Below are 72,089 nucleotides of genomic sequence, written 5' to 3'. Positions count from 1 at the left end.
ACTTTTAAACAAAGCATACATAATATTACCAAATATCAGAAAACTGAGTCAACGTCTGAGCAATTCTTATTTTGGGATGTAAATCGTGCATCGTATTTTGGGATGTAAATCGTAAATTCAAGAAAAGGGAACCCTCAAGTTTTGATGGGAAATGTAGGCATCCTGGTCTTGCAGCTTGGCTCTCCATTTAATTGAAATTTACAGAGCGGCAGTCTATGGGAGGGAGAACATGTGGTCGGGAGGGAGTGCAGACGTCGGGCTCTCACCGGGCGCCCCCCTTCCCCTCTGCTGGGTGTGTGTGTGGGGGGTTTCTGTAAACTTCAATTAAATGGAGAACCAAGCTGCAAGACCAAGGGCCAAGCTACACATGACGAATGACACTTGAACGGCAAGTAGATTGAGTGGAGGGCAAGTGAACAGAGAGAAATACACTTGCTGTTCAAGTGTTATTCGTCATGTGTAGCTTGGCCCTATGACGCCTACATTTCCCATCAAAACTTGAGGGAAGCTGACAAGTGTCCAACCTGTGTCAGGCGTCACTTGTAGCTTGGCTCTGAGTTAGATAAAACAAGAGCCTTGGAAATAAAGATGTTTTCCAGTCAAATTGTTTAGTGGGTCAGCAGCAAACCGCATTTGTCGCTGTCCAAGAGAGCCCAGCGGCACTAGGGCTTGGATCAAATGCTGCACCAACAAAGGGTGTTGATAGGAGCAGAACAAGCTTCTGAACTGCGCTGCTGTTTGCATTGGAGGCAGAACTCGGAGGCCGACGCCTGCCTTCCCTTCAACATGACGCAAAATAATCTGCCCACTGCCACAATTTAGCTTAAGGCAGGGGTGAGATTGCATGCCTGGTGTATTTTCTGTGGTCATTCCAAACGCATGTCCAGGCGGCCTTAACATTTAAAAACTATTGAGATGCTGTATCAACCCAGAGAGTGGAAAACAGGGTCATGTTGTCGGAACAGAGGCAACTTAGCATGCCTGGACACTGGGCAGGGATGTCTTATCTTGTCTAAAGTCAGAATGTGAGCCTCCTCCTCCGCCTGCATCCATTGTTCTCTCTCCTTCTCTTGGAGATAGTTTCAGGTATTGGTCTGCATTGCGAAAGCAAGATTCAGGCATCATAGCACCTTAAAGATCAACTAGATTTCTAGGGTATGAGCTTTGACTCTCGAAAGCTCAGACCCTGGAAATCTAGTTGGTCTTTAAGGTGCTACTGGACCCAGATCTTGCGCTTCTCTTCCTCTTGTGGCTTTTCCAGGAAAAGGACGCAATTCCATAGTTCTCCCTCCAAGAAGCCATGATCACATGGACAAGCATGACACTCAACAAGCTGGCCGTGTGCTAGGGAAACTACCCCTTTAGACTAGGTTTCTCTCTCTCCTTTCTTCTACAAGAATCATGTAAAACTACGTCAACGAATGTAAGTTGTATCTTTTTTACAATTTACTTATCTGAAGAGTAGTAACTGCACATGGTCCCACATTTTCCTAGATGGAGAAATAGTAAACTAATTCATATTCCCGTTGTTCATTCGTTTGTTCGTTCATTTGTTTGTTCATTAATTCGTTCATTCATTCATCCATTCATTCATAGTCCTCCTGTCTCACGTTTCGTACTGGGATCTAAAGCAGATTACATGGTGCAAGTGAAATACAATGTTATCCCCAGCTAGGACGTTCACTGAGCAAAGTACAATAATGAACAATAGTTAACATTAGGTGTAGGTTTTCTATGTTAGGTAGTCATGTGACTGGACTCATGCTTCATACAAAGTGTCCAAACGATCTTTCCAAGAATCCCAGCAACCAGAAGACACAAGATGGTCTACCAGTAACTGACCTACCAATACATTTCAGTTTACCCTCTTTCTACCCTCTTTCTACCAAGCACTAAAGTAAGTAGTACTAAGGGACTTTGGAGGTGGCAGTTATAAGGAAGGCTTGGTTGTGTCTGGCTGAGCTGCTCTGATGTCACAGGCTGATTCCGCACACGTTGGATAATGCACTTCCAATCCTCTTTATAGATCATTTGGAACGGATTTTTTTGTGTGCGGAACAAAAAATCCACCTCAAACGATTGATAAAGTGCATTGAAAGTGCATTATCCAACGTGTGCGGAATCAGCACAGAAGGGCAAAAAATCAGAAGGGTTTTTCTCACTGGCTTAAGGCTAGCTGGTCAGACTACAGAAAGGACGGAAGAGACAAAAGAGGCAAGGCAAAGCTGAAGGGAGGAGCAGGCAATTGCCTAAAATTCTATATATATGCTAATTTTGATTGCCTCCATCATTTTTGACCTCCCTGTGATGATCAGGAGAAAGATAATAAATTAAGGAAATTAAACACGTGCACATTCAGTTTATTTGAATTAATTATACAGATCTGTACCACTCAGCTTTTCTTGATTTTTTTTTAAACAGAAGCCAAAAGATCTTACCGTTATAGAGGTGGTGTTTTTTTTTTCTTTCCTCAAAGTAACTTTGGAAGAAAAGCTCTTCTCAATTAAATTAAGTTTACATGGGAGAAGTGGATTGTACTTCTTTAGTCTTGAGAAACTAGTACTCTTAAGAGAGCCAGTTTGGTGTAGTAGTTAAGAGTGGCAGCACTCTAATCTAGGGAGCCAGGTTTGATTCCCCACTCCTCTGCTTGAAGTCAGCTGGGGGACCTTGGGTCCATCACAGCTCTCTTAGAGCTCTCTCAGCCCCACCCACCTCACAGGGTGATTGTCATGAGGATAATAATAACACACTTTGTAAACCTCTCTGAGTGGGCATTAAGTTGTCCTGAATGGTAGTATATGTTATTGTTGTTGCTGTTGTTGTTAGAACAGCCTGATGGTTCTAGGGTTGCCAATCTCCAGGTGGGGGCTGGAGAACTCCTGGAATTACAACTGCTCTCCAGGCTACAGAGATCAGTTCCTGTGGAGAAAATGGGTGCCTTGGAAGGTGGACTCTATGGCATTATACCCTGCTGAGATTCCTTCCCTCCCCAAATCCTCTCATCTCCAGGCTCCACCCTCAAAATCTCCAAGAATTTCCCACCCTGGAGCTGGCAACTCTAGCTGGTTCACACCAACTGTCCATCCAGTCCACCATACTATTTCACACAGCCACCAACCAGGTGTCCTGGCAGGCCAAACAAACAAACAAGGCCTTCGCATGGCATTGCCTTTCAGCACTGGCATTTAGAGGTTTTCTGCCACTGATAAAGACATAGCCATTGATGGACTTCTCCTCCATAAATAGTTTAACCCCCTTTTAAAGCTGGTTGCCCTGCTTTGTACTTTTTCCTTCTTTGTACTCTTTCATAACACACTTCAGATGCAAGAGTTAGAAAACTAGCAGTGCTTTACTTAAGAACACCTTTCTTTGATCTGAATGGACCAAGAAGGGGTAACTCTGTTTAGGATTGCAGAAGCATATTTATTCAAGTTGCAGCTAGGGGATCTGAGAGAAAAATTGTACAAGTCTTGGACCACGAAGCCTACAGAGCACCACCGAGATGGATTTAGTTAACTGTGATCCGTCACAACATCTCTGACTCATGAATCATATTGCTCAGCCTTGGCAATGGTAAAAAAATAAAATGAGATTAGCAACATCTGCTAATTAGCAAGAAAGCAAGCAGATGTTATGGGGGAGGATCTTTGATTCTTGAGTTGAGGATTCCTGGGTTAACAAGAGAGCTATGATGTGTCAAGAGAGTCCAAAAGGCTTTAAGATCAAGACGCTCACCCTCTGCTGGAAGGTCTAGATTTGGTAGGTCTTGAGAAGTTTCGAGCACCACCATCCATAGGCCTGATCTTGTTGCAAGAACTCTTCAGAGATGTTCTAAGAAATTTGTGTGTGTTGTGTGTGTGTTATGTGCTGTTAAGGCACCTCCGACCTAAGGTGAACCAATGAATGAAAGACTTCCAAAACATCCTATCATTAACAGACTTGCTTAGATCCTGCAAACTGGAGGATGTGGCTTCCTTTATTGAGTCAAGCCATCTCGTTTTAGGCCTTCCTCTTTTCCTTCTGCCTTCTACTTTTCCTAGCATTGTTGACTTTTCCAGAGAATCTTGTCTTCTCATGATGTGACCAAAGTACGATAGCCTCAGTACGATAGATAAGATCCTAAGAAGTTTAGACAGAGACAAATTCAGAACAGCTGTGTCTAGTTATTCCCATAACACGTTTTATGGATTCTTGCATGGTGTCCATTCCATTCAGGATATGAGAGGAGGCTATAGATGTGTGCGAAGGCTCCAGATTTCTGCAGCAGGTACTGGCTTTCTAGTAACAGAACTGCTAACAAACTGTTACAAAGCCTCACAGCTGTCATGAAAATTTTTGGGAATTCCATGCTTAGAATGTACGGTGCATATGGACCCAATTTCGACTGGGGCCGTACCATTTTCCTGACATGAAGCAGCCCTTGGGAGCTGCTATTTGTGCTCTTTGGGAAACTTATTTTCCCCAGTGAGCAAATCGTGGCACCCTGGGACATTTCAGGTCTGAAAAATTGCAGCAGCGAGAGGGAGGAGCTTAAGCCCTCACCACATTCCGTGGTTCTGATCCTAACCAGGCCCACGTGCACCTGCTCTTCTCTGTCAAAAGTTCATGTAGTGGACTTATGAACTTCGTAGCGTGTGAATCAGCCCTAAGTCTAGAGGTTGGTCTATATTTCTTGAACCTTATCTGTCTTGCCTGTTTTTGTGTATCTGCCCATCCTGGAGATATAGTGCCATGGCCAAACGGATTGGTCCAATGTTGGCTTGCTTTACCTGGAGATATCGTTTTGCAAGAATTGTCAAGTGTGCTTGAATTTCCAGTTCCTGAGGCTTTGCTCCTGAGACAAGATCTGGTTCATCGCTTTGTCTTCACCCCTCATGCCCGGAACAATCTGTCAATATTGTGAATGACATCACAGTCTATAGAAAATGGGTGCCCGTGATCCACAGTAGCCGAATTCCACACTCAAATCACAAGTAGAGATGGGCACGAACAGCAATACGAACAAAAAAAGCCACGAACAGCCCAATCTGCTGTTCGTGAACAAGCTGTTCGTGAGGCCCCATTCTAAACAAACAGGTGGTCATTGCAAGCCTCCTTCCTTGCTGTTTGTCAAGCCAGACAGTCTGGCACCTTCAATCAATTCCCTTGGCAACCGAGGCAAGGACTGCCTGAACTCTGTCTGAACTCCTGCTGTTGCCCTGGAAACCCAAATCTAAGCCCAATTTAGCTTGATAGGCAGGTCTTCCTTTCAAGTGTGGATCTCCAAAGTTGTTACAAGGGAGGCTTTGGTTTTGCAGACAGTGCAGAGGGAGAGACAGTTGCTGTAGGCATTTTGATAGGGAGAAGTGCATTGGAGCTTTCTCAATTTTCTTTTTGTGGGGTGGGATAGGGATCTACCCCTTCAAGTTCCAGGGCTGCTGCCAGGCTCTGGGCCAAGCTATTTTTTATTATTGGTCCATTTCCTGGTGCCTGCTCAGGCCAGGTTGGCGTTGTTCATGAGTCCCTGTTCGTGGATGGCAACGAACAACGAACATCATGTTAGTTTTTTTTCTTTTCGTGCCCATCTCTAATCACAAGACGATACCTTGAGTACGCTGGCTTGTGTTGTCCACTGCAGGCCCCCTCCATTGTGCAAGACCCATCAGAATGGACTCTCGTCCAAGACACAATCCACAAGCACAACCCTAACCTACTGGGCTCAGGACTTGAATCAACTTTCTGAAAAGGAAAACTGACCTTTCTGATCCCATAAAAGCAAATGAAGAACCAGCAGACGTCAATGGCTTTTGATTTCTTGCGCAGGCTGAAATGAGAAAGTTCTTGGCCGAGCAGTCTGATACTTTTCATAGCATCAATATCACAGAAGCCTTCAGATCTGAATGTCAGAGCACTCGGGCTCTGATAGCTCCATCCTGCAAAGATAAACAACCCGTTGCGGAGGTCAGCGGCCAAAATTAAGACAAAATTGCACAACCCCCGTGGCCTGGTATGTCACTTAAATCTTCCATACAAGGGATTGAACTAAAGAAGATGGTGAAGATGTAGAGCCATGTAGTTTATTCTGCTAGGCAACTGAGCAATAACGGTTGTGATTCAAGTAGAGTTAACTGGTGGCTCAACTCGACAGACAGTATGGTGTACTGTATATATAATGTGTACAGTAATGTATAGTGGTTAATGTGCTGAACACAGAGTTGGGAAACATAAGTCCAAATATCCACTCATCCATGAAGCTTATCGGGTCATCTCAGGACAGTCATTCTCTCATAGCCTTTCCTACATCCCTGAGTTGGCATGTGCTGATCTCAGCTCCTTTAAGGAAGGGCAGCAGGTAAGTCGAATACAACGGTTTGCAAACTATGACCCAAGGTACATGGATGTTCAAAGACTGAGGCTGAAGGATATCTTGGAAAAAATAATTGTTTTGCATGCATCAATGATTTTATGCTCCTTGGAGGGGAAAGGGGAAACCAGGATGTCAGGAAGCACTAATAACTAATAATCAATTAATATTAATTAACAAGATGCCTGCTCCTGCAGAAGAAAAAATATTTATTCATTATTTAAAATATCTTTACCACCTTTTTAAGTGACAGGGACCCGAAACCAGCTTCCAGTAATAAGGACTGCTGTAAAATGCATCATAAATCATAAAAGCATAAAACACAACAGATCAATACAACACGAAATCCAAACGCAGGGGAGCGGACCAAGCCAATAAAGCCAGAAGAGTTATAAAGCAAGAGTTCCATTCAGCAGTTTGAAGGCCTTAAACATCAGCATTAGCTCAGGTCAGACCTAAAGTCCGCTTAAACAAACTTGTGCTCATCAACTGGCAAAGCTACAAGCCATGGTGCCCGATGAGCCTCCATCCAGATCTTCCGAGAGCTGTTCTGGTTTTTATACTGGCAGATGGAAATAATTTGAGTGTCTGAAGAAGGGAGCTCTGAGTCTTGTAAGCTTACAACCTGAAAATTTAGTTGGTCTCTAAGGTGGCCCTGGATTCAAATTGCGCTGTTTTTTGAACTCGTAAAGGGTTTTGTTTTCCTTGTGGCATAGTTTTCTTTTTCAGTTGTCATAGGCTTCCCCCCATGCACCGTTCCATAGTTCTAAAGACAGCAAAGGCATCTTCAGGCAAGTTTTTACATCTTCCCCTACTTGTGTAGATGATGTCTTCCGGGACTGGATGGTTATTCATTGCATTTAGTATTCTTTAAATTCAATGTCCTGCCTTATTTACAGAGCAAGCCCCAGGCAGTTTGTAAAATAGAGCATAAACTATGTATGATAATAAGTGGAGCAATCAATAAAGCAGGCAAAGCAAAAAAGAACCTGACCAACAGATCTTTACACAGCATAAGCTGAGATGTCAAGAAGGGCTTACACCACGTCTTCAGCAACTGCAGACAACTTGGGCTAAGGTGAGTTTGTTTGTTTGCTTGCTTGTAAGATTTTTACACCACCCTCCTAGATCTGCTAAAGTTGCCAACAAATTAAAACATACAAATTAAACTTAGAGGGAGGATGGTTCTATCAATGGCTATCAGCCAGGATGGTTAAATGGAACCTCCATTTTCAGAGGCAGTGTACCTTAAAATGCCAATTTCCCAGATGAGGACAACTTGTGTTCTCTGATGTGTGAACTGGCCATCAAAGTGATGCAAGGGGAGGGAAAAGACAATTGTCCTAAAATCTGTTATCAGCTATTCAAAACGAGCCCTGTCAACATGTGGAATGATGGCTGCACAGTGGTTAGAGACTAGAGAGGTAGATTAGGACTGGGGAAATCCAGATTCCAGTCTCTGCTCTGCCATGAAACACACCGGGACAGTCACTCTCTCTCAGCCTAACCTGTGGGTGTGGTGAGGTGGATGGAGTGTTGACCCAAGATCTGGGAGGTCCAGGTTCGAATCCCCACTCTGCCATGGAAGCTTGGTGGGTGACCTCGGGCCAGTCACACACTCTCAGCCTAACCTACCTCACAGGCCTGGGGATCTCTCAGGATTGCAACTGATCAGCCCGCCCCCTGGAGACAATGGTAGCTTTGGAGGGTGAAATCTATGGCAGTGTATCCTGCTGAGGCCCCTCCCCCAAACCTATGCTCCCCAAATGCCACCCCAAATCTCCAGGAATGACCAACCCAGAGCTAGCAAATCCTCTACAGGATAACAGCTACTTTTAGATCAGCAACAGAAGGTTAAAGAGAGATTAGAAAGAAAGACGGCTGAACTGCAACTGATAACGAAGCTCAAGACAATGCATCCACCTGGACTGAATCAAGACCTAGGCTTCCTGTCTCATTATCAATGCTGATTTCTCCACACCTGCTACCCCTCTGTATATCCCACCTAATCCAATCACACCTGCTATTGTCATTCACTGGCTATTTTTATACAACATCTGAAATCATTCCACTCTCCAAGATATAAGGACAGATGGACTCACATTCTAGCTGTATCTGAAGAAGTGAGCTGTGACTCACGAAAGCTCCTCCCCTTCCACAAATTTTGTTAGTCTTATAGGTGCTTCTGGATTCTTGCTCTTTTCTACTGCTACAGACAGACGAATGAGGCTACCCATCTTGATCAATAAATAAGGTAAAGGAGAGGAGGGGAGTACCACGAACCACCCTGAGCAGCTCGGAAGAAGCGTGGGGTAAAAAATATAATAAATGTTTTAACAAAATGCCTTCCACAGTCAAAAACAGGGAAAGTGTTTTACTGGGAATGCATGCCAGAAAAGAAGGAATGTCCTTCGTAAATGAGAGTTGGAACACAGGTAGTGGCCATTGTGTGGCCAGATCATAAAGATGTCTGCAAATAATATATGTCTTTGCATTTCTTAAAATTATGCAGTTGGCACCAGACTTTTGTCCTTGATCTCTCTGCAGGCCAACCATCCTTATGGCTTTGCCAAATCAGTCCGGGTGGTGGCGGCTGGTGTGCAGGTCCCCAAGAAAAGAATTTAAGAAGTAAGTGAAATGATGCCATTCCAGGGCATAAAGTGAGGAGTGACAAATCTTATATCTGCAGAGAATTCAGTTGGCATCCTTAGACAAGCTTTTTCAGGGAGCATCTGTGCCTTACTGGTATAGCTAAGCCCAGCCTGGCCCACTTCCTGACCTGCCTGGTGGATAACTTCCTTTCTCAAATGCTGAAGGAACCAAGGAGGGGCTTGGCCATAGTAGACTTGATATTAACCAACAAGACAGAGTTGGTTGATGGGATAAAGGTGGTAGGAACTTTAGGGAGAAGTGATCACATCCTCCTAGAATTCCTTTTGCTGTGGGGTACCAAGGGACATTGTAGCCAAATGTGCTGGTTAGATTTTAGTAGGGCAAACTTTACTAAACTTTGGGGTATGATGAGAGTTATTCCATGTACAAGGGAAGGAAGGGAAAGGAACAAGTGAAACAAGAGTTATTCCATGTACATGCTGGAAGGGAAAGGAACAAGTGAAAGGTGGGATCTCCTAAAAGAAGAGCTCTTGAAGGCTCAAGCTATCTCCATCCCCGCAAGACGGAAATGTGGTAGAAGATCTAAGAAGTCAATGTGGATGAACAGATTGCTCTGAAATGAGCTAAGGAAGAAAAAGGAGACGTTCAACAAATGGAGGGAAGGAAATGCATCCAGAGAAGAGTATCTATATCCAGCTATATCCAGTTGTATTGTTGTATGGTTGGTTATTAGTTGGATTGTTGCCACCAGGCAAAAGATTTTAAGGTTGTCATCCACCCTGAGCCCGCTTGCAGGGAGGGTAGAAAACAAATATGATATAAATAAAATAAAAAATAAATCTAGAAGTAGCTAGGCACTGTAGGGCAGTTGTCACAGAGGCCAAAGCTCAGAATGAGCTGAGGCTGGCCAAGGGGGTTCACCACAACGAAAAGACATTCTTCAGATACGTGAGGAGCAAATGGAAGGCAAAGGGGGCGATACTCCCATTGCTGGGTGAAAAGGGAGAGAGGACAGAGAGAAAGGCTCAATGTCTACTTTGCCTCCGTTTGCTCCCTAAAGGAGAGAATAGACCCACCTAGAGATGGTTGTAGGCAAGGCATGGCTTTGGGGCTGCTGATTGACAAGGTGGAGAAGCACCTTGCGGCACTGAATGTGTACAAATCCCTTGGGCCAGATAGGGTGCACCCAGGAGTGTTTAAAGAGCTTGCAAACCCTTTGTTGATCATCTTCCAGGCCTCTTGGAAGACAGCTGATGTGCTGGAAGACTGGAGGAGGGCAAATGTCAACCCAATCTTCAAGAAAGGGAATGAGGACAATCCTGGGAACTACAGGCCAGTTAGCCTGACCTCTGTCCCAGGGAAGATACTGGAGCAGATATTAAAGGCATCAATCTGGTGACCACTTCTGGTCATTTGCCAGAAGCAGTGACCTGATGCCCCCCAGCCAGCATCCCCTCGCCCTTTCTTCTCCTGCTGATTGTCAGCTAATGGCTTGCTGCTATATGCCAATAAAGGCTAACTTGAACTTGAACTAACGTCTGGCAATCTTAACTGATATAAATAACCAGACAATGGAAGAAGAACTCTGTGGACACCAAAATCTTTTATGAACATAACTCTGCGGTTAGCAAGCCGTGCTATGCAGGGTGCTGTCAGAAATCTTGCTTTATTCTTTTGAACAAGGATAATTCTTGCCCTGACATTTAATGCGTCATAAACGTAGAGCTGGATTTGCGTAGTAATTCAATTTAATAGTACAGTATTAGGTGCAACAAGACAAAAGCAATCCATTTTCTCCGGTAGCAACCCTAGTAAAGAATTCCCTGGTCTCCTTTCTGTAGCTTTCAGGATGTCAGAAATAAATTCTTATTTGGGGAGAAGAGAGATGAGGAGAAAAGCCAACATTTCATATTCAGGTCCCATTGATAGCTGAGAAGCAACGAGAGGATTCATATTCGAATGATTCAGCAATGTGGTTAATGCTAATTCACTCCCCCCCCCAACTTTGTATGGCGATGCAGGAACATGTGTGTGTGTGTGTGTTATGTGCTGTCAAGTTTCCTCTGACTTATGGTGACCCTAGGAATGATAGATTTCCAAAACGTCCTTTCATTAGCAGACTTGCTCAGATCTTGCAAATGGGAGGACGTGGCTTCTTTTATTGAGTCCAGCCATCTCTTTTTAGGTCTTCCACTTTTCCTATCATTATTGATTTTTCCAGAGAATCTTGTCTTCTCATGATGTGACCAAAGAACAATAGCTTCAGATTTGTCATTTTAGCTTTTAGGGAGAATTCAGGCTTGATTTGATCTAGTATCCGCTTATTTGTCTTTTGGGCCGTCCATGGTATCCACAAAACTCTCCTCCAGCACCACATTTCAAATGAATCAATTTTCTTCCTGTCAGCTTTCTTCTTCGTTCAGCTTTCACATCCATACATAGTAATGGGGAATACCATAGTGTGGATTATCTTGATTTTGGTCCCCAGGGAGACATCTTAATCTTTAAGGTCCTTCTCTAGCTCCCTCACAGCTGCTCTTCCAAGTCTCAATCTCCTTCTGATTTCTTCATTGCAGTCTCCCTTTTGGTTGATGATTGAGTCAAGGAATAGAAAATCTCGAACAATTTCAATTTCTTCATGGTCAACTTTAAAATTGTGTAATTCCTCATTAGTCAACTCATTACTTTAGTCTTCTTGATGTTCAGCTAAATAGAAAAAAGTCCAGTAGCACCTTTAAGACTAACCAACTTTACTGTAGCATAAGCTTTTGAAAACCACAGTTCTCTTCATCAGATACATCTGGAGCGGTGTGGAGGGCAATCTAAACTCCCCTCTGTCTGAAGATCAGGGGGCGGGGCCACTAGCCATGTGACCATTTTTGCTGAGCACGGTTTAAACTTTAAAAAACTCCCCCCTGTTTCAGCTGACCCAAAGTGATGTCATTGGCCCTGGGAGAATGCGTGCACTTTGCGAGTGCGCATGTGGTACCAGGGGCATCACCTCCCACCAAGAGTTGCCCCCTGTGTTGGCAACCCACTGAGTTCCACCACCTCTTTTCCCAGAAAAAAGCCCTGGTCCTTGTTAAGTTCTTCTGGGGGCGGGGGATGAAAACCTACCTCTTTCGTTCAACCAGAGCATCTCACAATCACAAAACGTACAGTTTCTAACTTTTGCGTTCTTTCCTAATGACAGCTTTTGTATAGGTTTATTGGCTACATAAAAGTGTCCGATCCTTTTTAACAGCCGTTTAAAGCCAGGAACCATCATAACACCCTTCATCGAGCTGCAGACGACTTTTCACCTTGCTTGCTTGAGCAGAAGGAGTGTTTTTAAGCGCAGAAGTGTCTCAGAGACAGGCTAAGTTCGTTTATTATTTCCTATGATCACGGTGGGCTTTACCCCTGCCTTGGGACGAAGGGGTAAATCACACACAAATACACTGTTTATGTAAGCTCCATTTTTATCTCCCACACTAAAGATTTTATAATTCAGAAACATCTGCATTGACTGGGATATCAATGTGCAAAGTATATCAAATCTATACTAATGCCATAGAGAGAAAATGAAAATGTGGACTTGGCGGTAGGGAAAATAAACCCCTACTCATTTGCTGTTAGTACCAATAATGATTTTCCTACTGATTGTGATCTTGACCTTCTGGGATTTTCAGACTGAAAGGAGCAGAGCTTCTCAACCAGAGGTCTGACAGCCAAAAGCAAGGTAATTGCCTTGATGGAAGGACTGAATGTGAGAAAATCGTTGCAACATAATTGGGACCAGGGCTTTTTTTCAGGGGGAACGCGGGGGAACGGAGTTCCGGAACCTCTTGAAAATGGTCACATGGCTGGTGGCCCCGCCCCCTGATCTCCAGACAGAGGGGAGTTTAGATTGCCCTCTGAGCCGCTGAAGCAGCGCGGAGGGCAATCTAAACTCCCCTCTGTCTGGAGATCAGGGGGCGGGGCCACCAGCCATGTGACCATTTTCTCCAAGGGCAACCCACTGAGTTCCACCACCTCTTTTCCCAGAAAAAAAGCCCTGATCGGGACACAGATATTGGAAGTTTTGAGGAAGCATGGAGCCAGGCCGGCGGGGTGGGAGTGGGGGGCGGGGAGAGGTGAGGGAGCCAGGCAGACCTGTAAACCCCATAAGACACAAGCAAGGGTCATTTCATAGAAAAAGCTGGAGGAACTCATTAGCACAACTTATTAGCATATGACGTACTGGCTAAGTGCTGTAATAATAAAGAGAATAAAAAAGAGAAAAAGCATATGCCACGCCCCTTGCCATCACCGGAAGTGTGTTATTAGCATAGCTGATTTACATATGCCACACCCCCTGACATCACCTATCCTGGCTGTTTTGGACCCAATCCTTACCATTCCAGGTAGAAATTGGGCCCAAAATAGCAAAAAGGGGCTGAAAATGGCCGAAAAGGGACCCAAAATGGTCAGAATCGGGCCACTGCTGAATGGGAGAGTAATCCATCACCCGTCAGAAGCCTGATCTGGGCTGTTTCGGCCCCAATTCAGGCTGAAATGGGCCCAAAATGGCCGAGAGTCAGGTGGGTGGGGCCACCTGTCACGTGACCTCTTTGGGGAACTGCCAGAACTGCGTTCCTACATGTTCCCCCCTCGAAATGAGCCCTGGACACAAGAGCCATGAAGCTTAACTGGAAGGAAAGAAGGATCTAGAAAGAGAAATACTATGAAAGAGGGTCAGTGAGGATTAGAATGAAAATAGCAGATGCTGTGCTGTAGCCCAGATTCTCCAGGCAAATGTAAAGTATGTCAGGAGGGGTTTGTGGGAAGGGGCTTTTGAGGCCATCTTTCTTTTGGTTTTAAGGAAAGAGGTTTTTCAAGGATGCTGTATTCTTCTCCCATCTCCCTTTGCTAGGATTCGTTATTCTAGAGGCATATGAGTGAAGATAGCTTGATCTGCACGTCTGGATTATGGAATTCAGTGGATTCTCTGGCAAAGGGCATGTTTGGGAACCTTCATTTATGAAAAAAGTCCATTCCTAGTCTACATGGGTCTGAAAAAGAGCTTGGGTGAAAGTTTCATTTGGGTTGTGTTTGCTCAGCCAAATTATCTAAGGGAACTCTTGGCTCAGACAAGTTTTCCATTTAGTCCCGTATCCTGTTTATCACCCAAACACATATCCCCAGAAGGCTGACAAGCACAGTATGGAGTACAAAGTTTCCACTGTTGTTACCCCTCAACTGGAGGTATACTGCCTCTGAACATGGAGGTTCCACTGAACCATCATGTCAAATAGCCTCCATGAATATGCCTAGTTCCCTCTTAAATCCATCTAAGACAATAACCGTCACGACACCCTGTTGCAGTGAGTTCCACAAGTTAAATGTGCATTATGGGAAGAATTTGTTTTCCTTCATCTGCCTTCAATCCACTTAGGGGAGAAGGAGAAAAGGTTATATTCATCCATTTTCTCTGTAACTGTAGAAAAGAGTAAGAGTCCAGTAGCACCTATAAGACTAACACAATTTGTGGTAGGGTAGGAGCTTTCCTGAGTCACAGCTCACTTCTTCAGATATCACAAAAGCTCCTACCCTACCACAAATTTTGTTAGTCTTATAGGTGCTAGTGGGCTCTTGCTGTTTTCTACTGCTACAGACAAACTAACACTGCTACCCGTTTTGATCCATTTTCTCTGTATCATGCATCATTTTATAAACCTCTACTGCGACCCTCCTTAGTTCTCTTTTTTTAAAAAAATGAAAAGCCACAAATTCTTCAGCCATTCCTTATAGGGAAGATGCTCTGAACACTTGGGATGCTCCCCTTTTTAACCAGGGCCGATTCCAGACGACTAACCTTAAGTCGCCTCATGCCGCCCTCTTCCGGATCGCGACGGGGAAAATGCGAAATATCGCGTTTCCTCGCGCGAGTTTTGCGCGACGACGCGCAAAACTCGCGCGAGGAAACGCGATATTTCGCATTTTCCCCGTCGCGATCCGGAAGAGGGCGGCATGAGGCGACTTAAGGTTAGTCGTCTGGAATCGGCCTAGGTATGATATACCAGGTCTAAGCCCTTGCAAATGTAATTTAAAGGCACATTTCCATTTACAACTGATCTGAGTTTATTATCGTGGCTTTCTCTCCAGGAATCCTGGATATTATCATTCTACTATATGACATGTCCTTGCATACTTCTTATATCACTCTTACTTTGTAGGGCTCTTAGAAGAAGCTGAAGCTATTTCTCCGGTTTAAAGTTGGTTTAGATTTGCAGCGGGAATGCACCATTTCTGCAAGTGAGAGTTTTTCTTGCACCAAATTGCAACGTGAAGGGAGGGAGGCTGGAACAGGGCAGATATGCTTGAATGGATTTTTTAAAATGGATTTTTAATAGGGTTTTTTTAATGGATTTGAAACAACACTCAAGACTTGTTTTCTGTCTTCCCGGAGCCCATATTAGGCCCCCTCCCACCACCTTCCCAAATTAATTCCATTCATACTTTCTTTTCTCCCCGACAATGCATGTTCCCAGTGTCTCTGCTTGTAACGGATACCAGGGAAAGCAATTATGTTCATATTATATTTAAAGCATCTACAAACGTTGCCAGTGGTGGAGAGTTTGACAAGAGCAGCTTTTTTATGAAATGACGTGGGCTGTTTGTGCCGAATGGATTTAGGCCCTACAAGAATGTTCCATGTTCACAACACGTGAGGTGCGATGAATGCCCCTCTGGCAGAAATGCTGCTATTGTTGAACAACAGAACACAATCAAACACAGAGATGCAAACACCACATCATGTGAGTCTTGGCGGTTTGGCGTTACAAAAAGTGGTGGCGGCCAGCTGCAAAACTCTAACTTCTGTCTCCTCTGCCGGTGAAATTTCCAAACTGTTTTTCTCCAGCCCCAATAAAAATTGCTGAGTCTATTTTTGTATATATATTTTCCTCCCAGTTTTAAACTGGTTTTAAGGTTGTTTTATAATGTCCTGCTTTTAATTGTTAGCCCCCTTGGTAGCTTTGATTGTAAACAAAATAATAAAAAATTGGTGTGTATGTGCAGGGGGTGGGGGAGGCACCAGCTAAAAGCCACCAGCCATCAATCTGCCTTTAATCAAGCCTCATGGTGCCCATTAAAGAAGAAAGGGGGAAATCTTGAGTATCGGCTACATTGTTCATAAGAGCAGAAGCAGTTTAGTAGTGGCAAAGGCAGCGTAGTGTAGTGGTTAGAGTGCTGGACTAAGATCTGGAAGACCCCGGCTTGAATCCCCATTCCACCATGGAGCCTTGCTGGGTGACCTTGGGCCAATCCAACACTCTCAGCCTAACCTACTTCAGAGTATTAATGCGACAATAACAAGGAGAAGAGGGGAAGAAAGTTAGGGTATAAAAGGAGTAAATAGGTAGATAAAGTTATGTTCAAGTTTTTAAAATTATTTTTATTTTATTTTTATTTACGTCATTTATAGTCCGCCTTTCTCACTGAGACTCAAGGCGGATTACACAGTGTGAGGTTAATACAATCAGCATCAAGTACATTTCAATACAATGCCATAAGGTAAACAGATACAAGTTTAAAAGACATAGCATTAGCAAGGATCCAAGACAGAGTAGAAATAAATACTGGAGCAAAACATAATCAATTCTAGGACTAACATTAGACAACATGGAGTGCTGGTGGTACATAGGAGTACGTATTTAAAGCAACAGATAATATATAAGGCAAAAACGGTGATGAAGTCTATGGTCCCCAACTCATTAGTGAAGGAACTGAGACCCCCTCCCTACAATACAGCCCTCCCATTTGTGTAAAAAGCCTTTTTGAATAGTTCGGTTTTGCATCATTTACAGAAAGCCAGAAGAGTGGGGGCGCACGTACTCCAAGCTACAGGGGGCCAAGTTCCCACACAACCACTAGAGAAATCAGAAGAGTTTCCAACCACCCTGTCTGCTGTGGTGGTGGTAAAAAGTATTGCCAAGTCATAGCTGACTGATGGCGACCCCTGCTGGAGTTTTAAAGGCAGGAGACTAACAGAGGTGGTTTGTCATTGCCTGTGTCTGCAACCCTGGACTTCTTTGGAGGTCTCCCACCCAATTGCTAACCAAGGCTGACCCTGCTTAGCTTCTGAGAGCGGATGAGATCAAGCTTACCTGGGCTGTGTGGGTCAGGACTGGAGGGAGCATTAAAAAGAAAAAACAAAAAGTCTATCATGTTTTCTACACTAGGGAGGGCCGGAGATTTCCAGTCTTTTCTCCAAATAACATCCATCATTGAGGCCAACTGCTCAAGCGGAGAACAGGTGTTGAAGAAGAGACTAGGCACGCTTTCTCCAACCTACCTATGCTCCCTGCATCACAACAAACAACACAATGACAACAGTGCCCTTGTATACTGCTCTTCTGGACAGGTTGACGCCCTTGCAGAGTGCTGATGTGCAAACCCAATCACTATGCTACATCTCAAAGAGGGAAGAATGCATTGTGCCAGAGGTGGGAGTGAAGGAGATAGAGCGAATGGGAATCAACCTCTGTCCCCGTCTCCGTAGTGCCTCCAACAGGGTATACTATTAGACTCTTGAATTAAGAACGTGGAGACCTGGGTCCGCTCATCCCTAAGGCTCACTGGGGGTCACGGCCCCGTCATTCTCACTTGGTCAAACCCATCTCGTACGGTTTGCGGGGGCGGGGGGGGGGAGTTAGGATGGAAGGAAGGGGAGCATGGAAGCTGCCCTGAGCGCTTTGGAAGAAGGGTGAGACAAAAACAGGATTTGCAGGGTTCTGTATCTTAGTCATACTACAAGGAGACAGAGGAGGGCATGGGCTGTTAACTGATCTGGCTGCAGCTGGGTAGCTGTGTTGATCTGCAGTAGAAGGGCAAGATTTGAATCAAGGTGCACTTTCGAGACCAACTAGATATGCAGGGTGTGAGCTCTCAAAACTCCCTTTGTCCAATCTCGCTCCAAGATCCTTCCTAGCACCAGTCTTCAAAGCATGACCTGCCAGCTCAGCTCCTTATGTTCATCAGTCCCTTTTCTAACCCACCCTTCCTTTAGGGGGGAAAGCATGTGGTCCCCTTCATTTCTCCTCTCAACAACCCTGTGAGGTAGGCATGCAGCCCCCTCTTTCCCCTAGCCAATAGACAATGAAGTGAGCATACCAGCTCCCCGCCCTTTATTCTCACAGCAGCTTGATGTTCTCTTTTTATTCTCACAACGGCCCTGTGAGGTGGGTTAAGATGAGAACCTACAGCCAGATCCAAAGCGAGACAGAAAGTTTTCAGAAAGCTAAAAAGTGGCAAAGTGAGGACACAGTTTGGTAGGCAGGATGAACGAGGGCTTGGTTAATCCAGCGCTACCCACTCTTCCTCCTCTGCACAAGTCAATTGCTCTGGGAGATAAAAAGTATTTCCTTTTCTAAATATATGATGGTCTCTTTTTATTCTCACAACGGCCCTGTGAGGTGGGTTAAGATGAGAACCTACAGCCAGATCCAAAGTGAGACAGAAAGTTTAATGGCACAAAGAAGGATCGGTACCCAGGTCTGCTTGGCCTAAGTCCAGCACTACGTCATATTGGTTGCGATGCATCCCTGTGCGAGACTTAATGAGTAGCATCAGGAACAGCTATTGCAGGGCTTGGCTCCAGTGAGCACACGGAGCATTGCAATGTGAGTTGGCATCCTGGGTGAGGAAACTCCATTGCCAAAGGAGGAAAAGGCCGTTCTTTCAGAACCTGGATCCCTGCTTTGATCCAAGCTCCCCGGAGCAACACCCCCTCCACCAGCAGAGCAAAAACTTACCAAAAACAAACCATACATCTTTTGCAGAATATAGCCTGCACCTCCTGCAGCATATAGAATATATAGACTACCTTCTGCAGAATATAGCTCAGCATCTCTTGTAAAACTCCCCCCCCCCGGGGCACCTCCAGAAAGTCAACCCCTGTGAGGTGTAATTAATATCAATAGCCAATCTTAAGGAGTCTAAGGGGAGCAGTTCATGGACTGCGTTTGTGGGCATCGATTCATTTACTGAACCTGGGAGAGGGGCGAGGGAGAGGGGGGGGGTCTCTCTCCTTTCATCCCGGGCTGCTGTTGAATAGCTGCTGCTCTCAGCAGCCTGAAAGGTTGGAGGATGCCGGGGAGAGATTATTTCTCTAAGTCCTTCCCCTCCTCTTCTGTCTCAGGACCACACAGGCTGCACACTAGAGAATCTAAGCAGATTCAGATTCTGTGCAGTTTCCTAGGAAGCCCCAGATTTTAGGGGGAGTTTTGGAGGGTCTGGGGGAGGGGTCCATAAAAGCGCCTCTGCTGGGCTGGGATTGCAAAGAGGCAGAAAGCTGGCAAGTCTTCCAGAGGCGTTGCTGGTTTCCACGGAACCGGGATTTGGGTCCAGCGACACCTTAGAGACCAACAGGATTTTCAGGGTAGAAGCTGTGGAGAGTCAGAGCTCCCTTCTAGGTTCGGCGATGGTTCTCTGCTTCCCAGGGCTGCGATTCCTCTGGGCTTTGGGCATCCTCCACCTTGCCGGGGACGGAGCAGGGTGGACGCAGCTGGCGTTTGGCGCGGTGAGTAACTTTGGGAAAGTTCATGCTGGTGGTGGGTGATGCACTGGCTAGCCAGAGGGATAAGGAGGGCCTTTTGGAAGTGACTAGGATGTCTCCCATCCCCAAATTTTACAAGAGGCGTGCATCCCAGCATTGGGTGCCTAAATTGTGACTCTCCAAGGAGAAGAGGTATCTGCATTACGCACCCCCCCCCATAATTATTAATGAGATGTGGGGTTGCCAGCTCCAGGTTCAGAAATTCCTGGCGATCTGAGGGTTTCGGAACCTTAGCAGGGTATAGTGCCATAGAGTCCAGCCATTTTCTCCAGGGGGATGGCTCTCTTTCACCTGGAGATCAGTCATAATTCCAGGAGATCTCCAGACCCTGCCTGGAAGCTGGCAACCCCACAGACTGTTGCCCACGCAGCATTTCTGAAAGTGATCGGTCGCCAAATATTATTTCAAACCCCTCTCAGGGCCAAGCTACACATGACAAATGACACTTGAATGGCAAGTGTATTTCTCCCTGTTCACTTGCCCTCCACTCAATCCACTTGCCGTTCAAGTGTCATTCGTCATGTGTAGTTTGGCCCTCAGTGAACAGTTCAAGGATAATAGTACTGACCTACCTTGCAGGATTGGTGGTATGGGCTATTGAGACGATGCATGTGAAACAGTTTGCATAAAGCCTATTTCTATTGCTGAAAAAGGTGGGTTGATTTTTATTTTTATTCTGCTGTGTCTGCTCCCACCCCCCCACCCCCCGCCAAAGAGTTATTGATTATTTACAATGGAGTCTAAATTGACTTCTATTACATCTCTGATTCCGCCTGCACTATTAGACATTTTTAACTGGTGTGTCCTTGTAAGACTTTTAAATTTAGATTTTAAGAACTATATTTCTTCTTTGACCTGCATCCCCTTCTGTGTGATTCTTTTATCTTTTAAGAATTGTATTTATACGACTTGTGCTGGTCATTGACCGTATCAATAACACTGAGTTGAACTGAATTGATTTCTATTACCGTGCGTCACCTTGAGGATCAAAACAAGGGGTAGAAATATTTGAAATCATCATCATCATCATCATCATCATCATCATCATCATCATCATCATCACTAATAAACAGGTTTGAAGGTGATGCAGTAGCTTTCAGCGCCCTGCTTTCTGTCACCCTCCTTAACATTCATGGAAGTTTGAAATTTTAAAACTTTTGTTTCTAGCCGATTATTCTTGTCTGCTATTGAAACTATAGATAAAAAAGGAAAACATATGAAACAGATCACATAACATTGCAGATAGAAGTATTGTGAGACTCTGCAATCCCATAATTTGGGTTTTGACTATTTATTGATTATCTGAACTGCATTCCTATTTATTCTTTTCCGTAATTAAATAATAATAATAATAAATGAGGAAGATGAATTTCTTCAAATAAAAGCAGCCAAATTTATATCGTTCATCTGACGAAGGACTGTAGCCTGTTCATGCTAGACAGTCAAAACCATCACGGTGTTAATTAATCCCCCAGAGACTCCCAGACACCTGCCTTCCAGATCTCACTCAATGAAGCTGATTTGTGGCAGAGATGGGACAGCCAAAAGAAAGTCCTTCTTGTATAACACCATTGATTTATGGAATTAGTCACTGCAGAATGTGGTAATGGACGCTAGCCTAAGGTAACTTCAAAAAGATGTGAATTAGACCACAAGGAATAAATCTAGCAATGGCAATTAATCAAAGGGAACCTCTGTGTACAGGAGCAGTATACCTCTGAGTGGCACAGCCAAAAGGTGATCAATGCCTCACTTTCTGTGGATAGAATGTAGGACCAGGCAGACCTTGAGTCTGTTCCTGGAGGCCTTTTCTTATTGTATTGTGTCAGTTCGTTATATAGCCGTTTCCCTTTAGAGGATCCTTCAATACATAAGCAGAAACTAAAGCTAAGTGTCACCTTGTTGTAGGAGATGTGTCTTTTAGATCTAGAGCAGGGATTCCTAACCTTTTTGAGCCTATGACATCATTGGGATTTTGATGAGGGGTGGTGGTGATTCCCCCCCACCCCCTATGGATGCCGCAGGAGGTGGAGCCAAAACCAAAATGGCTGCTGGAGGCAGAACTAAACGCAATACCTCCCTCCTGGATTTGCAAAAGCATTGCATGCTGGCCTCACTAAACACATGTCAAGAAAGGAGAAAGGGAAACAGGAATAAAAAGAAGGAAAGCCTAAAGGGTGAATGCAACCACAAGCCCAGGTGCTTACCTGTTCTCATATTCCAGTGGCTGCAGCTGCTGTTGCAGCCACAGAAAAGCATTTTATTGGAATGAGGGCAGCCAATAACAAGCCCTTTTTTGCAGTGGCCCCATTCACTTTCTGAAAAGCTTGAACCAAGAATGGTATTGGTAGGTGCCGTGGTGCCCACAAGCACCATGTTGAAGAATCTTGATGTAGGGGCTGCCAACTGTTTGCAGAAAGAGTTGAGGTAGGCCACAAAAAAGGGGCTATGGCTTTTGTCGAGGTCTGGACTGATGGATGCTTTTCGTTTCCCAATTTCATGATTCTTTCTGTTTCCCCTTCCCACACTTCCATCTGCCCCCAGCGAGCTTTGCTGTGATGCTACTTCAAGACCCCTGGTGACGATCCTCAGAAATGCCTATTCTCTCTGGAGGCAGCGATCATGACTACAGCTGCTATAATTCCTGCAGTTCCTTGATCCATCTTTTCCCCATCTCCGCGGTTGAGGCACCTCCAGTCAAAGGGGCCCATTACCAAAGGGCCCAGAGGATTTATCACCCAGATCAGATCCAAGCAGTCGATTTAAAGAAGGAGATTGTGGTCAATGTTGGTGGCATCAGGTACCTGCTGCCTTGGAGCACCTTGGATGAGTTTCCATCGTCCAGGCTGAGCAAACTAAAGTTCTGCAGCAGCTACGAGGAAATTGTCCAACTGTGCGACGACTATGATGAAGAGACCCAAGAATTCTTCTTCGACCGGAACCCCGGGGCTTTTGCAATGATCATCAGTTTCCTCGCCGCAGGGAAACTGATGCTTTTTCGAGACATGTGTGCCTTGTCCTTCCTGGAGGAACTGAGATACTGGGGGATCGAGGAGTCCAACTTGGAAAACTGCTGCTTTAGGAAGCTCTTCCAGAAGATTGAGGAATTTGCGGAAGTGCGCAAGGAGGAGGAGATGCAAAGGACCACGGACACGACCTGCGTCTTGGAAGAGGAAACCAGGTTTGGACAGTTTATGAGCAAGCTCAGGGACATGGTGGAAAACCCCCAGTCGGGCCTCCCAGGGAAAGTCTTTGCCTGTCTCTCCATCCTCTTTGTGGCAACCACGGCGATAAGCCTTTGCGTCAGTACAATGCCGGACTTGCGAGCTGAAGAAGACAGGGTAAGTTCCTGTTCGATCGCTGTTATGATTATTGGAAGTTTTACACACTGGTGGTAAGGTAAAGCAAGTGTTTCATGATCCAAACACAATGAGAATATCTTAGCCTCTGTTCACTTGCATGGGTGTGTGTCTTTCGTATGCAAACTAGCATAATATCTAGTGGCAGTGAGCTCCACAAGTTAATGACATGCTGTATGAAGAAGTACATACTTTGTAAGTCTTATCTTCTGCCCATCCGGGGTTGCTAGGCCTCCTGTCTTGCTAGCAGCCTGCTTTTCCCACCACTAATTTGAGCAGTGGTGGGATAATTGTTTTTTTAAAAAAACAGTCGTACACGTACCATGATGCCACTTCTATGTAAAATCCTGGAAGTTATGTGGGTAGCTCTAGGAATTGCCAGAAACTCTATGGTAAGATCATAGAGCTACCTGAGGTCACTTCCAGGATTTCCTGGATGTCCTGGATTTCCTGGAAGTGATGTCATAGTAGACTTGACATGGAATGTGTCTCTGTCTCATAAGTTCTTGCAGAAGTCCAGTTGATGACTCTGAATTTTGGTGTTTTGTGGAGGATTTAAGAATGCCCAGATCCCTGAATGATAGTGTTTAAAAATACGTGTACAGCAGCTACACCAAGTGCATTAGCTGCATGAAAAATTGGTTCACTCTGGCAATTGGACAATGTATGTGTTCAGAGGGTGGCTGCAGAAGTCAGACAAAGGTCATATCTATAGGATGAGCAGTGAGGGTGTCAAACCTAGCCAGGGAAAAACAGGGATGGAAGGAAAAAGAACAATGAATCACAGCTCACTGCAAGAAATGATAAGAGGTTTAAACTTTCTTGCATTAAGAATTGAGTTTAATTTGAAAAGAAAGTTGCTTGCAAGCCCAGCTTGGTGCAAGTTTGGAAACAGTGAAACGAGAGAGGAATGCATTCACATTCAAACAAGCTAGTGAGGAAAGAAAGCCGTAGACATTGGTTTACTCTGCTCACCAACACAGGCTTTCCTGCCCCAGAAAGCCGAATAGAATCTGTTTATTCCATGAATTATTTCCTATTACTATCCAAAGAAAACATATCTGTGTTCAGGTGACAGTACTTCTGAACACATGCAGAATACGTCCTCATTACCACAAAACACTATAATCAGTCCTGCAAGCACCTCAAAGTGTACAGAAAGTTTTCCCAGGACTTTCAGACCAGCTTTGAGTCTCAACATCTTTCCTGTTTCGCGCATTAAATACTCAATGGATCTTGCTGGACGCAATCAATATATATATATATATATTTTAAAGTCCATTTCAAAAAGCACCCAATCTTTGTAAATGCACCTGTATTTTGATGGATATTCCCTAAATATCCCACCCCCACTCGCTACAGTGGAACTCAAAACTACTGACTCGCCTGTTTTGATGAAACAGCCTCAAAAGGGATAAAAAGTCCATTGGCTTTTTTCCCCCTGCAATTGTTTTAATATTACATTAATCCCCTTTAAATCCATTCGTTCTCACTAAGGGCATTTCCTTTCTATTACAAGGGGGGTGGGGAAGCTGTGTGGCTTTTGGAAAGGCTGAACTTTGGTCCCTGCATACAAAAACTCTCGACGACCTTAACACTTATTAGGGAACAATTTTGACTGAATGAACTTGTTCACTTGGAAGAAAGCCTTTAAATGTTTACTCAGAAGTAAACATTCTGCTGTGCTGGGAGTTATCCTCTAATAAAAGTGCTTAGACTGTCAGGCTTATTCGTAAGTTCTTTAGCCAATTTAGAGCACAAGAGTCATATATAGAAAACAATAGAGCGCTCCAAAAAATCCCTAATAAGTTCCTATTCACAAGGGGTCCTTCTAACAATCTTTTCCCTAAATATTCTGCCCCCCACAGTGGAACTCAAAACAACTGATTCGCCTGACAGTTAGCATTGTTTGACCTTCTGTTTCTATTCCCCGTGTCTTTTCAAACCAATTTACTCAGCAAGATTGAAAAGAAACGTTGCTTGATTATTTTACCTTTTTTAAAAGACCAAGTTGCCTTATGCTGATAACAATTGTATTAGCAAGATGGAGGTTGTTACAGATGTCTAAGTATGTTATGCGGGGAGAGCAGGCTAAAATCTAAATAACTAAATAAATTTATTAAAATAACACGTAAGGGAGGGGAGAGAGCCATATATGCAGACTTCCAGACATTATCCCTACAAAGGATGCAAAAAGTATGTGTCAAATGCACAAGATTTGGAAAGAAAGTTCTCACTCATATCATACACATACTTCGAATTCATAGGCCAAATAACTGCTGTCCTTGGTTCTCGACTTAAAATCAGTGGCACAAATTAGGATTTATACTTTGCAGAAGGATTGCCAACCAATTGAAAATGAGCCAGGCCTGCATCTGAATTGCTTCCTGACCTGCAAAAACAGAAAGGTAGAAACAGTATGATACGGCGATAAAGAATCTCATCACTTTATCTGCAGGAATTAGCAGGTTGCTATCAAAGGCACAGCATAGGAGACATTTCAAAAGTTGGCATTTCTACTGACTTGGTTCATAAGGCATGGAAGGAAATGGGAATAAAATCAGCCTGATTATGTAAAAGTGTTAAAGGACAACTAATTTAGTTTAAGGGAAAGATTCTTCTTTGCTCCAGCAGGATTTGAGTCCAGTGGCACTTAAGAGACCAATAAGATTTTTCCATGCGTATAAGCTTTGAGAGTTAAAGCTCCTTTCTTCAGATATGAAGAGGTATCTGAAGAAGAGAGCTTTGACTCTCAAAAACTTATACCCTTGAAAAATGTTGTTGGTTTCTCAGTCTCTCTATACGAGACACCTCGATGTGTGTTCGTCAAGTGTAGGGAGATGCGAAGTTAGCCAGGAAGGGTAGTTTAAAACAATAGAGCCAGCAGCAGGACAAAGGTTTTGCTATACACTGGAGCTCTGCGAAGGGGCTGTGAAATGCCAGAAGGGAAACTTCAGCCCAGTAGAACCTCTCCAGGACCAAGACTAACTCTGGAAGGCAGCTCCAGCTCATTTCCATTCCTGGCTGCTTTCTGGTTGCCATCCCACCCAGTTTTAGACTGGAGAGGTGAAATTGACAGAGCCTTTGGGGAGGCAAAGACGAAACAGACAAACCCTCTGTGGAGCAATCTCCGCCAGCTCTGTCTTTTTAAACTACGCATCCTGGCTAACATCACGTCTCTCTACACTTGACGAACATGCGCCAAGGTGTCTTGCATAGAGAGACTCTCAAATCCTGCTGTTCTACTGCAGACCAACACGGCTACCTACCTGAAACTATCCTTTGCTTAAGTTGTTCACCTAGTATCTAATTTATATAGCTTTAGCTTCCAAATGCCTCATTTATTTTTTGTTTTTCCCAGGCCTGGTTACTTTTTCATTTTCTCCTCCCTTGATGAAGAGGTTTTACAGGCTCTGTTTAGTTTTAAATGACTGCTTCTGGCTTTTAAAATTGATTGGATTTAATGATTGGTTTTCTGTTGTTGTAATGTTTTTGCTGCTATTTGTTTATGAATGTTGCCGAGTCTTTATTATGAAATTGTTTTTGGTTTTAATTATCCCGTGAAAACTTGCCTCCTGAGCCTTTTGTGCCGAAAGCGTGGAATAGAGTAAACATGCAGCGCATTGAATTGCTTTTGATCTTGAGTTTATACCTTCAAGGTGGTGGGAAAGTAGGACACAGAAGGTTTTCCCCAAGCAAATTCCTTAGTCAAAAATCCAGACCCACCCAATACTTATCTAACTTCAAGACATCCCAGCTAACTTCATTTATAGGTTGGTCAATTTCATTTATGAACAAGGAAATTCGTGGCACTGTAAAGTCAGTGTGTGGCCAGTGCGTGTGGCATTGTATAGCTAGTGTGCGGCCTTCGATCATCAGCCTGTGAGTGAGCCACATTTACTTGGGAGTAAACTTCACTGAACTCAAGGAGTGAACGTGCAGAGTTGGTTTAGAGCAGATGGTCGTACCACTTTATTGCCGCACGATGCTTTTAGAATGATATTCAGTCTTTCGGTGGGGGGGGGGAGATGGGGTGAGCAGACGTGAAACAAAAAAATAAGGCATATTTCCATCATCTGCATGATTAAATCCCATATTTTCTTTTTTACTACACAGTGAAACTACTTCCACATTTTATCGAATCGTGGGAGGTGTGAAACCGAGAAAGCTGTGTCTGATTGCCCAATGAGGTGCTGGATACAATCCCACTGAAGTTTGGCAATTTTCAGTGAAATTCAGTAAGGACTTGCAGGAAACGGCTGGCGTTCAGAGAAATAATTTCCTATTGTGCTCGGCCTGCTTGGGTTTTTCTGACTGCATTGCTAGTTTTTTTTAACAAAAAGAAACAGCCTACCTTCCCTGAAGCATCTCTGGAAATTTACAAAACCTTCCAGAAGCAATCGCGTTCTGAAGGGGGAAACAATTAAAAGATACATCACTTCACCGCTCTTATTTAGAAAAGCTGTTGATACCGTTCTCAAGGTCTCCTTTTTGAGTTCTCTCCCCCAAGAGCTATAAATCACACACACACACACATTACAGAGGCAAATTGGCAGGTTGAATTGCTCTAAATTACACAAGAAGACATCTACGTACAATGCAACATTAACTTATGGAGCTCACCACCACAAGATTTGGTGATGGCCACTAGTTTAGACCCCTTTAAAGTGGAATTAGGCTAATTCAGAGCCACATCAGTGATTGACTAGAATTTTGGCATTTAGAGAGAGTATAACTGCTGACGGGGGTGGGGGGGACAGTGAGCAGGGCTTCTCTGCCCTTCTTGTGGACTTTCAAGGGGCTTCTTTCCAACTCCTGTTGGATTTGATGGATCTTGGATCTGACCCAGGACGGATTTTCTTATGTTCTGAAACAAGAAAATTTAGTAATGCACAAGTAGCTTGCAGTACACTCTTACGAACACTTTCCTGGAAGTCAACTCTATTGAATAGACTTGCGTAGAATTCTGAGTAGACCTGCTTAGAACCGCTCTCTTAATTTGTCCCAGAATTTCCCTGAGTACACGCTTATAACTTCTGATCGATGTCACATGTCACACCTTTTTCCTAGAAGACATAAAGTGAAATATTGATGTGTTTTATCTCCAGGCATCCAACTGATTATTTATGTTTTGACTGGTTAATCTTATGGTTAACTAAATGTGCATATTGCATACTGGAAAAAGATTTGCCCAGACGGGAGACTTTTACCAGGTACAGCTTTTCCTTCCTGCCCCTTAAGAGAATTTTCACTGTCCTAACAGAGAATCATTTAAATCTCGTTCACTTACAATGAACATATGTCTGGGCTTCTCGCAATGACTCCTGCTTCATTCTCTAATCCTGACCTCATTTTCACTGCGTTCCTCATACGGAAATCTTCCATGCAAATTAAAAAAAATAAAATGGGAAGAGCTGAAAAGTGGCAAGGTGAGGAGACACAGTTTGGTAGGCAGGATGAACGAGGGCTTGGTTAATCCATAGCTACCCACTCTTCCTCCTCTGCAGAAGTCAATTGCTCTTGGAGATAAAAAGTATTTCCTTTTCTAAATAGATGTCCTGGAAAATGGAACAATCATGCATCTCACACACAAGTTCACCAAAATCAGAACAATGGAAGAACCAATATCATGAATACAAGATCTGCTGTTCCTTAATTCTGATTCGACTGGAAGAATGTCTAAAATGACTTCTGGAACTGGAGTGTTAACTGGTGGCCTCAGTTCCCAGTTTTTTCAATTAATATACATCTTTTTTAATCTCTCTACAATACACAATACTGATGCAGGCTGGTTCCGCACACGTTGGATAATGCACTTTCAATGCGTGTTATCGATCGTTTGAGGTGGATTTTTTGTTCCGCACACAAAAAAATCCATTCCAAATGATCTGTAAAGAGGATTGGAAGTGCATTATCCAACGTGCACGGAATCACTCACAGACTTGTGCATTGATTAACCAGTGCCCCCAATCCACTCGGAAGTGATTGTACGTGCATCATTTTTGCAGTATTTTCTGAATGCACAGAAATGAGCAACGTGCCCATTTAAAACACCACATGGGATTATGAGGCAATCATATTTATGATTATACCACGGTTGACTTCTTGCAGTTTTATCAGTGCAAACTTACACATGGTTAATGTAGAGGAGGGGAGGAGACACAGATGAATGGAGAAAACCAAAATCCGTGGCAAACTGAGCAGGCACATTAGAGTGCAACATTTAGAATTTTTTTACTGGCATTTTGGAGAACTTCTAATGCATCAGCCCTGCTTCAGAAACAAGATCAGTCTTCTGGAATTCAGAAATCTAGGGGGGGGGGGTGAGATTCAGGAGGGGGAGAACTTTTGATGTGTCCTTTGCAGAAATGTCCCATAGTCTTTTTGCAAACACACACTGACCAAGACGCTGCAGAAATTGCATTGGAGCAAAGAAGAATCTCAAAACAAAAGCCATACAAGAACTTTTATTAAAACCGACAAAAATAACACCACAACGCAGCATGCAAGCTTTCCGGTTCAACAGAATTCTTCAGTAGGATGGATGTTAAAGTGGGGGAGTGGCTTCTTTAGGCTTCTCATAAGCATCCAGGGAAGAATGCTAAGGAAGTTTGCAAAGATAAAATGCCAACTCAAGCCACTGTTTGGTTGCACCGTTGGGATTCTGGGGAGAGATAAAAATGGAAAATGTACAAGAACCAGTATTTGATCAAACGTCTGTCTAATCTGGGCCAGCCTTTGTAATCTTTTGCAGTATAGATCATTAACTCACAAAATCATCTTGTCAATGGCTAGTAGAGATAGTGTAGTAAATGTTTTGCATGCTGTAATTTGTACAACAACCTGGCAAGGTAGGCCCATATAATTACCTCCATCTTGCAGGTGAGGTAATATATTGCTAGTTAGTGGCAAAGATGAGATTTAAACCATGGTAGACACCCTCGTGAGTCGTGGCTTTGTCTGTTATAAAGCAGGTCTACTCAGAATGCTATTGCCAACCTCCAGGTGCAGCCTGGAGATCTCCCAGAAATACAATGGATCTCTAGATCACAAAGATCAGCTCACCTGGAGAAAAATGGCTACTTTGGAGGGTGGACTGTTGGACTAAGGTCCCTCCATTCTCCAAACTCCATCCTTCCCAGCCACTACTACCAAATCTCCAGGAATTTCCCAACTCAGAGTTGGCAACCCTAACTCAGAATCCCAGTCAGTTCTATTAAACGGGGCTTGCTCAGAGGAAAATGCTAGGATTGCACCATTAGCCATCACTTCTTAATCTGACAGGAAAGTCAGCTTTGTGCTGCAAACGTGTTCCAGGTCTGACTTTGTTGACAGAGCATTTTGAATTTTCCACCTTCAGGTTGGGTTGGAGGGGTGGGTTTTGACTGAGCAAACAATTCACAACAATCTTTTCAATGCTGCCACCTGTATGGCACTGAATTATGGCTGCCCTCGAGACATTAAAAGAACAACCAGCCTCCCAGGGTGTTTGTGGCAATGATGTGCATTAATTTGTTAAGCTGATCGGCTTTTCTTTTAATCCGGTGGCTTTAGCACTGTGGTTTGCTTTCGGGGCACTTCCACCCCCACATGTATTTTCGGACTGATATCTTAAATATAAAGGACGTTTTTGAACAGGGAAAAAGAACTGCAAACGTGAACAGCTCAGACTTCTTGACAGTTTGGAATCTGGGCTGGGTTCACTTCAGAATGGGTTCACCAACCAAATTGGACCTCCTCTTTTGTGATTTTAAATGTGACAAGCGGACCTTGCTTGTACGCTGCACAGGTTTCCTTTACCACGTGGCAGCAATAAATTGTGCAAATTCCATTCGAGAGATTTCTAGGAAAGAAACGGAAAATGAAAGGGGCAGGGCAAGTATCGAAATGCCCTTGGTTTGACCTCTCATGCAGCCGTGGAATATTCTGCACAGTCCGAGTCTTCTCAAAAAGGCTATCGCAGAACTGAAAGAGGTACAGAACGGTTCTGCCAAAATGATCAAAGTGTTTGATAACCTTCCCTAGAAGGCTAAAAAGTTTGGTGGTTTTTAACGTAGAAAAAAAATATGAACAGAATATGATAGAATTTTAGAAAATAATGCATGATAGGGAGAAGGGGGCATGGAAGGCTTTTTCTCCATATTCCGTTAGAACTTAGGGGCATAACTGGTTATGGTAATGGGCAGTTAAGTGGGTAGCCATGTAGGTCTGCAGTAGAACAGCAGGATTTGAGTCCAGTGGCACCACAGAGAACAGCAAGATTTTCAGGATAGCTTAGGTGGGTCTCTAAGGTTCCACTGGACAAAAATCCTGCTGTAATGGGCAGTAGAAGAGTCCAGACAGACAAAAACCACTTTGTCCATAATGAACTTACGGAATTAACGGCCACGGGGGTAGTGATGGTTGATACCTTAAATGGTTTTCAAAGAGGACCAGACAAATTTATGGAGAAGAATATCTCCGTCACAAGTCATTAGCCCAGGTGAGCCTGAACTTGTCAGACCTCAGAACCTAAGCAGGGTCTGTCTTGGTTAGTAATTGGATGGGAGATCTCCAAAGAAGATGAGGGTTGCCGAGGCAGACAAAATGCCAAACCACTTCTGTTAATCTCTTGCCTTTTTAAAAAATATAATTTTATTGAAATTGTAAAATCTATAACAATGAGATAGCAATAAATAGCAATAAATAACAATAGATAGCAATACATAGCAATAACAATAATATTAGTAATAACAATAATTAATATAAACCATGTGTAGCTCTCCTGCCTTGAAAATCCCAGCAGGGGTTGCCATAAGTTTGCTATGACTTGAGGGCATTCTCCACCGCCAGAAGTCAAGGCAGGGTTGTACCCAGGTCTCCTAGCTGGCCTTCCCCCTGTTATGGACCAACCAGCTCCAGACCAAGTTAACTTCTAGAAGGATGCTGCACCCGTCATGTGCCTTCGGAAGATGCACCAAGTCTTTGGCTACAGATGGTTATGCCGAGCCGCCTCTTGTAATCACCCCCGAGAAACATGTTGGCTTGGTGTCGTGCCAAATCCATCCTAGCCAGAATTTCAGATTATTTTTTTTAACAGGCAGCAGTAACAAAATCTTGCGAATTCTGGAAAAGCCCACCTAAAAACAGGATCGGGATCAAGACCGCTTGTTACGTTTTAAAGAGAGCTGAATACCTTTTTGAAGAAGATGGTGTGCTTTGCTATAACAGCAGATTTCTGGAGACCCTGGATGGGGTGATAACATGTTAGAGGGGGAAAATAACTGAGGGCCGAAGGACCCCCCCACCCTTTGTATAAAAGCTCTGTTTTTCAAATTTTGTATCTTGGTGGTGATGACACCTTTCCATATTGACATCTGCTCAGGAACCCCTGAATGTCTGAGATGGAAAAGATTCACAGGGGAAAAAATTCCTAGCCATTGTTTGAGGTGTACACATCGTTCTCCCAAGGCAGCGGCGCTCAAACTGCCCCAATTACCAGGGACAACACCCATTTTCTGGTTCCTCTCCCTGGTAAATCAAGGTCCACTTCTGTTCCACTTTTTTTTTTTGCTCGTTTGTGGATTCCTTATTAAAACTTCCTGAGTGAGAGTGATTAGAAATTAATTGGGTGTTAGCTTAAGGTGTTGGACCAGAACTGGCGACAACTGGGCTCAAAGGTCCACTCCGCCCTGAAGTTCACTGGGCAGCTTTGTCCAGGAGATCCTTTCTTAGCCTAATTTACCTCACAGGGTTGTTGTGACAAAGTTCGGGAGAATTGGGTAAGCTGTCCTGAGTTTCACGGGTAGGATGAAAATGCACCATGTAAACAGCAATGTCTTTGTATTGTCGAAGGCTTTCACGGCCGGAGAACGATGGTTGTCGTGGGTTTTCCGGGCTGTATTGCCGTGGTCTTGGCATTGTAGTTCCTGACGTTTCGCCAGCAGCTGTGGCTGGCATCTTCAGAGGTGTAGCACCAAAAGACACTGAGAGATCAGGAGAATTGGGTAAGCTGTCCTGAGTTCCTCGGGCACGATGAAAGTGTACCACGTAGACAGCGATGTCTTCCTTTCACCTTTTCAAAGTTCACCTTTCCTCTTTGAACACCCAGCAGGTAAAACTTTGCGGTGGATTGTTAAGGCTTAGAGGGAAGGGGGAATTTTGAGGAGGAATTTGAAGCTAGGAAAAACAGGAGCATTCCCCACAGGAAGGAAATTCCAGGGCTTGTGGGCAAACTAGAGCATCTACTAAAGGACAGAAGCTAAGTAAATACATGCTGGATCATTGCATTTAATTAGTTGCGAACACTGCGGGCCATGCCAGACGTCACGCAAAAGCTCTGTGATCAGATATCCTTGCTTTTTATTGAAAAGCAGCTGTGCAGAGCTCTAAATCAAATCAGGACAGCGGCACAAATGGATGCAGTCCCTTCCCGTAGTTCCCATTTTGTTCTGCTTTATACCAACACTGCAACTGCTGTTTGAACAACATGGGAGCGAGGTGCACCATATGGGTATCTTTATGCTTTCCATTGCGTGGTCTCTGCACATGCAAGGGGGCTGGGAAATATAGTTTGGACAGTCCTTCTGAATCAGGGCTCCCCCAAGCTGCATTTAAACCTCCAAACGAATTTAGGTAACAACAACAACAACATGCTTATATATTGCCCTTCCAGACCGATTAGTGTCCCACTCAGAACAGTTAACAAAGACCCAAGCTGCAAGTGATGAATTACACTTCCCTGGCAAGTGAACAGACTCACATGTATTCCTCCTTGTTCATTTGCCATTCACTTGATCAAGTGGAGAGCAAGTGAATGGCAAGTGAACAGGGAAGAATACACGTGAGTGTGTTCACTTGCCAGGGAAGTATAATTCGACTCTTGTAGCTTGGCTCAAAGTCAGTGCTGTTATTATCCAATACAGCTGGGGAGCTGAAGCTGAGAGGAATGGCTTTCTCATTGAGCTCACGGCAGTAGGGTGAGTCAAACCAGCAGAGCACTGACTCACAACCCAACCATTTAATCATTCTGCTACAACAGCTTTCATAATAATAACAACTGTGTTTATCTACTGCTCTTCTAGACAGATTAGCACTCAGAGCAGTGAACAAAATCAGTGCTATTATCAGGGGTCATTTCATAGAAAAAGAGCTGCAGGAACTCATTAGCATAACTCATTAGCATAACTCATTAGCATGTGCCACGCCCCTTGATATCACTGGAAGTGCGTCATTAGCATGATTGATTTGATCAGGCCCAAAATGGCCGGGATTCGGTTGTTGCCAGATGGGGAAATGTTCCCCTACCTGGCAATGGCCCAATCAGGGCTGTTTTGGCCCCAATCCAGGCGAAAATGGGCCCAACATGGCCCCCAATCCTGGCTGTTTTGGCCCCGATCTCGGTGGAAATAGGCCCAAAATGGCCATTTTGGGCACTTTTGGGCCTGGATCGGGGCCAAAACGGCCAGGATGGAGTTACTGCTGGGCAGGGGAGGGTCCCCACACACAAAATGGCCAAAAGTCAGGTAGGTTGGGCCACCTGACAGTGACCTTTTGGGGGAACTGCCGGAACTGTATTCTTGCACATTCCCCCTCCAAATGAGCCCTGGCTATTATTATCCTCACAATACAGCTGGGGAGTTAGGGTTGAGAGGAGGGGCTTACCCAAGGCCACCTATTGAGTTCATGGCAGAAGCGTGAGTCGAACTAGCAGAGTGCTGATTCTCAGCCTAGCCACTTAATCATTAAACTACAGCAGCTCTCCCGCCATAATAGCTCCTTTGACCCTTAATCATTTCCTCCAAAATCTTCCTTAAACATGTCATGTTCTTATAATGTTTAGAACTAGGGCTGATATCCTACAGGTGGGGCCGGGAATTCTCCCAGAGAACTGATCTTCAGGCTACGGAGACCATTTTCCCAGAGAAAGTGGCTGCTTTAGAAGTATTCTACGGATTTGTATCTCCGCTGAGCTCCCTCCTGTCCCCAAATTCCTCCTTCTCCAGGCCCTGCCTCTAAATCTTCAGGAATTTTCCAAGCTGGAGTTGGCAACCCTGCTTAACAGTCCTTCAGATCACGGCTGCGCTTTCCTTTGGACATGGAAATGGCAATAAAACCTTGGCTGCCTGGTGCCATTGCTTTACAAATGTCAGCGAAACCTTTTGCGCTCAGATCCATTTTTCAAAGCAGTGCAGGATTACCTTGGCCGTGGGGTTAAATGGCAGGGCTTTGATGGCCATAAATAAAGCCAAGTGCCAAAGGGACCCTTTGGGCATAACAAGTTTTCAGCAGACATGCCTTGATTTAAAAGGCACAGGGTTGAATTATGGGGAGCAAAGCAGTCACTGCAGAAAAGGGTGACTCAGCAGTGGCTGAGCTGCGGCAGAAATGCAGCCGGGAATTTCAGCTGCTGCGGGAAGAGCTGAGATGCTGAATGGCCCAACGACAGAGGCAGCAGGAAGCTATTGTTCAGAACAGTGTTGCCAACCTCCAGGTAGTGAATGAATCAAAAGACCCACAACAGTAAGGACTAGCAACTTAACATAAAGTCTACAAAGTACAGCACACACTTATGGCATAAGTTACTAACCACTTTTATGCACTCTCTCCTCTAGCTCCGAAATGGATATCAATTGTCAGGTGTCTAGCTCCATTTCGGAGCTAGAGGAGAGAGTGCAGCTTTGAGGAACCGCACAACCACCAGTATATAGCGCTCTTGATAAAGAAGATATGGAACAGGAGTTCAGCTTGCGCCCTGTTGAGCGCATGGTGGCTTTCCATCCTCCCTGCAGGGTTGGCGTCCTTTTTGTGGAATCTCCCGACTGGGGGCTGGTCATTGGAATGTGTTCGTCATTTGACCACCGTGATTAAGTAAAAAGGAGTGACTCGCTTCATCAAGAGACAATTTTGGGATGTCTTCCCCATAGGGGAGTGTGGACGTTCTGTTTGTGCAATCCTTGTGTTCATTTTGTATTGAAAAGGAACAGGCTAGTGGCCTTTGTGATTAATATTGTTCATAAAAGTGGTTAGTAACTTATGCCATAAGTGTGTGCTGTACTTTGTAGACTTTATGTTAAGTTGCTAGTCCTTACTGTTGTGGGTCTTTTGATTCATCATCTTTGTTACCACACAGTGTTCCTCTCTGTATTTTAACCTCCAGGTAGTGGCTAGAGATCTCCTGGAACTCCAACTGCTCTCCAGACTAGAGAGATCAATTTCCCTGGAGAAACTGGCTGCTTTGGAGGGTAGATTTGCCCTGATCTACATAGCCCAGGTGAACCTGATCTCATCAGATCTCAGAAGCTATACAGGGCCAGCCTTGGCTAATAATTGGATGGGAGACCTCCAAAGAAGACCAGGGTTGCAGAGGCAGGCAATGGCAAACCTCCTCTGTTAGTCTCTTGCTATGAAAACCCCGCCAGGGGTCACCATAAGTCAGCTATGACTTGAGGGCACTCTCCACCATTCAGAGATCTCTAATCAAAGCTTGCTAGCATTTTTTACAGAGATATTGCAGCCTGATGTCTGGGGGTGGGGGGCAGATGTTACCCTTCTGTAATACCCTACATGCCTCTGCTTTTGGAAACACCCCTTCCCCTGTGAACACAACTTCTATGAAACATTTTTGGAAGCCATCCCCCAGGCCTAGCTGTAGCAGAAAGTAGAACGTAAAGCTTTGAAATAAACAATGGACTCTAGCGTGGGGCTGGCCACAAAGGTTTGCTCTACTGTTGAACCATTTCAACTCTAAAGAAAGCCTCTCTGCACAACGCAACCTTCGACTTTTCATAGTGTAGCCCGATTCCAGTTCAGTGGGCCCAGATTAAAAATATAAGAAGGTCACACGGAGTTTAGCACCTGACCTAGTCAACCCTGCTATGCAGTTTGCTTCAATATTAATTAAAAGGCAAGAGATTTTGCAACACACCAAGCACATTAATTAATGCAATTTCCCCCTTCCTAAGCCAGAAGAGGCTACCTGGTCCAAGACCACTGCCTTAGGACACACTCTTACGGATATTCTCCTGTAACCTGTGTGTGGTGCCCTCAAGTCATAGCTCACTTATGGCAACCCCTGGTGGGGTTTTTATGGCAAGAGACTAACAGAGGTGGTTTGTCATTGCCAGCCTCTGCAACTCTGGTCTTCATTGGAGGTCTCCCATCCAATTACTAACCAAGGCCAACTCTGCTTAGCTTTGGAGATCTGACGAGATCAGGCTCACCTGGGCTATCCAGGTCAGGCTCCTGTAACTGAACCTTTCCTAAATTGCAGCTGCAGATTAGATGGAAAGATCAATAATAGCAAACCAGCTGTTTTTAGGGAAGGATATCCAACATCTCGGATCATCTCACTGAAGAGCCCCTTGATACATTTCCAGCAAGTTACACGTCCCAAGACTGGAGTTTAAAGCATTGATCAGGATTGTCCTGCTAAAATTCTCACTCTGCCTTCATTTCCGTTGCCGTTAGAACTATTGAAAAATTTGCAGACCCCCCCCCCATAGTCATGATTTGTATGTATTAAAGGCATCTTCAGCCTTAGATCTCCTCTTGTCACTGACTGCAACCTGATACCTCACTAGCACCTTTAAGACTAAGCAACTTTATTGTAGCATAAGCTTTTATTGTAGCATAAGCTTTCGAGAACCACAGCTCTCTTCTTCAGACACATGCATGCATCTGACGAAGAGAGCTGTGGTTCTCGAAAGCTTATGCCACAATAAAGTTGCTTAGTCTTAAAGGTGCTACTGGACTCATTACTTTTTGCAACTACAGACTAACACGGCTAACTCCTCTGGATCTATGATACGTCACTGTGTGTCTAAAGGTTTTATGGGCAACTCTTTCAAAGCGGCAGGTATCACCGTGGCAGGAAATGTAGTTAACCTGGTAACCTGTGGCAGAAGGGGCATTTTCTCTGTTGTTGTTATATGCAGGCTTTTTCCCAGGAGGAGAGTCATGTGGCAGATGGTTGGTAGGAGCATGAATCATAAGACAAAGATGTCTATTTATTACCTCCCCTACGCTTAGGGCAGTCCCTCAGGGAACCTTGGAACATTTTGTTCTGGGAAGAAGAGGGTCAAGAGAGTTCTGAGAAGAACCTCCAGCATCCTCCCCAAAGTAAAATCCCCTTAATTCTTTGCAGAAAGTCACAACAGTTAAAACTGGTGTGGAAATTAGGAATAATGCCGACGATGATGATGCTTATATACCACTCTTCTAGACAGCTCAGTGCTCCACTCAGAGCAGTGAACGTCGTTATTATTATTATCCCCATAATACAGCTGGGAAGCTGGGGCTGAGAGGAGTGGCTTCCCCAAGGCCACCTGCTGATCTCATGGCAGGAGTGGGAGTCGAACCAACAGAGTGCTGATTTGCAGCCCAACCACTTAACCAGTATGTTTACAGCAGCTCTAATAATAACAACTGCGATGGTTGTTGTGGGTTTTCTGGGCTGTATTGCCGTGGTCTTGGCATTGTAGTTCCTGACGTTTCGCCAGCAGCGTAGCATCCAGACAAGAATAAAAGAACATGAAAGACACTGCAGACTTGGACAACCTGAAAAATCAGCAGTGGCTGAACATAGCCTAACTCAAACAGGGCACAGTATCTTATTCCAGGACACCAAAATACTGGACAACACTTCCAACTACTTTGTCAGACTGCACAGGGAAGCCATTGAAATTCACAAGCATACACAAAACTTCAACAGGAAAGAAGAAACCTTAAGAATGAATCGAGCATGGTTGCCAGTTCTGAAAAACACCAGGCTAACAAAACATTCTATCCCTGACAATAGCCCTGCAGAGAAGATTAGCACATCAAGTACCAATCCATATGCAAAAGAACCTCCTCAGGATACAGTGAAGCCTCCCGCCATTAGCATTCCACACCCTGGGAAACTCTTACAGGATGACTCAGCTCAACCCCACCCCTCCTGAGTAGATACAAAGGACCTACATCTGTTCCACACTGTGACACTGAGAGATCTCTGTCTTTTGGTGCTACACCTCTGAAGATGCCAGCCACAGCTGCTGGCGAAACGTCAGGAACTACAATGCCAAGACCACGGCAATACAGCCCGGAAAACCCACAACAACCATCGTTCTCCGACCGTGAAAGCCTTCGACAATACAATAACAACTGCACTTATTTATTGCCCTTCTGGACAGATCAGAGCCCCACTCAGAGTGGTGAACAAAGCCTGTCTTGTTATTATCCCCACAATACAGCTGGGGAACTGGGGCTGAGCGGAGTGGCTTCCCCAAAGCCACCTGCTGATCTCATGGCAGTGGTGGGATTCAAACCAGCAGAGCACTGATTCGCAGCCCAACCATTTATCCACTATATGGTCAAGAGGCAAGATGCAAGACAGTTCAGAGAGAGCAGAGAAGTCCATGTCAGGTGCAATAAGATTCAAAGCAGATGACACATCTATTGCAGAAACAATATTCGGTCAGATCAGAAATCAGGGGTTGTGGGAGCAAGACCAAAGCCAAGCAGAAATATGGTGAAGTGAGAACTTGGAATCAGTGAGGAAGTCGAAGGAAAGGTGAAGCACAGACTCAAACACCAGTAACGGGCAGGACTTAGGTTGTAGCAGCAATAGCCCAGCCCTTATGCTATTGACTAGTTCAGTCAGCTGATCTCCAAATATTGGATCCTTCTAGGCAAGGTGTAGTTCCTCTGCTGACCTCTCCTTGAAGAGGGCGCTGTGGAGCAGCTGAGCCAGCATCTTTCCCTGGAGGCTTTCCCAGTTCTGATGGCTGGCAGAACGAAGCCCGTGATATCCTGGTCAGATCTGCATTCTTCCAGATAGCAAATATATTTATTTTACATATTTGCACGATGACTTTTGCATGTTGGCCTGATGACTGCTTCCAGAAAATTCTTTGAAATAATTGTATGACAAAAATCACCGTCTGTCCCACAGAACAGATAGATGTTTCTTGGCAAAGCTTTAGGCTAATGCAAGAAATATATTATTTCCAAAGCCCCATTCACACCAACTGTCTGCAGCCATGGAATCAGCGCCCCCGTTCACGTATTGCAGTGAATGTGTATACATCCTGTATGTATGTGCAAACATCTGTTTGTGAGAAATCCTTGGTGTGTGTTCACTTTAAAAATGAAACCATGGACTGGTACCTGTATCCATGTGACGTTTCAATCGCATGTTCAGCTGTACATGTGTTGAATGCAATGTGAGAATTACTTAATGGACATATAAAGAAGAATCAAGCATATGTTATATAACAATTGTATGTGCACTCACAGTAACTTGTGAACAGAGCTTGTGTGGTGCAGTGGTTAGAGCACTGGTACTCACTCCATGACTCATGGAGAGCTGCATGAAGCTGCCATCAACCAGAAGAGACATATTCACTTCCACTCCTGGCATGAAACCTGCACCTCAAGGACACTCATGGCTTACTCATTTCTCTGCCAGCAGCTACTTCAAGGTGGGAACCACCTGCTAATCACAAGCACCCCTGGATAAGGGCCTTTCCCACTTTTCTGAAACATGGGGCAGGGGCCACATGGGAAACCATGCTCAAAAGAGCTCCAGGTGGCCTGTCAAAGAGCCACATGTGGTCCCTGGTCCACAGAATATGAGTCTTTCTACACAAGATGCCATGGCGCATGTTCGTCAGGTGTAGAGAGATGCAATGTTAGTTGGGAAGTGTAGTTTTAAGACAGAGCCCGCAGAGATCGCTCCTCAGAGAGTTTGTTCATTTCATCTTTGCCTCCTAGAAGGCTCTGTCAGTTTCACCTCTCTACAGGAGGGTAGTTTAAAAAGACAGAGCTGGCCAAGATTGCTCCTCAGAGGGTGTGTTAATTTCATCTTTGCCTCCCAAAGGCTCTGTCAATTTCACCTTTCCTGTCTAAAACTGTGTGTGGGATGGCAACCAGAGGGCAGCCCGGAATGGAAATGGGCTGGAGCTGCCTTCCAGAGGCGGGCTTGGACCCGGAGAGCTTATAATGGGCTGAAGTTTCCCTTCTGGCATTTCACAGCCCCTTCACACAGCTCCGGTGTCTAGTAAAGCCTCTGCCGTGCTGCCAGCTCTGTCTTTTTAAACAACCCTTCCCGGCTACCATTGCATCTCCCGACACGTGTGCTTCACATGTCAGTTGTCTTGTGTAGAGAGACTCTGAGTGTCAATAGGTTAGAGAGTCAAGGGAGACATGACTTCAAATCTCCATTCTGCAGTGAAGCTCTGTGGGTACCTGGTCAACCTCTTTTTAAGAGCTGGGCCAAATGAGACATTTTTCACGAGGCGGGTCGGCGCAAATTTACCTGGGAAACGTAGGAGACTCCTTCCCCTCTCTGCTGCTGCTCACTGCCTGCTGCCCTCTCTGAACATGTGTGTTTGTGCGTGGAAGGACCTGGAGAAACAGCTGCACCTCATAGTGTGCACTTTGGCTGCTGAAGAGGCGAATCTTTCTTCCAGGCACAAGCCTGCTGGACATGAGGGCCCCCAAAGACCATTCCGGGGTGGGCTGCCGCGGCTCTCTCCCAGGGTGCCCTTGCGTCTGGGGTGGGGGTGGGGTTTGGGCCTGGAAGAAAGATTTGCATCTTCAGCAGCTCCTTCAAAGTGCCCACCCTGAGGCGCAGCTGTTTCTTCAGGGCCTTCCCGTTTTCTCCTTCCCCTTCCCCTTTGCTTTCTTCTGTCTTCTGTCTCACCCCCTCCCAGCCCCCCAAAAGAAACTTATCACTTTTTCTCAGCTCCTTTCCAGTTTGCGAGGCGACAGGCAGGAAATGGAGGGGGGAATGCCTCAGGGCTCCACCCCCACACAGACACACACCTTCAGAGAGGGCAGCAAGCAGCGACAGAGAGGGGAAAGCGTCTCCTACATTTCCCGGGTAAACTTGTGCCGACCCGCCTCGTTTGGTCTGGCTCTAAGGGCCAAACTGCAAGTGATGAATGACACTAGTTGGACGCTTGTCAGCTTCCCTCAAGTTTTGGTGGGAAATGTAGGCAGCCTGGCGGAATGTTGGACAAGTGACAGTTGAAAAGTCCATTGGACAGCAGTCGGAGAGCCAAGCTGCAAGACCAGGACGCCTACATTTCCCATCAAAACTTGAGGGAAGCTGACAAGTGTCCAACCTGTGTCATTCGTCACTTGTAGCTTGGCCCTAAGTCTAACATCTCTTAGGGTTGTTGTGATGGGAACACGGAGGAGGAACCACCACTTTATGCTCATTGGAGGAAATGTTTGCATGTGAGCAAGAAGAGAGAGCAGGAATGCAACTCCTGACTCTACATATCCTGTGTAAGAGTGGGACAGATCTTGTGCATGCTTGCAGGATCTACGCGAGGCACTCTACCTCTTAGCTGGTCACTGGTTGCAAAGAGAAAGACCGCACACACAACTTGCACGCTCATTAGCTTTCTTCTACCTTCATCTGAACATGTGAACTGCAGGCATTTTCCCCTAAATGACTAGAAACCTTTCAGTAATCTCATCTGCGTGTGTGAGAATATTGTTCATTTAATGCCGCTGAGTTGGTGCCAATTAATTATTTTTAAAAGGTCAGTGTGGAATGCTCTCCTTGCTAAGGCCGTTTTTTATTTTTAAAAAAATCATTTGGGGATAGCCAAAAAAGGTGTCGGACGGTTTCTGCTCCTGCTGTACTGGCTGGATCATTCCTCTCGCTTTCTTTCTCTTTTGCACCCAGGGTGAATGTTCCCAGAAGTGCTATTACATCTTCATCATCGAGACCGTCTGCGTGGCTTGGTTCTCGCTCGAGTTCTGCCTCCGATTCATCCAGGCGAAGAGCAAATGCCAGTTTTTCAAGGGGCCCCTGAACATTATCGACTTCTTGGCCATCTCCCCTTATTACGCTTCCCTGATCATATTGGACGATGAATCCACACCGGAGCACAATCGGCCAAGCGGAAACTTGTACTTAGAGAAGGTGGGTCTGGTGCTACGGGTCTTACGTGCCTTGAGGATACTCTATGTCATGCGCCTTGCTAGGCACTCTTTGGGCCTACAGACGTTGGGGCTTACGGTTCGGAGATGCACACGGGAATTCGGCCTGCTTCTGCTCTTCTTGTGTGTGGCCGTCACTCTCTTTTCCCCTCTAGTCTACCTTGCAGAAAACGAATCTGGGAAAGTCTTGGAGTTCACAAGCATCCCTGCCTCCTATTGGTGGGCTATCATCTCCATGACAACAGTGGGGTACGGGGACATGGTACCAAGGAGCGTGCCGGGCCAGATGGTAGCCCTCAGCAGCATCTTAAGTGGGATTCTAATTATGGCCTTCCCAGCCACCTCGATATTCCACACCTTCTCTCACTCTTACTCAGAGCTACGGAGGGAGCATGAACGGCTGCAGTCCCGGATAACTCGGATAAAAAATGCCAATACATCCGTGGAAAGCGATACCCTCAACGACAGTGAAAGCTTCCTTTCTGAAACCACCATGTCACCTATCAAATACATTTACAAAGGATAACAAAAGGCTTGCTGCAAGATATTCTTTTTATTTTTAAAAAAAATCTGCACACTGCAATGCGCCAAGTGAACAAACAAGACCTCCCCCCTCCCCGCCAAGGCCTGCAGTTCAACCATTTGCAATGCAATTGCTTCTGCTATGAAAAAAAATAGATGCAAAAGTCAGTCCGGGTGAATCCACAGCTTAAGGCACATAGCTCAGGAGAAACAGATGTTTTGAACGAGACGGTGACAGGAGGATGCAGTATACATTGGGGGAGGGGAAATCTAGCAAACCCTGCCCTCGGTAGAAGTCCGACACTACCAATCCAGGGGCCCTCAACTCTCCGAGACAGGGTCGATTAAGGTTCTCTTTTCTCTTGCCAGGTGTAAGCAGGTGAAAATGGCACCAAATTGTGAAGGGTAGATGATTGCCTTTGAATGCCTTCTTGGATATTCAAGGTAAGGCAAAGAGGGACAAGAAATGAGGTGGAGATCAACGGAGTTGTGGGAAAGCACAAATTGGTATCTGAAAGGGTACATTATGTTAATGCAGGGAAGTTGCACAGATTCCAACAGGGAGGGGCCATGGCTCAGTGGTAGATCATCTGCTTGGTATGCAAAAGGCCCCAAGTTCAATCCCCATGAACTATGAAATGGTCACACTAGGTAGAATTTGTCAAGAATATCAACCTGCCAACATAATGAGAAATATAGTTACCCTGCTTACGCAGTTGCTACAGTAAAGGGAAGAGTCTTGATATAATAGTTGCAAGTTACATTTAGTACAGCGGTTATTCTAATATGGAAGACTTTACACAGATCTTCTACCCAACAGGAAGGCTGGACTGGGCAGCAAAGCTCCAAAATCTGAAAAAGCATTTAAATTCTATAGATTCCCAGGCTTTCTCCCCTAGCTGGGGGTTGGCACCGGTTGTCTCAGATCCCAGTTCCATTGTACAAGAGTCCTGCTTCACCCCTATGAAGGTCCTCCGACCGACGCATTTGGCAGACTGAGCCTTTAGTTCTCTGCCAACATTTGCATCATATTGATGGTGAATGCCAACATAGTTTATATTTTGGAGAAGGAACGGGATTGCTTTTGGTGTATCCAGCTAAGTATTCCCTTTTGAGTTTCCATTGAGTCTTCAATGCCCTTTGTAAACATCAACAATATCAGAGCATTAGAATGGGGTCGTCTGGGTCTTGTGATATATTGCCTTGCCCATGGATCAAAATGCCAAGTGTCAAATGTATCATATTGAATTCTCAATGCAGATTGGCATCCCGGAAGCCAAAGTCAAAAAAGCACCATCATGCAAAACCTTTTAAACCTGGTCTGTGTCTCTACAAGGATCACCCTGTACACAACTCGCATGGGAAAACACATGCGCACCAAACCAGAGTGTGCTTTGAAATGCAGTATGCCCTCTGTATAATTTTCACATCCGCTAACAAATTTTCTTACATCTAATTTATTGAGATAATGACAAAAGAATTAAAAAAACCCCAGAAAAGCATAAATGTCTGGTTTATTTGAGCTGTCGTGACATGTGACATTGTATGGGAGCTTATAACCTTCCAGTAATTGTCAACAGTTATAAATTCTCGATTCCGATGTAATCAACAAACCACATTGAGTTTATTATTAGAAGCTGTCAGGCTTCCGTGCTTCTTCTTTCTTCTCTCTTAGGGAATGGCTTTGATATTGAGATCTTCCTAGTTCCCAAGAAACCTCCGTCCATCTTGATATATGAGCTGGGAAAATCATTCAAACCATGGCTTGTTTTCTTGCTTGAAAATTAAGTGTCCTGGGGGGTTGGTAGGGCACAAGTTTTTCCGAGGCTCATTCTCGTAATGAACAAACCATGGTTCCTTCTGAATAAAGTCCAATATTTGATACAAAGGTTTTGACTATGGAATGTCTCCCTCCCCTCCTTTTAGGAAGAAACAGAATCTTCCTCCGTAGTGTGACACTTATTTCTATATTTAGATTTGAGTCCAGTGGAACCCTAGAAACTAACGAGATTTTCAGAGGGTAAACTTTCGAGGGTCAGAGCTCTCTTCTTCTTCTGAAGGGTTAGGGTTCTTCTGAAAAAGAGAGCTCTGACTCTCGAAAGCTTACCCTCTGAAAATCTTATCGGTCTCTAAGGTTCCACTGGATTCAAATCCTGCTGTCCTATTGCAGACCAACCTGACTACCCACCTAAACTTATTTCTACATTCTTATGCAATGCATTCATAACCCACTCTGACGATTAAACATATATTCTCGTTCCCATTGTATTGCCTTTCCTGCTCTATTAAATAAAGCCGAGGTTTTCACCTTGTTCTTCATAAGGAACAAAGCATCCAACACAATGCCACTGGGATCAATGGGACACATTAGTTACGACTAACATCAATAATAATAACTTTTGATTCAGGACAACACCAGCTCAGAATGTTTTACAAAGTGTTTTATTATTATCCTCACAACAATCACCCTGTGATGTGAGAAGGGCTGAGAGAGCTCTGAGAGAGTTGTGACTGACCCAAGGTCACCCAGCTGGCTTCAAGCAGAGGAGTAAGGAATCAAACCTGGATATCCAGATTACAGTCCTGCCGCTCTTAACCACTACACCAAACTGGCTGAAACTCAAGCTACTGCTTAAAGGGCATAGGGCCAAACTTGACATGGTATAGAAGGTTCAGAATAGCCAGTGTGGAAGAGTGGTTAAGATTATCAGACTAGCCTCGGTACACCTGGATCAAATACAGTGACAGCTCTGCTCATACATTCAGGGCCTTCTGCAGGTGCTACCTGGCAAATGGGCAAAATCACCAACCGCCCGCACAGGTGCTTTCTCTGTTGTGGCCCCTCACTTTGTGGAATGGCCTGCCTGAGAAGGTGAGGAAGGCACTCAAGCTCCTGTCATTCCTCAAACTATGTATAGTGGACTTTTCCAAGAGAGCTTTTCTATAAAGGTAATAAGGAAGGCTATCTGTGACCTGGATAGCCCAGGTGAGCCCGATCTCATCAAATCTCAGAAGCTAAGCAGGGTCAGCCTTGGTTAGTAATTGGATGGGAGACCTCCAACGAAGACGGGGGCTGCAGAGGCAGGCAATGGGAAACCACCTCTGTTAGTCTCTTGCCATGAAAACCACACCAGGGGGCACCATAAGTCAGCTATGATTTGAGGGCACTCACCAATAAAGCTATACTGTATAGTTCAGGAAGGCACTTTATATAGGGGAAAGGACTGCAGACTATACTACTGCATATATAAAGTATTATCAATTTGCAGTACATATTACCCAGTTTTATCGTTTTCTACTGATGTAATACCATTTTTCTTCATTATACCCACACTATGTATCACACCTAATATGCTATGCTCGCTCAGATTTTGATAATTCTAATCCTAGTACTTTGCGCATTCAATGTTTCTTCATATTGGTTGTATCAACCGATACTGAGCCTATTGGATGTCTCTTCCTAAGGACTGGTATCCGTTGTGTGATCCGCTTTGAGTCTCAGCAATTAAGGTGGACTATAAATTTGGTAAATTCAATCAGTCCCTGCTCACCTGCGAAACTCACTGGGTAGGCCTGGGCCAACTATCTCTCTCAGCCTGACTGACCTCACAAAGATAGATAAAGATGAGTAGTCCGGTTTGTCTGCAGCAGTAGAAAAGAGCAAGAGTTCAGTAGCTCCTATAAGGCTAACAAATTTTTTGGTAGAGGATACACTTTCATGAGCCACAGCTCCCTTCTTCAGATACAGCTAGAACATGAGTCCATCTGTCCTAATATCTTGGAGAGTGGAGTGATTTCAGATGCGGACTGACAACAGCAGGGCCGATTCCAGACGGCCCTCTGCCTCCCGAAACGTCGCGCGTCGTCGCGCGTCGTCGCGCGGAAAACGCGAAATATCGTGTTTTCTCGCGCGAGTTTTGCGCGAGGTCGCGCAAAACTCGTGCGAGAAAATGCAATATTTCGCGTTTTCTGCGCAACGACGCGCGACGACGCGCGACGTTTTGCGAGGCGGGGGGCCGTCTGGAAACGGCCCAGGTATAAGACAATAGCCGCAGTGAATGACAATAGCAGGCATGAATGGATTAGGTGGGATATGCAAAGGGGTAGCAGGTATGGATAAATCAGCACTGGTAATGAGACAAGATGGACCGCCCCTAAATATGGCCTTGCTCTTTTTAAAGGGCAGCCCAGTGTTCATGATAGACTGGGAATAAGCACCAACTGGGTAAGAAAGAAGAAGAAGGGATTGGTGCTTAAGCCCCAGGTGCTGGTGGCTTCTCGCAAGTCTGTTCCGACAGCCTTTATTGGCTAAGTTCAGACTGTGCGACGGCACTTCTTTTCTTAGATCGCGTCTTTCGTTCTGTTGTTCAGAAAAAAGCAATATGTTGAAAGGAACATTTAGTTCTTGCGTAATTTAATTCTGCTTGGTACAGACAGTTATGGTTTCCGATATGATTTCAGATAAGTACCGTCACTCGCCGCACGGCATAACTAGGCTTAATTAAAAGAGCAGTTTAGGCGTCTGGCAAACAGCTTCACTTAGCTGAAAGAGCTGCCTGTTGCATCAACTTCAGGGACTCCTTTTCCACATTATGTTTTTTTAAAAAGACAGAAGTCTGCCCTGTTTATTATGCTGGAAGATGTTTAGCCTCTTGGAAGCTAAAGATTTTGAATGTTGCATGCTTCAGTCTACCTTGTTCTTTGTACTGTGCTTTGTCCCAGATATATAGGCACTGGAATTTATCTTTAGCTATTATGTCTCTATCCCAGTGATCTCCCACCTGGCACCAATGGAGCCCATTTTTGTGTATATCCTAGCACTCATGTGTTTCTTCTACAAACCAAAGAGCCTCTTTTCTCCATCTCATAGGAGCTGGAAGACCCCTCTTTTATAAAAAATAATAATAATAATAATTTTTATTGTGGAAAAGTTAAAAGATATAGCAAAAGTAGGAAAGTAAAACATAACAAAAACACAACTACAAAGAACCAATAGTGGCCTACAAATCAATCTACAAAGTAAAAAAAAATCAGTAAAAAGCATAAAAAGCATATTGTTACTCCACTACAGTTTTTAGCCTACAACCCTTCCTCCTTTAATATCAATCAGCTTGATTGATCGATTAATATCTTTTTTTCTGTATCTCATCTTGATATCCCAAACCCTTATTCTTAAAAATCAAAACCACAAATCATTAATTCGTTTTTCTTCGTCTCTCACAGATAGTCCATAAAGAGTTTCCAATTTGCCATGAACAAAGAGAGTTTTTTGCCTCTAATTAATGCTATACGTTCGGCCATCTCAGCTAAGTCCATCATCTTTCCAATCCATTCTTCCAATGAAGGTAGTTCCTTACACTTCCATTTTTGAGCATATGAAAGCCATGCTGCTGTTACCATATATATAGAACTAAAATACCATACTCTTTTCCCAATTTTTTTATCCATAATAACTAGAGAGCCCTCTAAGGATGCATGTCTTTGGATCTACAGGGAGCATCTAGTTGGAAACAATTGCTCCCCATCACCAGAAGATGCTTGGCTTTGTAACTGCCTCCCCACTGCTTCTGCCTCCATGGCAGCCAGTTTGTGGAGGCACCCACTGTTCTTTCTCAAAAGTTCAATGTTTGAGGACAGTTTCCCTATTCTCATAACCTTTCAGCAGAGATTCTGAATCTTACACAGGGATGTTGTAGTCCTCAAACCAAGCACAAATTCCAGCCCCAAAAGAAGCTCTGCAGGCCCCTCGAAGGAAGAGGACTTCACTGAGCCCTTGAGCATCCATCCTAAAGTCTGGGAACGGAATGCATTGCCTTACCAACTGCCCCGTCCCCCCTCACTACCATGTACATATCTAGCAGAGGTTTTAACTGAAGCAACTCAGCAATGTCACAGTAAATGTCACATTGGTTGGCCCCATCCCATTGGTACACAATGACTGGATTGTTTGCACAGAATTTATTTTATTTATACCCAACCGTCCCCAGTGGGAACCCCAAGTGGCTTACATCATTCTCCTCCCCTCCATGTTATCCTACAACAGCCCTGTGAGGTAGGTTAGACTAGGGCTCAAGCTCCAGACTGGGAAATTCCTGGAGATTTGGGTGATGGAGCCTGGAGATGGTGGGATTCGGGGAGGCGAGAGACAGCCGGTCTAATGCCATAGTGTCCACCCTCCAAAGCAGCCATTTTCTCCAGGGGAATTGATCTCTGGAGATCAGTTGTAATTCTGGGAGATCTCCAGTCACCCCCAAAGGCTAGAAACTCTAGGTTAGGCTGAGAGAGTTTGACTGGCCTAAGGTTACCCAGCAAGCTCCCACAACAGATTGGGGGTTCAAACATAAGTCTTCCAGATCCAATCCAACATTCTAATCACTATATCAAACTGGATGTCTATACTTTTCATTCCTTAAAAAGAGCAAGAGACATTCAGATTGTAATTAGAGGCGAGCACGAACTGGGGAAATGGTGGTTTGTTGTGGTTCGTGGTTTGTCACATTTCACGAACCACGAATCGCCATGAACTTGCCTGGTTTGCAAACTGGTTCATTTGGTTCGTCAGTTTGTCACTTCTGGGGTTACAGAAGGTCTGCAGAAAGCCCATCCCCCCCTGTTGCCTAGGTAACAGATTGATCAGCGCCAGGCTGTCTACAGTGACGAACAGAAAAATGAACCACACAAACTGCTCTAAAAATCATCGTGGGTCATCGCAGTTCATCAGAAATGAGCTCCGACGAACTGCTGGTTTGCGAACCAAAACCGTCTCAGTTCGTGATGAACGTTGGTTCATTTTTCAGTTTGTGCCCATCTCTAATTGTAATACAAAGAGAATTTCCCTATCTGCAGAATTTTAAAAAGTACCAGCAATTGATGTTCCTGCCCAGTTTGTCAACTTCACTGCATGTCAAAGGGAATTGCATAATCCATACCCCACACGAGTTAATCATGTACAGGTCACTTAATGGAACTTACGTACAATGGAGATTCCATGCATAGATCTCCATGTAAATGTTAGGATTAACACATGGATCCTGGGCCTGCTGAGCAGATGAGGGTAGTACAACACCTTCTATGTACACACGCACACGCATGCACGCACCGTGACAATAATTATATACAACATTAATGCTTTGTATCAAATTCTCCTTCTAAGATACTTGAAATGCTCATACATCTAAAGTAAAGCGGATACAAAGCAGAAACCTCAGCCTGTCAAATTATTATGGCAGTTGAATGGCTTTGAGCATTGAATTAAAAACAATTAGAGTTAATTTCATAGAGGCGTCCCCAAAAGAAATGGTAGATGAGGCGGGGAGTGGGAGGTAGGGGAGAGAATTGTACGAGGAGAGAATAGGCAACTGTGTGAAACATCTTTGGTGACTTAATAAAAACTTTGCATTTCTGAGCAGGGTTGTTATACTGTGACAAACGCAGCACGACCAGGTCTCTTGCACAGAGCAGCTAAAGTGCTGCCATGCTGTAAAATCCACAGATAAATGCCTGCAGGAGAGCCAGCTGCCTCACTGAAGGCTGCGGAAGAGAGAACAAAAAGTAAATCAGTTTTAAATTGTCTCCCAGAGGAACCGAATACATCAGCGGGGCTCGCCATTAAGCGCACCTCTCTTGAATCTCTGAGTTTTTTGCAGCAACGACCAGGGCTTGTGACAAATGCCTATTTTCTGATGGCAGCTATAAAATTGGAGCTACCACCACCAGCTTTGCACCTGCACAGATGCAATTTGTAGCTTAGCAGATTCTAAAACTCTGTATCAAGTTCTTAACAAGGAAAAAACAAAGGCCATTTGCGCTAAGCAAATTGGTTGCAGTAGTCCAAATTTGGTAAAAGGGAAAACAATGACCTTAGGTTGTCCTTGGCTAGAACTTTAGGTGAGTCTTCAGAAAAAAAACCTCTGTGCTTGCAATTAACTGTTCATGGAAGCCAGTTGCCATTTCAGACAGCTTTCCAGTGAACCAAAGGGAAGATGTTGCCTTTGAAAGGGACACACAATTCAATAGTCTTTATATGCCTAAGTGGACAGATACAGTTCTGTTATTCTCCAGAAGGTGAAGAATGCTGTTGAAACAGCAATAAACTACTGCTAGGTTTCTGAGAAGTAACTTCAAATTATCACCGGTGAGGGCCTTAAGACTGGGACCAACTGGACATTTGGCTCCTAAGGAAAGCTTTCTCCAGGGCCATTTGGACTTCTCCGTCTATGCCCATGGGGAAACTAAGTATGGGAAAATCATAGCATCATTCAGAGAATGTGAACATTTTGTTGTCTTTGTGTGGAAAGAAAAAAAATAGATCTTGTGAAACTGGGGTGGAAAAAAAACAAAGCATCTTCTGGTATTGTTCTCGAGAAGTGGGTCAGGAAAAAATCCAAACACTTTCTTACCACGTAAGCCTCAGGAGAAGGAAGGGGAAGGTCAAAATTAATTCCCTTTATTCCTGAGTTTAAAGCAGCCCGAAATCCTAGATAATGAAATCAATGCAGCTTTTGATGCCTATCTTCAGGATTTTATTTCCCAGACGGTAGCCGCTAGCCTTTGTTCTGAACTCAGAACTCACTTCGTAAAAGCCTGGCTGTTTAGGGGAAGAAGATGACGAATTATTCCATACTTTGCAATGTTATTTATTTTGAGATATAAGCACTTAATTACCTGGACAACACTGTTCCTTTTTTTTTTAACTTCAAAAAGGGAAACTTGAAATCCTGAAGGACTGGGCTTATACAGTTTTGCCAACACTCAGTTAGTGTGAATATAACAACTCTTTGTGCATTGTTGTTGTGGGTTTTCCGGGCTGTATTGCCGTGGTCTTGGCATTGTAGTTCCTGACGTTTCGCCAGCAGCTGTGGCTGGCATCTTCAGAGGTGTAGCACCAAAAGACAGAGATCTCTCAGTGTCACACCACGGCAATACAGCCTGGAAAACCCACAACAACCATCGTTCTCCGGCCGTGAAAGCCTTCGACAATACATCTTTGTGCATTAATACCATGGACCTGTCTATTTATTACATTTTCACACCACCTTCTTACAAGGAGCTCAGGCAGCATCCGTGGGTTTCTCTTCCTTCTATTTTTATGTTCACAACAACTCTGTGAGGTAGGTTAGGCTGAGATAGGGTTGCCAGCCTCCAGGTAGTGGCGGGAGATCTCCCGGAATTACAACTGGTCTTCAGGCCACAGAGTTCACCTGGAGAAAATGGCTGCTTTGAGGGGTGGATTCTATGGAATTATGCCATGCCAAAGTCCTTTCCCTCCCCAAATCCCACTTTCTCCAGGTTTCTCCACATTTCACCTCCCCAGATCTTCAGGAATTTCCCAACTTGGAGCTGGCAACCCTAGGCTGAGAACATAACTAGCGCTGATGGCAACCATGCATAAACTTTACATACAGCTCAGTTCCTGAAATATAATCTCAAAAGAAATCTGTGAGATGTCTTCAGTGACATGTCAGAGTGAGGCTTTTTGGATCTTCAAGGCTTTCAGTGATAATATTGGTGCGCCTGACTTTTCATTGATTTCTGCTTCATTTTTTTGAAAACATGAACTTTAGTGTTCTGTTACTTGTCTCATTTTTATCCACCACCTTACTTGATTTATTTCGTTCTAAATCAATCACAGTCTCTCAGCGTACTCCATCTTAAAAGGTTGTTACAAGGCTAAAATGCTGCTTTGAGCTCCTTCAGGGTATAAATTATTAGTAGTATTAGCAGTGGTAGTGATAATGTTGCTAATACTAATATGCCAATAAAGTATTTGAAGTGATTGATAGAGTGGGTCCAGGTAAAAGTGTTGACTGCATACAAATCAAGGGCAGGGAAAATGGCAGGAAAGTTTAACATTAGCTTTTAGCCATCATTCATATGCCTTGAAATAGGTTTTTTTGTGGCTGAATAACAACTATGTGCTCTATCAGGATTAATTTATATGCTGCTACTTTAATAGCACTTGTTCAGCTTTTCAGGAGACTGAAAGATTAAAATCTCCATAATCTGCCCCCAAAGTAGGACATGGTTCTTTGTTTCTCATTAGGAGAAAGCTATTACATTTTTCTTCCAGTGAAGTCTCGATTTTCCCATTGAGATAAGAAGAGGAACATTCTTAAATTCAAAGTTCTGCTCATGTTACCTTGAAGGAAGTCTCCATAAGCTGCGCTTTTAGATTTTAGAGTTGCCGACTCCAAGTTGGGAAATTCCTGGACATACTGCCCATATTGGCCGGCTGTTCACGGCACTCGTAATCCATTATCTGTCCTTTTTGTTTGTGGATGGGCGGGGAGGGCTAAAATCCTGTTTAGCCTTTTACAGTAAAAGATACTCTCTTCGCTATAATTCGTAATCGCTTTACAAGAATGATGTTTTTAAAAGTTAAAAGAGAATGGCTTTGGCTGCAAAGTGAAAGGCAGCACCCCCCCCCCTTTCCCACCTTGCTTCCCCATCCCTCGAAAAGTAAGGTGCTGTAGAAAGTGCCATCAGGTCACAGCTGACTTATGGTAACCCCTGTCGAGATTTTCAAGGCAAGAAAATAAGGGTGGAAATGCACGTTATTAAGTATCTCGGGACGCCCATGTGAACTTCATTTCATGTGTCCTCCCTTCCAACTTTCCATGCACTCGCTCGCACAGTCACACTTCAATTTGCTCCACGTGAATACCTTCACTCGTTCGATATCAGTTCCTCCTCAACTGCTAAAAGTATCCTAATTTCTTCCACCTCCCACTTCAATTAGATCTTGACACATTCTTACACCTTAAAGAAATGCAAATTGTCAAGTCAAGGGAGCCTACAGTACTTGTTCTTGCAGTGAGAACAGAGCTGAGATGCAATCTCACAAAGGGAGCTCCTGTGAAAGCAGCATACGTGTGCACTGATCAAGATCACGCTGCATGTGAATTGAGGACCGCACATAAAATCCTGCCTTTGATTGTCTCTAGGTGCCTAGTAACATGTTTTTCCACCCTAAAAGAAGTGGTTTGCCATTTTCTGCCTCTGCATAGCAACCCTGGCCTTCCTTGGAGGTCTCCGATCCAGTTACTAACCAAGGCCAACCCAGCACAGCCTCCAAGATCTGGAGAGATCAGGCTTGCCGGGACTATCTAGGACACAGCCCAAAAGCAAGAGGTGATCATTAACAAACTGACTGTGGAATACCAGGTCCTCCTACTGGCTGGCCAAGGAGAGAACAGGCAGTAATTTATTTTATTTATTTATATTCTATTTATATTCCGCCCTTCCCACACCAGCAGGCTCAGGGCGGATTACAACCGCATACAGTTTAAAATACATTAGACAGTTAATACCAATTAAAACCATAAAACATCTAAATTTACACAATTAAAATACATATATATGCATATACATAGCAGCACAAAATCCAACCGACCAACCTTTGCCCATCTCCAGAGCATCGTAGCAGGGACCGTTTACTAAATGGGGGTGTTGCTAGTGGGGAGGGCATATCCTGTAATTAACCGGCCAGGGGGCTTCACCTAGCACCGCCCATACATCTGGCAGAACAACTCTGTCTTGCAGGCCCAGCGGAAAGATAACAAATCCTGCTGGGCCCTGGTCTCGTTAGACAGAGTGTTCCACCAGGCTGGGGCCAGGACCGAGAAGGCCCTGGCCCTGGTCAACGTCAGGCAGGCCTCCCTAGGGTCAGGCACCTTTAGCAGATGTTTACTAGAACGAAGAGTCCTCTGGGGTTCATATGGGGAGAGGCAGTTCTGCAGATACACTGGTCCCAGTCCGCATAGGGCTTTGTAGGTTAATACCAAAACCTTGAACCTGATTCAGTACTCCACCAGTAACCAGTGCAGCTGACACAACACCGGTGTTATATGCTCTTAGGCTGTGATGCCAAGGACCGAAAGGGAGATTGCAGCGGGGAGTAGAAGCTTTGTTATGCAGGATTTCCTTCAGAGTAAGCATAATAGTGGGATCTTGCCCATAGGCATTGTTGGATTTTTATGGGGCATCTAGCGCTACATGAAATGCATGTGGAAGCCCAGCTATAATTCCACTTGCAGCCGGTTGCAGAAAATGAATAAGGGAGCAGTGCAAAAGGGTCCTCAGGGGGAGATCGCTGGGTGATCATTCCGCATCCTCTTATTTCGGGATGATAAAGTTATATGAAAAACGGCAGAAAGCTGCTGGTTCACACAATCGGCCCAGCTACCCCAGTGCTACCTGGTAAGCCTGGAGGGAGCTCTCCGAGTCAGGGAAGAACCGTTCCCAACAGCCTGGACCTGAGATCCTTACAGTGCAATCCTAAGAAGATTTACTGCAGTCTAAGCCCATTGATTTCAATAGGCTTAGATCACAGTAACTCTTTTTAGGATCCAGAGGAGTTAGCCGTGTTAGTCTGTAGTAGCAAAATAGAAGAGTCCAGTAGCACTTTAAGACTAACCAACTTTACTGTAGCATAAGCTTTCGAGAACCACAGCTCTCTTCATTAGATGCATCTGATGAAGAGAACTGTGGTTCTCAAAAGCTTATGCTACAGTAAAGTTGGTTAGTCTTAAAGGTACTACTGGACTCTTTTCTTTTTAGGATTGTACTGCTAGCTAGAGATGCCAGAAATGAAACTAAGAACCTCTTGCATACAGGGCAGACATGAGACTTCTGAGCTATGTTTCTTCCGCTTGTTAAGATCAGACAGCTTTGCCCTGGGAATGACATTCATACGGCGCATTTACCATTTCTTTTCCTTGATAACAATCGGATACTTTCATCCATAACACAGGTTGACTCACGCTTGAACCTGACAGCACAGCGTAAAAGACAGAAGCCAAAATGAGCTTTTCTAGGTGAAACGGAGAACTCTCTGTGCACCTAGCTGAACAGTTCCCTTCCATTGTGGCTTTTCAGGTAACAGATTTAAGATTCCGGCTCCGCACGGTTTTCCAGCGTGCTTCCAGCTGGTGCTGCAGGCAGCTGTCTGAATATTCTCATCCTCGCTAGAAAGTTCTTCGCTATTGCTTATCCACATAACTACACCCCTGGTGATTGTAAATAACAATGTTTATGGAAGAAGGAAGGCAGAAGGACGGGCTGCCTTTGGTGTTTGTCCAGGGTACAATGGTTTGTTTCCAATTGGCGACGAGCTCTGACAACCAGTATTCTTTAGCGATGTTCTTTTTGATGGATAGGGTAGCTTTGGCCCGGCTTGTTGCGGCAGACTGCAGAAGTGGGGGATGAAGCAGCACTTGCATCGATATTAGATGTTGGATATGAGCAGCCCAAGGAAGAAGATGCCCTTGGAAATGTGTCTTAACACGGCAGCTGAAGGACGGACAGGATTCTCCATCTGCCAAACCTGCTGGTAGGCCAACCACGACCCCGGGCACAAAACGAAGTGATAAGTGAAGGTTCTGTGCAGAAAAGCTGGATCAATGCATGAAGTTTGGAAGAGAGACCTCAAACATGTTTGCAGATCTCCTGTGATTGGCAGACAGTGTGGCGCGTGGCCAGTGTGGCGTATGGTATTGGCCCGGTCTAGTATAAATACTGAGAGCCCAAGCATCTGCCCTTGCCTGGTCAACAAAGCAGCTTTAGCTCTGTTTCAAACTCAAGTCACCTGGTTATAGCCTGGAGAAAATTCGATTTGGAGAAAAAAGGGATTTCGTTGTTAAAATTAGGGATATTTCCCAGGATGGAAGAAGTAGGTAGCAGCCTTTGTCCCTTTTCAGGACAGCTGTAGATCTTGTTTCTGTTTCTATCTATATAACCATAGCAGTGATATAATTTTATTGCATTTAGTAGGAAAGACTCTGCTCTGGACAGCCCAGGTGAGCCTGATCTTATCAGATCTCAGAAGCTAAGCAGGGTTTGCCTTGTTTAGTAATTGGATGGGAGACTTCCAACGATGACCAGGGTTGCAGAGGGAGGCAATGGCAAGCCACCTCTTGCCATGACTTGAGGGCACTCTCCACCCATCTAGTAGGAAAGGAGATCTTAGGAACATCTTTGCCAGCTGCATAGCATTGGAACTCTTCTTCTCCTTCTCTGTTTGAGCTTGGGCACGGCCAGAGTCTGGAACCAAAGGGGTCTTCTTGACCTGTAGCTCACACAGCCAATGGCATTATTGAGCTGGCCCAGTGGATCCAAAACCAGTCCAGGATGCACCCTCTCTTTTTTCCAGTTTGTTTATTTAAATTGCATTTTTGGAAATTGCTTTGGGTCCCCACTGAGGACTAAAATAAACAATTATAGATTGTAATAAAAATAATTAAACACGTTATTTCAAACAAATTCGCAAAGGTCTGAAGTACAATTTCAGTTGCATTATCCTTCCACATTGTATTGTATGTTTAATAGTCCTTAAAATAATGAGTAAATGAATTAACAAAGAGAGAGCTGAATTGCGTCCTAGCTTCAAAATATATGTTGAGCAAAGTTTGTCCCTTGGCCAAAATGCTTATTCCTTCCCATCTGTCTCTCCCACTTACTATACAAAAATGACATGTCTAGAACACACCCTGTGCCAGGGTAAGGCCAGCCCAAGACACAGAGGCACTCCTGCTGGAGATGCGGGCAGTATTTTTACCCGTAGACCTATTCAAGAGAGTTACATGTGGTGCTTCTTCATTCAGAGAGCAAATAGCTTGTGGAATTTACTTCCTCAGGCAGTAGTGAGGGCCATTACTTTAGTTGACTTTAAAAAGGATCAAGATAATCCAAAGTATGGTATTCCCCATTACTATGTATGGAGGTGAAAGTTGGACAGTGAAGAAAGCCGACAGGAAGAAAATGGATTCATTTGAAATGGGGTGCTAGAGGAGAGTTTTGCGGATACCACGGACCGCCCAAAGGACAAATAAGTGGGTACCAGATCAAAACAAGCCTGAATCCTCCCTAGAAGCTAAAACGACAAAACTAAGAGCCAAGCTACAAGTGACGAATGACACTTGCCTGGCAAGACTCACGTGTATTCCTCCCTGTTCACTTGCCATTCAGTTGCGCTCCCCTTGATCAAGTGGAGAGCAAGTGAATGGCAAGTGAACAGGGAGGAATACACGTGAGTCTGTTCACTTGCCAGGCAAGTGTCATTTGTCACTTGTAGCTTGGCCCTAAGGCTATTGTACTTTGGCCACATCATGAGAAGACAAGATTCTCTGGAAAAGTCAATAATTCTGGGGTAAGTAGAAGGCAGCAGGAAAAGAGGAAGACCTAAAATGAGATGGCTGGACTCAATAAAGGAAGCCACATCCTCCAGTTTGCAGGATCTGAGCAAGTCTGTTAATGACAGGACATTTTGGAGGTCTTCATAAGTTCGCCATAGATCAGAGGTGACTTGATGACACATAGCACACACAGAAAAGAGATTTCTACACATTTATGGAGGATAGGTCCATCAATGACTTTGGCCACAATGACTAAATGGAGCCTCCATGTTCAACAGCAGTGATCTTCTGAATATCAGACTGGGGTGGGGGGCAACAACAGGGGAGGCCTTAGCCGTTGTGCTCTCTTTGTAGGATTTAGCTGGACATCTGTATACTTGCCAACCTCCAGGTCAGGCTTGGTGTTCTCCGAGCTGATCTCCAAACTACAGGTCCGTTCCCCTCTAGAAAATAGCAGCTTTGGAGGGTGGACTCTATGGCATTATACCCTGCTAAAATCCCCCCCCCTCCTTGAACCATACTCTTTCCAAGCTCCATTCCAAAATTTCCAGGAATTTTCCAATCCAGTGTTGGCAACCCGAGCCTTCAGTCTGATCCAACACAGCTGATCTGATGTTCTTATAATTTGTATCTGACCGCTTTGGTCTCATAGCAAAGATTATTGCCTGAGGGATCTCTCGCATCTGTCAAACTAGTAACTGTCATGCATGCTATATTAATTTCCTCTGCACAGCCTATCCTCTGTGGATTTTTCAAACTACAACAGCATTTATTCACATGGTTCAATAAAAGATATTAGAAAAACATAGTTGTTTGACAATACGTTATCCCAGTTGAAAAGATATCTCCCTATCGGTCATGTATGTGTGGTTTGTGAAATCATGAGATAACTCCGTTTCGCATCCAGAGACTTGATCTAGAAATCTTGGGAAGGACACTGTACATAAAAAAACAACTCTTGCAAGTCATATTAACAAAATTTTATCACAAAATAAAACGGGGACGTTTTGAGCGCATGAAGGTTCAGGCTACCGTGCCCATAACATCCAGTTCCCATTTTAATTGCAAGTTCTTTCAAGGTAATATAATAGAAAACGATCTATCCCTGATATTGCAGTGTCCAAAAAATAATTAGCTATTCACCTCCACACACAAGGCAAAATCATTTCTTATAATTAAATGAATCCAGCTTGGTCTGTCAGGAGCAAAGGAAATGCCAACGAATCCTCTAAGAGCTCTTCAAGGAAAATTTATTCTGCTCCTGTGATTTTAAACTACGGGAATGATTCATATATTAGATGTTAGTGATATCTGACAAAATAGTCTACCCTGATTCCTGACGTTTGCTTCTGCAATTAGCAAATATGCAAGGAAGGAGTTAAAAGGAACTTAGTGGGCATTTGTTGAAAAGCAAGGTGATTTCGAGTAGAACGAATGACCTTCATGTTTCTATATTCTCAAGGGCTAGATCTGTTCAGTAACATCGAAAAACAAAAAGTGTTTGCACAGGGTTGGGAGAAAAAGAACGTGCATTCTGCTGGGATTTTCCCCCATGGGCTACTAGGCAATAATGTTCATAGTAAAAAAAGTAATAATAATAACATGCCCTGCCTGCCACAAGAAACACAGAGCCAATTATCTAGAGCAGTGATCCCCATGGTAGAACCCACAGGGGCCCACCAATGTATTTCCTGGTAGCCATTTAATTACTGAGTCTTGGAGATAAAATTGGAAGGGTTTTGAATGGAATGGGGGGGGGTAGGGGCTGGTGGGTTGCTCCCTGTCCCTGCCAGGTGCCTTGAGAAGCAAAGGGCTGGTCTCATCCCAGATATGATTTGTCCGTTGACCATTGATCTAGGCTTTCTTATGGCTCTGGGATTGGCATCTTTACCCATTGGGAAGACCCAGGACTCATTTCGAGGGGGAATGCGCAGGAATGCAGTTCCGGCAGTGCCCCAAAGAGGTCACGTCAGGTGGCCCTGAAACGGGCCATTTTGGGCCCGTTTCAGCCTGGATTGGGGCTGAAACAGCCAGGATCGGGCCTCTGATGGGTGGTGGATCACTCTCCCACTCAGCAGTGGCCTGATCCTGACCATTTTGGGCCCCTTTGGGCCATTTTCAGCCCCTTTTGGGCCCAATTTTGGCCCTGAATGGCCAGGATTGGGTCCAAAACAGCCAGGATAGGTGATGTCAGGGTGTGTGAAATATGCTAATGAGTTATGCTAATGAGTTCCTCCAGCTGTTTTTCTATGAAATGACCCCTGGGAAGACCCTTCCCTTTGTTTAGAAACTGAAATCAAACAGCGTCTCTCCCCCAAAGCAAAGGAGCTGATGCCCCTCACCGTGGTTGCCAGCTTTCAGGCGGGGGCAGGAGATCTCCCAGAATTTCAATAGATCTTCTCTGACATAGATCCCCTTGTTTCCAACAGGATGGCACTTTTTGCTTTAGCTGCTTGGAAAATTAGAGCAAATGTGGTTCTTAAGAAAGCAGCCAGATGTAATGAAATGTAATCTTTGAGTCTGGATACGAATTTCTAGAGATGGATGTAATTTCAGAAATGTTAAAATTTTACAGCTGTAAATATGCTTTTAGTTTGTGAAGGCCTATGACCACCCAATAAATTCGTCTATTTGTGCACAATAGATCTCCTGATGAGAGAGATCAGTTCCCCTGGAGAAGATGGCTGCTTTGGACTCTGTGGCATTATACCTTCCTGAGGCATCTCCCCTCCCCAAGCCCCACCCTCTCCAGGCTCCACCCCCAAATCTCCAGGAATTTCTCAGCCTGGAGCTGGCAACTCTCTTTATGATTGCAATCCCCTTAGCAGCTATTTTGCAGTGGCATGCAGTACTCTTTCTCAAGATTCCAAAGCTGCATGCAGGCTGAACAAGGCTGGGGAGCCCTGATCTAATGCAACAGCCCGCATGGGCAAGGACAGAAAGGGACAGAGCCTTGCTGCTCTTTCATAAGTGAATCAACAAAGCCACGCCTCCAGCCTAACAGTGCAATCCTAAACAGAGTTACTCCGGTTTAAGACCATAAGCTTAAAGATCACAGCTTTGGAAAGGTGACTGGGAGAGAAGATTTATCTTTACATTACTGGTTTGCTGCCATGAGAACAGTGTAAATGTGAGGACTAGAAGCTTAAGCCTTTTTTTAAAATGACAGCCAGGATTTTTACTGTAGCAGGGTGCATGCTGTCGTTTTATGCCATTGCCAGTAGTCCAAGCAGTGTTCTTATCTTAACCTTGAATTTGTCCTTCCGTTGCAATCTTTGGGATTCAGGGTGGAATTAACTGTTATCTGCTTGTGGTGTAGAATCTCATTGAACCGTAACAGTCACGGGGCGACTGTTTAGTCCTACACTTAGTTAGTATGAGGCAGAAGATGCAGCCAGGAAAAAATTCCCAAGAAACGATCCGGATTTTGTAGCATTTTCCACCCACACCGTTTCAGCAACGCTCAGAAGTGGGGAACGGTGTTGATTCCTGAGCAGTTTGGGGAGATGCTAAGCAAAAAATGGCCTCAGGGAAATCAAGGGTATTCAGCACCTTTCAGGATCGGAACTCCCATACCTATCTTTGCAGCAGCCGTTCTAATTAATAAGATAAAAAACCAAGAAATCTCGGGCTTCTTTCAGTCTGTGGCTGAGCTCCTTGTGATCCATTCTTATAGGATATTCAGTTTTCCTCCTGATATGGCTGATTAAATTCACAATGCAAAGACCGCAGGAAAATGCAACGGTAAATTTAATATTATTTTCATTTCTATTAGAATGTCAAATACCTAATGCCTGCCAGTCAATGCACTGCAACCCCCTCTATTGTAGTTTTTGTGGTGTTGGTGTTGGTGTTGGTGTTGGTGTTGGTGTTGGTGTTGGTGTGTGTGTGTGTGTGATGTGGCTCAGTAACAGCACTGGTGTTGTATGCAGAAACGTCCATGTTTAATCCCCAATACCTCGACCTAAAGAATCTCAGGTAGCAGGTGGGAAATGTATTATTCTGCCTGGAAAGCAGCTGCCAATCAGAGCAAACAATACAGAGCTGGATGGACTCAGGGCTGGTCCAACCTCTAGGCAAATCTAGGCAATTGCCTAGGACACCAGATCTTGAAGGGCACCAATAAGGTAATAAGCTCCTCCTTTACTGGCTTGAAGGAAAGCTGGGCATCAACTGATCTCCAGAATCTCCATATCCGTTGACTCTGGTCTTCCATAGCTGCCATGATAGAACATGAAGGGCTTTTGAAGAGCGAGGCTATTTTTACTTTGATATTGTTCATTTTGAAAGTTTGTTGAACAAAATGTTCATTCCAGCCTTCTCATTTTTCTCAGCATTGAATTTGGGAGGCACCAAGGTAATAGTCTGCCCAGGGCACCAAAAATATTTGGTCAGCCCTGGATGAATCAATAGCCTGACTCAATAGATGGCAACCTTATATGTTCATTGACTATTTAAGCACCGTGTTCCATCTTAAGCCTCATTTGTTTCCTGCACAAACCTGTCTTGGAGACCCCGAGTTAAGCCTTTCCGTATTCTCTCCCCTGTAATATGAGACTGAGCGAGGCCAATTCACATCTGAAATGTTCTTTTCAATAGGTCACACTTCCCCCCAGGAATAGAGTTCTGTCCAAGACAGTTTCTACTCGATGCTCTTGTCGGAGAAGGGGAAGCGGCAACTTTTAATGAAGCCTGTTAAATCATTACTTGCTGGTAACGAGTTTTCAGAGACTTCAATGAGATGCCCAATGGGAAGGAAATAATTAATTGGCGGAAGACTTTCTGCTTCAAAAAGGCATGTCCTTTTTGAAGCACCTTGGGCCCCTAAAATAATATAGACTGACGTAGCTGTGCATTTGCCCAGTGCTTTAGGAAGCCTTTATTCCATCTCCTCCCCCCATATGTTTCTAGGAGAGAGCTGCTCTGGTTGTTTTTAGGGTTTCTGTTCAAGGTACCCTCTGCAGGCTGCCTTCTCTGAGTATGCCCACTTCTTCACTGATGCCCACTTCTTTGCCCTGTCCATGGCCCCCATCCTCTTTTCCAACCAGGGGGTGAGGACGCTAGCCATGGCTGTTCCGTCTCCTGAGTCCTGACCTCTTTAATTCACTCAAGGTAGGCACCCAATCAGGAAGGCAGCAAACACTTAGAAGATAAGTTGTGGAGGACCCCGGAGGGATGGCAGTGCCATGTCCACCAGCAGGTAGGGTTGGCCAATTCTCAGGCTTCAGCTCTGAAGTTTCGGGGCTCTTTCTTAGGATAGAAGGCTGAAATCTCAGGCCCGTCACCTACCCGCTTGCTTGATGGCTCCTTCTGAGATTTTTAGCCACAGGCACCACGATATTTCCTTTAAGTCTGCCAGTTACCTTTGGGTAATTTGCAGTTTCTCTTAAGGAAGCCGGAGAAGCAAATTTACTGCACCAAATGGAACTCCACCAAATGTGTTCTTTGCCTGACGCTCCGGTGTTGTTTGATCAATGCCACCCAACCCTCTGCAGAGTATGGCACAGATGGTGCCCTAAAAAAAAATCTGCCTTGGAGATGAATAACAAATAAGCGGCCTGCACAATCATCTCCTCTGCTGCAAAGTCTCCCCTTTGGGACAAATTGTGCAATTTTCTAATAGTAATGATGGTGTTAGTATTGCTGTTTCAATTCCTGCTTAGATTGCTGGTTATCGACCCGCCTTTAGGGAATCACTGGGCTTCCTCAAAAGCTTGTTGGGGAGTCCCTGATCAGTAATGGTGGATGCCGTTCTCTTGAAAAATCCATTTCCCCTGCCAATCCCCATCATCGGGGAATCGTGGATGTGTGCTAGGATAACTTCACACAGAGCGATTGGCTAAGCCCAGTAGATCTAGGGCTGTAGCTCAGTGTTAAAGAACATACCCTTCATTTAGAAGACTACAAATTCAATTCCTACCATTTCCAGTTTTTAACATCCTGGGTCAAAGGTGCGAGGAAAGACCGAGAATCTGGAAATGGTGGGCAGTCTGATAGAGAAAGTTGAGCTTGTTGGGCCAACGGTCTATGTATGGCAGCCTCGGTTTTCTTTGGAAAGGGATGTCACCCAGAGGTAGAGAATACGCCAGGCATGCTGTAGGTTCAACCTCTGGCATCTCCAAGTAAAGGATCAAGTGCCAGGAGGATCCAAGTAAAGGTTCAAGTGGGGAAAGATCCTTCTGTGCTTGAGAACCTCCAGAGCTGCTGCCAATCAAATAAGGTGCCTTATCACTACTGCTGGGCCATCTGCCTGAGCTAGATTGAACCAGCAGTGGTGATACGGCACCTTCTTCCTGTTTTCATATGACTGGCAAGCCTTTGTGCCCTGAGCAGATGTTCTACAAGGCCTCCCAGAATCCTCATCAATTCGTAGAGGTTCCTCAACAAATAGGACAATGTGGAAAGACTGAAAAGTTTGACTACTTCTTCAAAGGAGAACCTAGCAATGATGCCAAAAAATGGAACTTCTACATCTACCTCCGATTCACAGATGCTGGGAAGCAAAAAGCATTGGCTATCTCCATCATAAACAGTGTTTTCAGGGCAGGTCATTGGTGAAGGTGGAATCTGGGGTTAGATGGAGCTTTAGGTTTGACTCAGCAAGCGGATTTTATGTTCTTATGTCCTATTAGGTGGCTTCAGACAGTGCTATGATCCTTGATAATCACTGGTCTCAGAATGGTTGAAGACGTCCAGATTCTGTATATCATTATTAGCCTGAAAGAGTCATCGCTTTCTGAGTGCTTGGGGCATGGTGTTGCTGGAGTCCAGCCTATTCTATTCGACTTAGTGTTACCCTGCCAAGACGATATCTTCTTCTGTGTTCCTAAATTACAGACAATGGTTGATATTCAATAGGCAGCTCATGGACGGCTCAAAAATTGTTGCAGGAAGCTTGCTTGGAATATTTACTGCTCCCCCTTTGAACCTCTGGTTTTTTAAAAAATCTAGGCTGTCTTTTTTTCTAACATAAATTTTAAGGATAAGATCCATAGAACAACTTCGGGCATGCCAAGAAGTTTTAAAGATGCCGAGCATCACTGAATAATGCTTAAAATGAATTGTTTTGAAATATTATGAAATAAAAGGCCGAGTGATTGTCTCTCAGCCCAGTGCCTTCACATTCCTAGAACAATGGAAGACGCAAACAACTTTAATTAGTGAGCAACTGTTGAGTACCATCCTGCTGGCACATTTTCTCTTAGTTAACTATGAAAAAAAGAAAGCCCAGCATTTAGGGAAGGAGCCCAGAATATTCGCCAGAGGCGAGGGCTACTCCACGCTACCTTATGGCTACAGCTCTAATGCTTAGTGGGGTTTTTGGTTTTGCTTGCTTTTAAAAGAAGATACCTCCAGCCACTTATTTCGTACCAAAAATTGCTTTGGAAAATCTGTTTCAAAAGTGGCTCGCTACAAAACATGGAGAAAAAGGGGGGCTGCAATTTGAAAAAACATAAGCCCAAATCTTCCCTGGCTTGTCGATAAGATGTCATGCGATTCTTTAGGTCCCAAGTTAAGGACTGATTTAAATATGACACTGGATGTGCACAAAAAACTACATCTGCAGGGTATTTCATGTATCACTCTTAAACCCAGCCTTTATGTACTACCCTTGCGGCGTGCCACGGTGGTATCTACTGCAGATACCTGGCATGTAGCCAAGGCAATCTTTAAACCTTCAGAAAATAGGAGAGGAGCTCTGTGTTGCAAAAGAAATTACCACCTCAAATTCCATGCAGACTATTAGATTCGCATGACCTTGAGAGTCTCCAGAAAGAACGAAAGGAAACACATGGTGGGACTCTCAGTAAGCAAGCAAGAATGAAATAATGAAATCCCCTTACAAATTTGAGTACACATGGGAGATTTTGCAAGAGCTAATTGCTTTTTTAAGGAGGTGGAATGACAACATGTTCAGGATTTGGAATTAGTTTGATATGCTCAGGGCAAAATCATGTCATTTTGGATCCGGCTGGTGTCAGGGCAGGAATCCACTGAGATCCAGTGTGATGTTAATTACACAAATCGGCTACCATTCACTTGGATGCATTTGCTAGGAGAATTCTTAAAACACCGGCTGCTTTTGAAAGAAGCATATGGAGGCTGGACACGACAGTTTGCTTCTGTTAAGTGAGGAGTCTTTCTCTGGTGGAAGGAATCTTTGCCTCCCAAGCAAGACTCTTTGTCCACAAGAAGATTCCTTGCCTAGCAAAAGGGAAGGCCTAGGATGTAGACCATTTCTTTTCGGCCCTGGGTAATACCTGATCCATGTGGTTTTGGGAAAGCAGCTAGGATGTTCCCACTAAATAAATTATCTGCCTCTAATTGATCTATGAATTAGTTCAAACTTCATATCCCTCCTTGATACGATTATGCACGGTGAAGGCTTTTGTGGGTCTGATCAGCTTTATTGATCCTCCATAGCCATAGAATTAAGCAGCAGCACTTTCTGGCCTGATTAGCAAGATTACCAAAAGATACAACCTGGTGATCTTTTCTTCCCCTTACCTGTCCTGTCCTCCTTCCACCACCAGACATTCATCTACCCACAGTGCCTCAATTATGGGCCTATTTTTATCCCACGTGGTGGACATGCAAAAAAGCAAGAAAACTTAAGAGATAGAAATACATGAGGAAATGCAAAAGATGTTAAAAGTTAAGTTTGTGATGGATCCGAAAAACATGTTGTTAAATATCTTACCAAGCAATATTACAAAAATACACCGTGAATTATTTAAGTACCTGGGGACAGCTGGAGGAAGAGTAACGTTCACAGCAAAATAGAAGGAATTAAAATGTCTAGGAAGGAATGGAAGAATAAACTGAATGAATATGCGACAATGTCAAAATTAACATCTTTTATACACAATAGACCGATTTTAGAATTTCAAGAAAAACAGAAAGGGTTTTTTTTTAAATAATATAGCTGAAAATCAAGATTAAAGTTAAATTTTAAACAGAGAATGACAGAAAAAAACTTGAGTAATGCATATCAATAGATATGTAGATGGGAAAGATAGAATAAAGGTATTTAAATAGAAGTGAAACATTAAGAAGTAAATTTAAGTAAGTTCTATAATGCATGATTTGATTATAAAAGATTATAGATTATGAATTTTACGTCTGTATGTCTGTAAAATGAAATAAAAGATTTGTGGGTCTATTTCCCCCCACCCACGCAGCTTCACCAAGACACATCATACGAAATCCACCATCACGGTACAAGAAAGAAAGAAGAAGCTCTAGCATATTAAAGATCATTTCATTGTTCCTGAGCATTATCACAGTCAACAGACCCATGAACGAAAACTCATTAGCTTTGGCTTGCGAGAGCAAGACCTGTAAAGCAGACAAAGTGCTTCCTATTTGGCTGTATAGCACCAATTCATTCTTTAGAGTAACTTATTGTCCAATCTCCTGCCCCGAGCTTTTCGTGTCAGTGCTGCGTGATTCATGAAAACTGCTGAGTCTCGATTGTTGTTTTCTCTCCTCTTCCGTGCTTGTTTGATTTCTAATTACAGCCTCTTGCTTAATGTTGCCCCAACTTCATTTATATTTGAAAACCCTCAAGGAACATCCACCCCCCCTGCCTTCGGCTCTTCTTTTCCCACTTAAAGGGAAAGCTAGCGGAAAGCATCCATAATACGTTCCCCCCCACCCCACCCTTGGCTACTCACATAGTAATTGATGTATTAAAAATTCATTTTCACACCTCCAATAACTTTTGAATTCTGTCGCTTCCAGTAGCCGAGACAGAACAAAGAAACCACAAGTGTGGTCTTAAATGCCTTCAAGGGGACTGACAGCTTGATTCGCAAACTATTTAAGAGGGAATATTTGCATTTTAGATGGCCAAGAAGACTAAGCCACCAGCCTGAAAAAAGAATCCCAGCAAGATTCACACTTTTTAAGACACTTTGGCCTCTTGTATTTTTTATTAGAGAGTGCTAGGAGAAGAGCAAGATTTGGGTCCAGAAGCACCTTAGAGACCAACTTAGAGACGAGATTTCCTAGTAGCACCTTAGAGACTAGATTTCCAGGGTGTGAGCTTTCGAGAGACAAAGCTCACTTCGTCAGACATAAGAAGAAGGCATCATCAGACCTATAATTCAATCTAACAACTTAGATCATTGGGGAAACTGAATCTCCTCACCAAGTTCCCCATAATTGACCACTGGAGACAGGCACACGTTGAGATTACTCAGTGGTACAAACAGTGCATACCTCCAGAACAGGGGGTCGCCCCTTTAAAATTATTGCAGCTTCAACAAACTAAGGTTATTAAGAGAAATTCTCTTAACTCCTCTTTACCCAGTTTTCCCCTGAAATCCAATGATCCTTTTCTTTCCCTTGTTTTAGGAATTTTGAGTCAGTTACTAAATCAATTTCTTGACAGAAATTTGAAGAGAGGAGGGGCAGGAAGGGAGGTTCTGCAAAAATTCAGAATTGCACTCTGTAGATGCTCAGAGACAGGCCGTGTCTTCCCAAGCCCTCCTGTCTTCCTGCTAGAGCACCACCCTGGGGTGTATAATGTAAAACAACTACATGGGCTGAAATGATAAAAGTACGCCTTGATTCTCTTTGAAGAGAAATGAAAGAGAAATCCTGCCCTTAAAAGAGGAAAGAGAACCAATAGCTATATTTTTAAAAAGTGCATTTTGGAAAAAGAAATTCACCATGCTATAACAACCCAACACCTTGAGTCGTTATTTCATCATGTTAATCAAGAGTACAGAGTTTCAGGTGGGTAGCTGTGTTAGTCTACAGTCGAGAAGCAAAATCCAGATTCAGGAGCAGCTTAAATACTATCTACATTTCCAGGGTATGAGTTTTTGAGAGTTAAAGCTCCTTCAACTCTTGAAAGTGCATACCCTAGAAATCTAAGGTCTCACCACACGAGACAAAATACACTCGAATTGCATGGGTAATTCAAGTGTATTTTGTAATTCGAGTGTATTTGAGTGTAATTCGAGTGTATTTTGTCTCATGTGGTTTGACCTCTAGTTGATCTTTAAGGATCAACTGGACCCAGATCTTGCTCAAGAGTATATGAAGTTCAATTAACTTTTGTCTTTACTGGAGCAACTGCTCAACCAAATAGGAGCTGTCCAGGGTCCTCATTAGCTTGCTTCTGACCTGTCTTGCTATTCAGACTTTCCTGACTAGCTGTCCTTCTGTCACGTGACTTTTTAAGGCCCAGCTATGTACCCATAAGTTACCTTGAACCTTCTTAGCCAATCAGCTTAAGGGCTTCTGTGATGATCCCACAAACACAGGCAAATCAAAACTGCAAAATATTAAAATGCTGGACCTTAGGCATTTTCTAGACATGTAGCAGAATGAAACAGAGTTGGTAGAATGTTGAAGTGGCAGATTTGGCAATACCACTTTAGACTACAAGTGGGAAATCACATTTCTGAAATCTCCTCTGCAATAATAAAAAAAGCTTGCAAATAGAAAATTAGCACAACAGGTGAAAAAGAGGACCTAGAAACTTTTCTGTCTGCTGTGCTCTTTTCTGTTTACAGGGAACTTTGTACCTGGAGTAGATGATAAGCCAGGCATCTCCCCTGGCAGTGTGAAATAGTGCAAGTCATTCTACCACCTCTCTACGCTGCATGAGTAGAGCAAGTCTGGTTCTTATGCTAGAATCCCAACAAAGTAGAATACAGACTTTATTTCTGTTTCGATATAGTTCTTTGCTATAAAACATGTGACACAGTGATGAACTGATGGCATTTGCTGGATCTAAAAGTAATTACCAAAGTACTGCTTCTCTTTTCCATACCACGGGCACATCTTTTCCCTTTTCAGAAGTGAGTATTGAATGAACTGTCTGGCTGTAGACTATGAAGCGTGGCACTTAATAGATAACATTTCTATAGCATTAAGAATCAAATTAAGTACTTTGGCAAATACTCCCCTGACACTAATTCCCTCTTCTTGTTTCCCCTGCTGGATGAACGCTCACTTGTTTCAAGCATAAGGACATAAGAAAAGCCCTGCCAGATCAAACCAGTTGTCTATCTAGTCCAGCTTCCTGTGGCCAATCAGTTACTCTGCAAGGCCAGCAACAGGGCTTAGAAGCCAAGGCCTTTGCCTGATGTTGCCTCGTGAAGCTGGTATCCAGAGGATTACTGCAAGATGACTGCTTGAATGAAATAACAGCAACGTGAGGAATGAATGAAAGACACCACGTGGCAAAGTGCCGCTTGTTGGGCAGGGGGGAATCTTCAGGTCCTGTCAGTCTATGGAAGACAGGATACGTTGAAGGTAACTCCCAACCCTTGCAGCAAGAAATCCAAGCTCTCTTGAGTAAATGGGTCTTTATTGAGATATCATAGGCTTCTCCATACATATGTCCATAGGTTTCACAGAAGCAATTAAAGGCGTCTGGCTGTACACAGATCTCTTGTTAAGAATGATGCAGTGAACACAGGTTACGTTATATCAACCCTTTCACATGTTCCCCCCACCCCTCTGGTTCTCCCAGCCACCCACAATCAGTAGCGGGACGGGAAGGAGCTGTCCCAAGGCCGCTGCGGTGAGCCATTCGAGATAAGGGCTCGACCATCCTGGAATCTGGAAAGCAACAAGGGAGCAGGTGCACGAGGCTATTGCAACATATCTTAAGCTGGGTAACAATATGGAGGGACAATGGGCAACAGACCTGATAGGTCCTTTCTTCATTTACGTGGCCCCACCTAGAAACACAGAAAAAAAAAAGAAAAATTATTCAAGTCCTTCAAAAGGTTGCAACACCTACCTGTTGATTTTTGACTTGCATCCGAGCATTGTTCTTCAGCACCGTCTGTAAGAAAAAGAAAAAAAGAAAAAAGAAAATTACTGGACTTTAATATTTAAAGAGACTACTGTTTATCTGTGATATGACCATTACCCACATGAATTTGGATCTTGTCTTCTGTTTACGAAATTAAGTGTTTTCTATTTAAATGTTTATAAATATCTATGAGAGCATCAGTCACTTTTGCACTTTAAATATAGCTATTTGATATTTATATCAGTAATTGTGTAAGTGTTTTTCCTTCCAGTTGTGGTTGTACATTAGCACCCGGAGGCTGGCAGCCTTAGCGAGTAGACCCCAGCTTTGCATGCAGATGGAGACGGGCTCAGTCCCTGGCATCACGAGTTAAGACTCTTACTTAACAGTTCTTGGGAATAATCTTTATCTGCCTGAGACCCCAGAGTTGCTGCCAGTGAAGGTAGTCAGCACATGGCGAGATAGACCAATGTTCTCATCACTTCTTTTTAATCAAAAATAAACCAAGGCGTGACTACCATTTCACCGCTCCAGGACATACAGAACTGGCAAATTTGTTATTGTGAATGCAGATAGCTTAGTGTCTTTGCTGAATACTAAATCTGACCAACTGCTTCCCCTGCCTATTACTCAGTGGGTGCAATTAAGTGGAAACAAGACATAATAGGTTAAAGCATGGGATAGATTTACTGAGCACGGCTGCGGTCCAATGAAGCAAACTGTATTAGGACAATCAATAGAAGACAAGTGGCAATTAGGTTTTAACCAGAAGGATGGAGAATCGAAGAGGCCAAGAGGCATAGACAGCAATCCGAGCAAAGAAGATGGCTGAACCATGGGGGGG

General features: G+C 44.2%; 1 protein-coding gene across 1 annotated transcript; it reads left to right on the top strand.

Annotated features, from left to right (window-relative positions):
- Positions 1–22,129: 22,129 nt before the first annotated feature.
- Positions 22,130–43,337, top strand: KCNG4 (potassium voltage-gated channel modifier subfamily G member 4). The gene is made up of 2 exons (XM_055000753.1): positions 22,130–22,876; positions 42,555–43,337. Exons 1-2 carry the CDS (start codon positions 22,130–22,132, stop codon positions 43,335–43,337), a joined length of 1,530 nt encoding a protein of 509 aa, XP_054856728.1.
- The last annotated feature ends 28,752 nt before the right edge of the window (positions 43,338–72,089 follow it).

This window comes from Eublepharis macularius, chromosome 16, assembly GCF_028583425.1.
Source record: "Eublepharis macularius isolate TG4126 chromosome 16, MPM_Emac_v1.0, whole genome shotgun sequence".
Classification (NCBI taxonomy): Eukaryota; Metazoa; Chordata; class Lepidosauria; order Squamata; family Eublepharidae; genus Eublepharis; species Eublepharis macularius.
This window is presented reverse-complemented; position numbering and strand designations above follow the sequence as displayed.

Coding starts and splice junctions, on each gene's coding strand:
- KCNG4 (XM_055000753.1), top strand. CDS start 22,130: ATGCCTATTCTCTCTGGAGGCAGCGATCATGACTACAGCTGCTATAAT. Junction 22,877..42,554: donor TGCGAGCTGAAGAAGACAGG/GTAAGTTCCTGT, acceptor TTTTGCACCCAG/GGTGAATGTTCCCAGAAGTG.